This window comes from Gymnoscopelus braueri, assembly GCF_963280865.1.
Source record: "Gymnoscopelus braueri genome assembly, chromosome: 1".
Lineage (NCBI taxonomy): Eukaryota > Metazoa > Chordata > Actinopteri > Myctophiformes > Myctophidae > Gymnoscopelus > Gymnoscopelus braueri.
Window position 1 is genome coordinate 62,180,612 of NC_137603.1, and position 68,351 is coordinate 62,248,962.

Sequence of the window (68,351 nt, forward strand, 5' to 3'; positions counted from 1 at the left end):
CATCATTACCAAATGCCTTTTCAGCTTTTCATTCACACTATACAGTACGTATATTATAAAATAAAATATCAGCTAAAACCAATACATTATTCTGATATTGGTTCGATACCGATGTTGCATTTCTAAGGTCGATAAAGCAGATACCGATATGATGACCGATTAATCGTGCATCCCTAGTCGCATTGAAAGAGCATTCAATTAAGTGTATCTTCCTACTTTATCTACGTTTGTTATTTTTAGTTTTGTACCTTAAAAAGGTTTTGGTGTGCACATGACTTTTGGTCATTATTCATTGCCAAAATATTCCAAAATTAATAATTAATGCAAACTAACCACAGTAAACAGCACCCTACCCTTATGCGTCTATTTGGGTCAATTGATATTCTTATTAATGGTTAAATTAATACTGAGGATTGATTATCACTGAGTGTTCTCTGGGTTTCTCTTCTTAGCTTGTACTCCATGCCAGCAGTATTTCTATGAGTCACAACCCCAAATGGGGAACAGAGATCTCTATAATGCAGGGGTAGGCACGCTATTCAGGCACGAGATCTACCATCGTCAGACAGTGAAACCACCACCGCTTTTACAGCTTTGTCTACAGCCTGGTAATTAGAGTTATCTGTTCCTCATTGTTTTTCTCAGTTCCCCCGCAATTGCGATGAAATACTACACCAGCAACTTAAAAAAAACAAACATTTTATGTCCCCAATGCTGCTGCCTAACTGGACAATGTTAGTGATGGCTGTAAGCAGAGAGGGCAAAAATACATCAACATTATTTTGATTCAAATTACAAATACTGAGTCTAAAAATATTATCACAATACAAGATACAAAATACTGTTCTGAGAAATGTATTTGAGATACGTATTTTGAAAATACATTTCCATAAAAAACTGATGCAATGATTAGTCTATTGATAGATTGATCGTCAAATATTTAATTAATTACTTAATTTATTCTAAGAATAAATTGATCATACAAACAGAGTGTTTTTCATGGTGTTTGGAGCAGGCAGCCAAAATGTTTACCACCGTTTGTGAGAGAGCAGGCCAGAGTGACCTTGTTATCGTCGAAAGCTAGACAAGAACTATGGCATGGTTACTGACACCAGGATACTGACCAGTATACTGACACCAGGATACTGACCAGGATACTGACACCAGGATACTGACCACACCAGGATACTGACCAGGATACTGACACCAGGATACTGACCAGTATACTGACACCAGGATACTGACCCCAGGATACTGACCAGTATACTGACACCAGGATACTGACCATGATACTGACACCAGGATACTGACCAGTATACTGACACCAGGATACTGAGTAGCAGGGTTGGATTATCGCACAGGGCCTATCGGGCCCAGGCCCAGGGGTCCAGGAGCTCAGTGGGCCCCTATAGCCAGGGTCTTTGTGTGAATTGTCGTTGTTATTAACTTTGCATTTCTTGTTAAACGGATTAGTAATTTAATAACCGTTCCAGCCCACGACTGGAGTGGCGTACATTCCAGATAGGAGGTCCCCGGGCTCAGGGACCCTTTGAACAAGCAACACACAGAAGCGTAAAAACTGTATATTTACTTGTGGCGACGGAAGAACAACCTGTTCTCCGCCATGGTGATTTCAGAGCAAATTCGACTGTGTTTAGCAGGCCTGTGGCCTTCAGGGAATTTACGGCTAATTTTTAGTCTAAAGGTCCTTACACACCGGGGCGATTTTTTTCATGCGAATAATACGTTTTTTTTAAAACCTTATAAAGTCAATGCAAGCTTACATGGAGCGAAAAAGCGAAGCGAAAAAGCGTCTTTTAATTATTCGGAACGAGTCCGAATTTTGCGTATATTCGCATATTCGCCGGTGTGTAACCGCCTTTAGTCTGGTCACCATCTGTAAACCCCTTAATAACTTAATCCCCTCCCATAAATCCAGTCCCCGACTTTTAAGACAAACTATGGATCTGAGGATATCACAGTTATAAGAAAGGCAGGGAGCAGAGGGGCCCCCTAAACTTACTGGCCCGCTTCAACAGAAATATCAACTTGACCATTAACTCAATCAAGAGACTCTACTGAAACAACCTATCCTACTCCTCTGTCTAGAGAAATGCACTGAAGCTCATGTGTTCTATAAACCCACTACATCCCCTATGCCTACAACCCAGAAAATTATTGTTACTCTTAAGTCTAGTCACATAGGGATAATGAGCCAACACATGCAAACCGTATCACTCTTTACACCACCATGCCAACCCACAGCACATCATCATAGCACACCGTCATTGCAACACAGCTCAATGCTCACAATTCATTGCATACCAAACATTGCACTCAAAAAGCATTACTCAATACATTGCACCGCACCGCATTGCATCAAACGTTGGCGTCAAACTTTGCATCAGTTACAAATCTCTACCTGTATGGGGTGTGAATTGAATGTGTATGTATGTTGCCGTAGTGTGGAATTCTCATACTCACCGAGGGCGTGATGGTGTCCTTCAAAAGAAACCCCTAGTCTATTTATCTTTATAACACTAACTCAGAAAATGAGGCTTTTTGGAAGATTAAAAGCTTCCCTTTATTTGCTCAGTTCATAGTGGGATTACAGATGTGTATTTAACAATACAAAATACAAATACAAAATACCAATAGAAATGCCATCTAGTAAGGTTTCATGTCTGTCTGGTCAGATTTACAAATGCCTTAAGTTAGGCTTGTCCTAAACTAATTTATAATTTAGATTAAAAAGAGGAGGTTCCATTTAGATCTCATTCAGCCTGAAATGCAGGCTAGTCTAGATTTGGTAATTCCAAAAATGTCCTTAAAGTAGCACTAAATAGGTTTAATCTCTTTTTGATTTAATTAATTGTTTAAGTAATATTTTACCTTCCTAATTTAAGTAATTTTTACCTTCCTCCATGTGGAGCCATGACTGTTTAACATCTGAGCAAGGTGCAAGAGAAGAAGCCCCAAAAACCTAAGAGCCCAAGGGGCCCAAAGGGCCCCCAACAGCCGTCCGTGTCCAAAACCTCCCACGTCTCCCTCAGCCTCTGCCTCTCCAGCCTCTGCTGTGATGCTCTTGTGAGGGCCCCTTTATACAGTAGTACGGTCTAAAGGAAGCTCTCCAGACATCAGTGTGTGTATGTGTGTGCACGTAGGTGTGCACGTAGATGACTTTTCGAAAGTTAAGAAAGTTAGTGTGTGTGTGTGTGTGTATTTGCGTGCACATAGGTGTGCATGCCTATTCTTAGAAGTCAGACGCTATAGGTGATTCTCAGAAGTCAGTGTGTGTGCATGTGGGTGTATGGGTGACTTGTCCAACAGCCACCCACACACACAAAAAAACTATTTTTTTTGGCTAATAAAGTATAGTTTTGGACCATGACGGAGGCGCGCCGACTCAGCAGACCTTGAGGCCGAGGAGTCGAGGCCGAGCGCCTCCAGGCGCGAGTGCCCGCGACGACCGGCCGATGGTCTGCTAGTCGACTAAGCGCCGTCCGAGTTATGTACCGATAGGCACAGAATAGTAAATGATGTTGTGGGGACTGCGTTTGCCCCAACTGTCACTCAAAGTGACCATTGGCCAATCACAGCGCGACTTCTCCGGGTCTGGGGCGGGTCTTGGCAGAATGTCGGTGCATATCACTATCACGCGTCACGTACGCAGTGAGTGCAGCTCTCATACAGGAAATGCACATAAAGGAAATGCAGGCCTCTGCCTGCTGCAAACCTTCGAGTGCACCTCAGCAGTCATTTCAACCAGTCAATGTCATATACTTTCTTTAAGCAAATCAAGTGATAACATAATTTAAAGCCTATATCCTAAAGTGAGCTGTTAAACATAAATTACGTTCTAATACATTTCCAGATGTTCAACACATTCATGTCAATAACAGAGCCCCAAGCGTCCTATACTGAAAACTGAAGGAAGAGCCTAAACTTCCACTTTGTAGATGACACAAGAAAAAAAACATCATGATGCTTATTAAGTGCATGTTTATCCCTCTAGTCTAGTGCATCTATAGGACTTTAGAACAACAACATTAGAATCTCTCAAACCCTTTTAGGGGTTGGCAGTGGTGGAAAGTAACTAAGTACATTTACTCTAGTACTGTACTTAAGTAAAAAAAAAAAGAGGTTAATATTGTACTTTTACTCCACTACAATTATTTGACAACTTTAGTTACTAGTTACTTTGTAGATTTAGATTATTATTACAAAACATACATTACCCACTTCAGCCCTATATACATTTCGGCCATTTGAAAATAGCGAACTACAAGCTCATGGGTCACGATGCGACGCATTCTGAGCTTGTAGATCAGCTATTTTCAAAAGATTTTTATACATTTCATACATTTGAAAACTTGTGAAACGGGACATTCTGCATAATGACTTCCTACTTTTGTTTTGGTACTTCCTACATTTCGATGCCAATACTTTTGTACTTTTACTCGATTATATTTTGAATTCCGGACTTTTACTTGTAACAGAGTGTTTCTACATCGCAGTATTGATACTTTTACTTAATGTGTTTGAATCTATTTTAATATCTGTTTCTCCACTCTGCCGAACTGGGTTGCACATGCACACGCACACACACACACGCAGACACACGCACACGCACATGCACACGCACATGCACACGCACACACGCAGACACACGCCGACACACGCACATGCACACACACACACACACACACACACAGACACAGACATAGACACACACACACACACACACACACACACACACACACACACACACACACACACACACACACACACACACACACACACACACACACACACACACCAGTGAATACATGCATGAATATACAGTACATCTCCTCCTGAATTGTACAGACTATCAACAGTGGATATGAAGCCGATAGTAGCCTAATTAAATCAACATTTAAAAAACAGCTTAAATGTTAGTGCTATACATGTTATTTACATTTATAAATGATTGAATGCTTAACATATTCAATAACTAACTCCTTTAGACATTTCTGTGAGAAAAGCAGAGTTTCAGCAGCCCCTGTGTGTGTGTGTGTGTGTGTGTGTGTGTGTGTGTGTGTGTGTGTGTGTGTGTGTGTGTGTGTGTGTGTGTGTGTGTGTGTGTGTGTGTGCGTGCGTGTGTGGCTGACACCAAAAACTACTGATAGGCCCTAGGAATACTGGGCCCATCAGCCCCTCCCCACCATTTTTGGAGGAAGACTGGGCACTAAAGAGGAGTGTTCACCAGGGAAGAGTGGGCACCAGGCCTCGGAAGACTGGGCACTAGGGAAATGTGGGCACCAGACCTGGGAAGACCGGGCACGTTTTTGTAAAATATTTCTAACCTTACTCCTGCACACTCGTCCGAGGTCTGGCTGGTGCCCAGTCTGTTTTGGTGCCCACATTTCCCTAGTGCCCACTCTTCCAAGGTGCCCAGTTTTCCCTAATGCCCAGAATGTTCTGGTGCCCACCCTTCCTGTAACTGGCCCTATAGGCCTCTATAGATGAGGGGGTCAAAGGGCAACGAGCTCTTCAACTCTGAAAAGCTTTTAATTTATAGCATAAATGAGCTTTTCTTCACTCTTGCATATTAAAATTCGTATTTCTTCATGGAACATTTGTGTGTATGTGTGTAATATTAAGTATGTTAGTGATATGATAGGGACAATGATGGGGAAAGAGGGAAAGACTGACAACTATCAACTTTATCTGTATTTTCCTCACAATATTGCAATCGATAGTTGCATGAGAAAGGTCTCACCACTAGATGGCGGGCTTGGTTAGGAAATGAACCATAAAAGTATACTGTACATTTCCAGTGTTGTAAACTAAAGTAACTAAGTACATTTACTCAAGTACTGTACTTAAGTACACTTTTGAGGTATTTTGTTTTACTTTACTGGAGTATTTCCAATTTTCTATACTTTGACTTCTATTCCGCTACATCTCAGAGGCAAATATTATACTTTTACTCCACTACAATTATATGAAAATTTTAGTGACTTTGTAGATTCTGATTATTATTACAAAACATGCAGTAACCCCTTCGGTACTTCAGCATTTCGGCCATTTAAAAATAGCCGATCTACAAGCTCACATATCCTGGCGATGCGACGCATTGTGAGATTTTTATACTACATTTTATACATTTGAAAACATTTTGCACAATGAGTACGTTCTACGTTTGGTACTTTAAGTACATTTTTACTAATAATACTATACCGTACTTTTACTCAATTAAATTTAGAATTCCGTATTTTTTACTTAACAGAGTATTTCTACATTGCAGTATCGATACTTTTACTCAAGTAAAAAAAATTTAGTACTTTTTCCAGCCACCGTATATTTCCGTAGCACGAGGTGTCGCACTCCTACGCTCTAATCGCCGTATCCAACCGTATCCAACAACCTAGTCTGGTGCAGAGTGTAGGGGTGCGTTCGAAAATACAGCACTGAGCGCACTTGCCAATACAAACTAATAGGCGAGTGTGCTCCGGTCTTATTTTTAACTCTATGGCTCCGGTGCGTAATTTTCGAACGCGCCCTAGAAGAGAGGCTGCGATGGGCTATAGTTCCAAACATTGGAACTATCTCATTGAGATACACAAAGCACTTCCGCATTCCATTCTTCCATTCTTACAATGGGAGTCAACACTAGTGTCATAACTCTCTTATACGGCTCTGGTCTGGTGACGCGAGGTTATATCCAACCAGCAACGTCGTCGGGACACACGTGACGAGACCCCAGCCAATGGGCTTGAAGCTGCCTGGCTGCCCATTTGTTTGGGTGGATTTGAATTTTTTCAACTGCAGTCAGTCAGTAAAGCAGAGATAAAGGAAGCACGCGCCCAAAGTAAGTACATTATGACTATACTATATACAGTTAAAGTTTACCTTCTCTGTTATTACCGGTCCAGAAATACGATTATACATTTTATCGTTAATATTTTAGTTTTTGTCTTATTTCACTTTTTTTTGTCCAGGATAGAGAAAAAAGATCTCTCTAGTTCAGTGGTTTTCAACCTTTTTCATGCCAAGGACCCCTAAATTGATGTACATTTGGCCGTGGACCCCCATCTGAAAATGTTTTGTGCCAGGGACCCCCCAGAACCAAAGATTTGAGTTAAAAATGTTCGCTTTAAAAAATACATATATTCAAGTATATGCACAAATCTTCAAGATTGTTCAAACTCGGTGCCGCGCTATGAGCTTGTGGATCTGCTATTTTTGGAATAGCCCAAGTATAAAAGGTAAACATTATTGTGCTATATTAACACATTTTGCGTGGTGTGGTAATTATTGAACCTTTCTGAAAACCTATACTTAAAGTACAATTTATGCATATATTATGATACCTTGTGTTTATTGAAATCATTTAAAAATAGCAGATCTATAACACGTCCCATCGATGCGTTGTGAGCTTGTAGATCTGCTATTTTCAAATAGCCAAAGTTTAAATAGGGCTGAAGAAGTGGTTAATGTTTGTTTTGTAATAATTCAAATCTACAAAGTAACTAGTAACTAAAGTTTTCAAATCATTGTAGTGGAGTAAAAGTATAATATTTGCCTCTCAGATGTAGTGGAGTAGAAAGTATTGGAAATTGGAAATACTCAAGTACAAATACCTCAAAATTGTGCTTGTGTACAGCACGTGACTGAGTAAATGTACTTAGTTACTTTACACCACTGATGCAGTGGAATAATAATGATTGCAGTTGTTGTTTTATATTCGATACACACAACATCTGTAGCAGCAACATCCCACATTCACTTGTATTGTCATAAGTGTTGTGCAATGTGTACACACACACACACAGATCTAGGCAATATATCTAGGACCTATGCAAAAAGTAGTTCAAATAGCCAATCTACAAGCTCACAATGTGTCGACGACTCAACGTAGTAACTCGGCAAATTGAACTATTTTAGTAGTAAGTTTAAAAAAAAGTAGGCATAAGCGTGTGTGTGTGTGTGTGTGTGTGTGTGTGTGTGTGTGTGTGTGTGTGTGTGTGTGTGTGTGTGTGTGTGTGTGTGTGTGTGTGTGTGTGTGTGTGTGTGTGTGTGTGTGTGTGTGTGTGTGTGTGTGTGTGTGTGTGTGTGTGCGCGTGCGTGCGTGGTGTACTTGTCTATATTTGAGCTAGTATTTCTGTTAACTATTAGTCTTATTTTGCAAAAATAAAGATTCAAATATTTCCAGGGAATAGTTGATGATCACTGATTTAGACAACACTGCCTCAAGATGGTCTGATTGATTGATTGAATACTTTATTAGTAAAAAATGAAAACGGCACGTGGTACAGTCAGACATTAAGGCTAAAAGGATAACACAAAAAAAGTCCTTTATCCCATGATTTTGTAACCCTTTTTTCACCCGTTGCCAATTTGCTAAGTGATCCTGGGCGCTACACTCCCCCCACCAGCCTAGGGAGCCCAAGGCCAAGCTCATGCCTCCTTCAATTCATGAGAGCCAACTGACCTTCTTGTCACCTGACAGGGGGGACGTAGCGCGTGGAAGGAACACGTTATTCCAACCAGTTCCCTTCCCCTCCATCGGGCGCCCCGGCTGTCATGGGGAGGCGTTATAGCGACCAGGATTACTAAACTGTTTTTGTGAGGGTATTAACTACCATATGAGACACAGGGAGAAAATGCAAACTCCACACAGAGTAGGCCTTTCTATGGGAAATTGCGTTCACCTCCCCTTGTGGTCTCCTGATTTTTCAGGCCAGTTTGTGAAAGAAACCAGTGAGTTACATCTTTTAATGGATGGTGTCAGGGGAATCCACATTTGTAATAATGGTCCCTTCTTCCTCTGTGCTTGCTGTGGTCCACACAGGTACTTCTAGGTATATTAGGTCACGATGAGCTGGGCGGTGGAGGAGTGGAAGGATGGCCTTCCAGCCAAAACCCTGCTGAAGATCCAGGAGATCGAAGGCCAGCTGGACAAGCTGAAGAGGGAGAGGACCCAGAAGCAGTTCCAGCTGGACGCGCTGGAGGCTGCCCTGCAGAAGCAGAAACAGAAGGTTAGGGGGGATGGGGATTTTAAGCTCATTAAGACCGGGAAAGCATCCGTGTGTCATTTTAAGATTTTTTTGGCTATTCAAAAATAGCAGATCTACAAGTTTGTTTTGCTATAATCAGTGGTTCTCAAACTTTTTTCATGTCAAGGACCCCCAAAATTATATGCATTTGGCCGCGGACCCCAAATCAAAATATTTTGTTCCAGGGACCCCCCAGAAGCAAAGATTTGAGTTACAAATGTTCGCTTTAAAAATATTATTTTCATAGATTTGCACAAATTTTCACGATTTTCCTAAAATAGCAGATCTACAAGCTCATAGCGCGGCACTCGGTGTCGCGCTATGAGCTTGTAGATCTGCTATTTTTTAATAGCCAAAGTGTAAAATAAAAATGCTTTTTAGCTCAAATGTAAAAATGACACAGATGCGTTCCAGGTCTTAATGGGTTAAGCCCAGATTTGCACTCTGTAGTATGACAGTGTGTCTCTTGGCCTGTCACAATTATTACATACTCGTCTCTAATCGCAATCAAATTATGAGACGATTGCAATTATTTAGTCAAAATTGTCATAATCGTTTCCATGCTTAACATTTTTCATATATTTTCAAAACTAGTAAAAATAGCCTATCTACAAGCTCATTGCCACGTGGTGTGAGCTTGTAGATCGGCTATTTCAACTATTAATGTTTTTGTTAAAGTATTAAGTAAGTCATTACATATGTCAGTCATTTCTTTGTAGGCCTATATCTAGGTGTGTCATATCTGCCATGTGCAACTTCAAAGCCTAGTAAAGGCCAAACAGAAATGTTATTTTCAACGACAAAAACACAATCATTGTTAATCGCAATTATTTGAGTGACAATTAATCGTCATCATGTAGAATCTCATAATCGTGACAAAACATAATTATTTCACATACTTTGCTTGTTTATGAAACACAGCGCTAGTGTGTGTGGGGGGGGCTCCTTTCACGCTGTTTTCACAAATCGCAGATTAGGACTTAAAGGAGAATTGCAGTCATTTTAGATGTTTGCTTTGATGTGTCGCTAATCACTCACCAAGATACAAAGGGCTGTTGAAGCCCCTGTTGTCCATTGTGGAGACCCCTTCCACTGGCATAATGGAGTAATGCGGATAAACAAAAATCGCCTATTTTAGCAGCTCCAAAGTTCGTTTTTTTCCCACTAATCCTCATTATGCAGTGTACCGACACTCAAACATGCACTGAATGTCCCTTATAGTCCATGAGCCAGACAAGATTTCATTATCGAAAGAGTGGGCAAAACCATACCTATATTAAATTGTTCATAGGGTCAATACGAGTAAATAAATATATGATGACCTTTCCACAGGAGCAGCTTTTTCATGGTTATCACACATTTTGTTATTTTCCCCATACGTACATGACAGGTGAAAAAATGACAACATTTAAAAAAGAGTTACCATAATGAAACTTCCTGAGTTGATTACTTACATGAAGACAATGATTTATCGTATTACAAGTTTTCTGAAATTGTATATTTAAATATGCAAATTAGGCATTTAGTCCATGAGCCAGAGCCCCAAAATTGAGCCAGATATTGAATATTCCCTCGTTAAAAACCTTTGACTCCAACATCTTATCAAAATGAAATAAGTATGTTGACTCTGGCTTTGTCCAATGTTGATTCTGGAAAGTTATGCAAATTCGGGCATATTCCTAATGCCCAATTTGCATATCTAAATATACAATTTCAGAAAACGTGTAATACGATAAATCATTGTCTTCATGTAAGTAATCAACTCAGGAAGTTTCATTATGATAACTCTTTTTTAAATTTTGTCATTTTTTCACCTGTCATGTACGTATGGGGAAAATAACAAAATGTGTGATAACCATGAAAAAGCTACTCCTGTGGAGAGGTTATCATATATTTATTTACTCGTATTGACCCTATGAACAATTTAATATAGGTTTGGTTTTGCCCACTCTTTCGATAATCATTGCTCAATTTTGGGGCTCTGGCTCATGGACTATTATGAGCTGCCGTTCATGCAGAACGACGTGAAGCTAGTCCTCGGTGTTGCCAGATTCTGTGAGAGAAACAAGCAACCAGCTCCATGTCGTTCTGCATGAATGGCAGCTCATAAGGGACATTCAGTGCATCTCAGGGCTTCTCTGGAAAAAATCAACGGCCCTTTGTATGTTGGTGAGTGATTAGCGACACATCAAAGCAAACATCTAAAATGACTGGAATTCTCCTTTAATTTGTATTTTTTACTTTAATCCATGTATCACACACCTCTACCGATCTCTCTCTTGCCGATTGAGTAGCTCTGGTCACACCGGTGCCTAACAACAACAACAACACCAATCATTTGCGCTGATGTCGAGTGTGTCCATATTTTAACTCTGGGCTTAGAGAACAAGCACGTTAGTTTGGTCGCTGTTGTTCTTTTTTAATCTCTCCTACCATTCTCACATCCTCTCCAGGTGGACAGCGAGCGCAGCGAGGCGTCGTCCCTGAAGAGAGAGAACCAGTCGCTGGTGGAGTCATGTGACTCGCTGGAGAAAGCTCGCCAGAAGGTCGTCCACGAGCTGGGGGTCAAGGAGCAGCAGGTCAGAGTTCACCGGAAGCCCTCGGATAGGCCTGTGACAATTATTACATAATTGCAGAATCTGAAATTATTTGAGATAATCGTCATCATGTTGAAAAATGTTCATACAAACACGTTCATACGTCACAAAGTCAGCTATTTCCACTATTTTAACATTATTGTTAACCCTTTAAGACCGGGAACGCATCTGTGTCATTTTAAGATTTCTTTGGCTATATAAAAATAGCAGATATACAAGCTCATAGCGCGGCACCGACCCCCTCCCATCTAAACATATTTTGTTCCAGGAACCCCCAGAAGCAAAGATTTGAGTTAAAAATGTATATAAAAGATTTGCACACATTTTCTGGATTTTCTAACAATAGCAGATCTACAAGCTCATAGCGCGGCACTCGGTGCCGCGCTATGAGCTTGTAAATCAGCTTCTTTTTAAATCCAAAGACATCTTAAAATGACACACATGCGTTCCCTTCCCGGCCTTAAAGGGTTAAATACGTCAGTCATTTCTTTGTATCTTTAAGTCATTTGTCAGATCTGACCTGTCCTGTGCATGCTTTTATTATGAAGCCTAAAAGGCAAACAGAAATTACGTTTGTATTCATAATGTTCCAATGTTCAAATAATTGCGATTTATAATTGAATTGTGTTTTTGGCATTGAAAAAAAACACAATTCAATTATAAATCGCAATTATTTGTGACAATCAATCGACTTACCATTTGTAATCATGACAGCCCTAGACACAGATCAGATTTGTTGACTTTGATGTTGACTGACCGTGACGTTTTGACTGAAGCGTTTTGTCTCCTGATCCCAGGTCTTTTACCTGGACGGACAGCTAAACACCTGCAAGAGGACGGTGGAACGTCTTGAACAGGAGCTGAAGAAGTGAGTTGGAAGAAGTGGAGCCCTGATATATATAATAAACAAGGCAAACAAGTGAACCTGGGGTGACAGGGCCTTCCCGGCGGCTGCCCCCTCACTATGGAACTCACTCCCAGCTCACATCAGTGCTGCCCCCCCCCACCCTCACCACATTTAAAACCAGACTCAAAACCCACCTTTTCAGACTCGCATTCACCACATAAACCCCCCTCCCCCCTTTTGTGTACCGTTCTAAGTTTTTAACCTTTTTTAACTAGTTCTTCCCAACAAAGTTGTTTTTATCCTGCTTCTGTAAAGCGACTTTGAGTACCTAGAAAAGCACTATATAAATCGTATGTAGTGTTATTATTATTATTATTATAATAATAAACATAAACAGAACTTTATTTTATTTTATTTAGCTCGATTCAAAGATATCCGATTCACAAGCTCACCGCAATCTTTTTTTAAACTTTGGAATCCGTTCACATGTAATGAAATGCCCAAATTAGGGACATTCATGGGTTCCCAAACTTTTCAGCCCACGACCCCAAAATAATGCGGCCATTGACTCGCGACCCCACCTAACCCTGGAGGTAATTTATGCAGAATATGCACATAAACTTGCACGTTAGGTGTACATTTGTAATGTATTAACATGGTAAAATGTACTATTTGTAATAATTTTTTAGATTGTATTGTCGCGACCCCACCGTCAGTGTCCCGCGACCCCAACTTTGGGAACCCCTGACCTAGTTGAAAGTGGTCAAAAATCAGGTTGCATAATTGCCGGTACCGATGTCATAAAAAAAAGTAAAATGATGCCCTTGTGTTTTCCCGTGGCGACACAGAGCTTCTGCTGTTTGTTGACGGTGTGTGTCCGTCTCCTTCCCTCCTCAGGAACAAGAATGAGTTGGATCGCACACAGCCCTCTGCATCCTCTGAGCTGCAGCCCTACAGCACGCCACAGAAGAGCTTCCCCACGCCCGCAGCCCCCCCACCGCACAGACAGCAGCACGGTATTTAACACTCACTGAACCCTGTGGTCTACCTACCTCAGGGGTGATGCAACTTTGATGATGGAGAGGGCCACTATATTTCCACACTCACTCCAGAGGGCCACATTGCGTATACTTTCGGGCCATTCTATGTCACACAAAAGTAGCAAAAATAGCCGATCTACAAGCTCAAAACGCGTCGCAGTGCGACGCGTTTTGAGCTATTTTTTAGCTATTTTTGAATTGGAATCCTGAAAAGTAAAATTTTTATTTAATTTCAAATGCATTTACTTATGTTAACTTTATGAACTTAATACAAATACATTGGACATAAAAAAGACAACAGAATTTATACTAGTCATTAAGCTACTAATATAGACTGAAGTAATTAAAGCGGGTCATGTTTGCATGTTTGGAATTGTAACAGCTGAAATCAATATTATATCAGTATTCTGATATTAACCTGTGGGCCGCATTAAGTGAAAGTGGGGGCCGCATGTGGCCCCCGGGCCGCCAGTTGCCCATGTATGACCTACCTGGTACCTATACCTCCCTGTGTTGTTTGTGTAACGTGTGGCTTGTGTATTTGTTTGCGTGTCAGACAGCAGAATGGAGGAGCTTCAGGACAAATACAACCAGGAAGTGGAGGAGAGGAAGAGACTGGAGACTGAACTCAAAGTCCTGCAGGTCAAAGTGAGTCGGCGTAAACATTACATCAGTGGCCTTAAAGTTTAACAGTCAACTTCACTGGGAATTTAATCATTATTAGTAAACAGAAAACACACAAATAGATTGATTTCTAGATTACACTTACGCATATTTGTCTGTATTGTTTTGTAAAAGAAAAAATCTGCTGATAAAATTGTCTGACTGATTAATCAGCCGTAGTCCTTTGAACCTAAGCATCAACCATACATATTGTCTCTGTCAGTTTTTGTCAGTTTTGTTACTTTTCAAGATTCAAATTTAAAGGCATCAAAAGTAGCAGATCTACAAAGCTCAAAACGCGTCGCTTCTCGCCGCGTGTCGAGCTTGTAGATCTGCTACTTTTGATGCTTTTGTGTGACGATCTAGTATGATCAAGTAGGGCGTTAATTTACGAAAAAACATAATAGGTAAAAATATGGAGATAAGAGGTTTCTGCCAACGATTTGTAGGTGAAAGTTGTTCAAATCAGCCCTGTGAACCGTGGATCTATAACTCTTAACTTATTGGTCCGTCTCTCCTAGCTGTTGAATCAGTCTTCGGTCAGTGTGAGTCACAGGGACATCGCTGCCCGGCAACAAGCCGGATCCTCCATATTTTCATGGCAACAGCAGGGCGACGCCCAGAGCCGCCAGTCCCAATCAGGGGCCGCCACCATGGAAACGCCCACGAAGAGGCGGGGCCAGGGATCCTCCCTCTGGAGCGCCCACGAGGAGACGCCAATCAAACATGGCCAGCGAATCAGCTCCTCTGTGGTGAGACAGAGCCCGGGAGGCGGCTCCGCCCACCAGATGGATCAACTCAGATCTCTGAATCAAGGTGAGTTTAATGAGCTAATGACTCCCTCTGTCTGAATTATAGGTTGTCTAAGTGATATTTTTTATGGTTTGTGATAGTAATCATTAGGGGCGGGAATCGCTGTGTACCTGACTTTCCGATTCAGAGGGCTTCGATTCGATTATATTCCGATTATTGTGATTCGCGATGCATTGCGATTAATTTACTTCCATTATCTTTTATTGATAATACAAACAAATGGAAGAGATGTGTCACTGTCAACTGGAAGGATATATTTGGCAACATCAACAATTGCAGAAAACCAACAAGAAAATAAAGAGGTCCTTTTTTTTGTAAAATAATACTGACTTATAACAAGGCTTCTCAATATTCTGATAACCAACCAAAACATGTCTGCTGTTCTGTGCAATTAGCGATATGAAGAAAAATAAATAAATAATAATAAATATATCGTCCATGTCAGCATTGTGATTAATCTATGAATTGATTTTAATTTCCACCCCTAGTAAACATAGCTACTGTATAGAGTGTTTGTTTGTTCAGTCAACAGGGGGCAATGCACAGAAAATAGCAGATCTACAAGCTTGTAGATCTGCTATTTTTCGGCTATTAACTGCCAGAGGTATTTTCATATTTTTTTAGCCAGTGCCAGAGTTTTTCATTTAAAAAAATAAAGTACTCAGGAGCCGAGATACAGAATTTTTAAGTTAACAAGGAAGTGGATAGGAGTCTAGATCTTTGAACAATCATATCTCCTTGGTCTTTGGGTCAAATTGGAAAAAAAATAATATTTATATATATATATATATTTTTTTTTATTTTTTTTCAGTTCACGTAGATCTACGCGATTGGCACGTGGCGGCTTTAAATAGGTTCGCGTAGATCTACGTGATTGGCAGTGAGGGTTAACCCATTAAAACCGTGAAAGCATCTGTGTCATTTTAGGCTTTAGCTATTATAACAGCATGTGTTTTTTCAGAAAACTCTTGGGGTTTACTAGAACGGTGGTTTAGAACGGTGCTTTAGAACGGTGCTTTAGAACGGTGGTTTAGAACAGTGGTTTAGAACAGTGGTTCTCAAAAATACAGAGCAGATGTACTTTCAAGATTTAGAAAAATCTTGGAAGTGAAACATTTTAATAATTTTGAATTCTTTAACACAAATCTTCTCTTCTGGGGGTCCCTGGCACAAAACATTTTCAGATGGGGGTCCGTGGCCAAACGCACATAATTTTGGGTCTCCTTGGCACGAAAAAAGTTTGAGAACTACTGATTTAGAGGTCATTTTCAGAATCGGCCTCATGGCAAAAAAAAAAAAATGGCGTTAGTAAAAGTCGCCGTCCTAAGATGTTGTTGTCCTCACAACGTATAGTAATACAAGTGTGTGTTTGTGTGTTCGTGTTCCTGTCAGAGCTGCGAGGCCGTGTCTCAGAGCTGGAGAGCAGCCTGTCCAGTCAGGAGAAGGAGCTCCGCGGCCAGGCCAACAAGCTGCTGGACCTGCAGTCTCAACTGGACCAGAGCCGCAGAGAGCTGTCCGACCGGGACCGGGACCTCAACAAGACCCGACAGGAGGTCAGCCAGCTCACTGACAAACTGCAGAAGACCGAAGCCAAGGTACGCACGGGTTCAAAGTTCTCAGTCGCCACCACTGATTTCACTTATTTGGATTCTATAGAAGCCATGTCTTCTATGGCAGCTTGTTGCGCAGCGAAGATAGCCGATCTACAAGCTCTCAATGCGTCGAGAGCTTGTAGATAGGCTATTTTCGATTATTTATTTTGAAAGATTAGAGCATTTGAAGTGGTCAAATTGGCAATATGTTTAGAAGCATTTTCCATAAAACTTTAATGGTCTGGGATATTTCATAAAAGCAAAGGTTAAAGCCTCAATCTGTGATTTGTTTTCACCTTGTATGTAGAACAGCAGGAACAATATTGATATTAGTTGTGTGACGATATGTATCGTCGTGACGTCATACTGTGGCGCAATATTTTTTAAAAATCCCTTTTTTCTTTTTTTTTTTAAATGATTTTTTTTGGGGCTAGTGAAAGTTAGAGGAGTTCTTACTGTATGGTGTGTGTGTGATATGAAATGTGAGCTTACCAAGGGCTTTTGGAGAGAAATTAGACACTCCAGTCACTTTCAGTTTAGAGCACTGCCGAGGGCAGGTGTGTGTTAAAAAAAAAATCGTATCGATATAGTGAGCCCAATATCGTGTATCGTGAAATTGGCACACCCCTATTAATAATACATAATCATTTTACATATTGTGTTCATTGTTTAGGAAACAGTTCTAGTGTGTGTGTTAGGGGGGGGGTATGGTGGGGGGAGGACTTGGCCATACACCATTTTTCAGTTTTTTAATTTTTTTATATAGCTTTAATCCATGGGTACGCCTCTGCTATTCAACTGGTTCTCAACCTTTTTTAATTTGAAGGCAATTTGATAAAACAATAAGCCACACAAAGAGCCGTAGTTTCTACTGGTGCACAACGGCTTAAGAGGCATATAGGAAAAGCGCGGCCGTGTGGGGCTTATTCTAAAAATAAAAAAATAGTTTTGAGCAGCTCAGGTTGAGTTTAAATAAATGTTGTGTTGTGGTGGTTTTCAGTGTTCCTCGGCAGAGCAGAAGCTAAAACAAGTGACGGAGGAGATGAGCTGCCAGCGACACAACGCTGAGAGCTGCAAGAGAGCTCTGGAGCAGAAAGTGAAAGACCAGGAGAGAGACAGCCAGAAGGTAAGACAGCAGGACACTCTGTCTCTACCACTACGCTAAACCATTGGTTCTCAAAGTGGGTTCCGGGGACCCCCAGGGGTCCTTGAGGGAGTTCCAGGGGGTCCCCAGCTAAATGATGGATAGTTAGGAACCAAATTGACCCTTAAGGGTCTGTAACTCTAGTGTGTGTGTGTGTGTGTGTGTGTGTGTGTGTGTGTGTGTGTGTGTGTGTGTGTGTGTGTGTGTGTGTGTGTGTGTGTGTGTGTGTGTGTGTGTGTGTGTGTGTGTGTGTGTGTGTGTGTGTGTGTGTGTGTGTGTGTGTGTGTGTGTGTGTGTGTGTGTGTGTGTGTGTGTGTGTGTGTGTGTGTGTGTGTGTGTGTGTGTGTGTCAGTGTCAGTCTTACTATGGTTCCAGCACTGAGCAGTGTGCAGGAACCAAAGAGCAGACAGAGTACAGAGTGAAAGGTGAAGTTTACTAAAGCACTAACATGCATTAACATGAATCCACCATGATGGCTTCACAAGTGAATCTATCTATCTACAATTTTATACAATATGTAGCGGGGGGTCCCTGTTTCATCTCTCAGCTAAGGGGTCCATGGGCTGAAAAACATCGAAGACCCCCTGTTATAGATAGAGCAGTGGTTCTCAAAGTGGGGTCTGGGGACCCCCAGGGGTCCTTGAGGGAGTTCCAGGGGGTCCCCCTATCTAATTGATAGATAGTTAGGAACTAAATGGATCCTTATGGGTCTGTAACTCAGAGAGTGTACAAATGGAACCAAATTCGTACACTCTCAGAGTTAAATTAACATTGGTTTTACAATATAAATTGGAATCCCAGAGATAGAAATGCCATTAAATGGGGGTCCGTAGCCTAATCCATGTCAAACTGGGGGTCCTTGAAATGAAAATGGTTGAGAATCACTGCTAGAGACGTAAAGATCTTCTCTTATGGGGGTCCCTGGCATTACTTTTTAAAATGGGGGTCCGCGGGCTAATAAGTGTCAATTTGGGGGTCCTTGACATGAAAAAGTTTGAGAACCACTGCACTAAACAATGACACTCTGCTAGATCCCCATACATGAGCCCTATATCAGTGGTTCTCAAACTTTTTCATTTCAAGGACCCCCAAATTGATATGTATTTCGCTGTGGACCCCCATCACAAAATGTTTTGTGCCAGGGACCCCCCAGAAGAGAAGATTTATGTCAACAACAAAAAAAAACAGATCTACAAGCTTGTAGATCTGATATTTTTGAATAGCCAACGTACTGTATGAATGGATAAAGTGGTTAAATGATTCATTGTGATGCTATATTAACTGCTTTTGCTGGGGACCCCCTGGACCCCACTTGGAGGAACACTGCCCTAGATATTACCCGTTAATATAAAGAACCACTGCCCTAGATATTACCCGTTAATATAAAGAACCACTGCCCTAGATATTACCCGTTTTTACGCATTTTGTAAAAGAGAAAAGAAAGAAAGAATCTTGAAATCAATTTGAAAAACTAGATTTGATTAAAAGTTTCAATTTGAGAACATGTAACTTATAAGCAAACAAATAAAATTAAACAACTCTTTGATAGATACAATTAGGGATGGGACGATATGTAAATTACATGTCATTTTTGTGGCAAATGTTTTTTGCGATTAACGATATTATCACGACAATCAAAATATACTTAAAAACTTAAAATGGTACTTTTGTTAACCCCTTGAACCCCCAGCATCCCTATTCTGGGGAGGAACGTTCGCCAAAAATAGCCGATCTACAAGCTCAAAACGTGTTTTATTTTTTCTTCTCGTGTATAGGAGCTGGCCCAACTGCAGAGCACCCAGCAGGCTCTGGACCAGCAGTCCAACCAGACCAGAACGAAACTGGGCCAGGAGCTCCAACAGGCCAAGAACGAGTCCAGTCGACTGCAGGCCGATCTGGAGAAGGTAAGAGGCTCTGCTGCACCGGTCCTAAGCAGCCATTATTTCTAAAGAATGCCAATAAACTTGAGCCAGAACAGTTTTTAACACAGTATTATTCAGTGAGTCGTCATGGATATGGTTGCTGAAGCGTGCAGGAGCTGTTGTTTACGATGATAGAGCTTTTGATTGTCTATTATTTTCATTAGAGAGCCATCGGAGATCTGTATCTGTTTTTAACCATTAAGACCTGAAGCCGATTCTACAAAATGTCTTCTAAATCACAACAGAATTCTGAAAAACGTATGTTTCTATATCAGTGGTGCTCAATCTTTTTCATGTCAAGGACCCCCAAAATTATATGTATTTGGCCGCCGACCCCCCATCTCAAAATATGTTGTTCCAGGGACCCCCAGAAGCAAAGATTTGAGTTAAAAATGTTCGCTTTAAAAGAACACATATTCAAAGATGTGCACACATTTTCATGATTTTTCATAAATAGCAGATCTACAAGTTCGTAGCGTGGCACTCGGTGCCGCGCTACGAACTTGTAGATCTGCTACTTTTGAATAGCCAAAGTGTAAAATAATGCTTTTTAGCTCAAATCAAAAAGTGACACAGATGCGTTCCAGGTCTTAATGGGTTAATAAATCCAAAGCTACTTTTTTCTCTCCTTTCCTCTTTACCTCTCCTCCTCTGTCCGTTTTCTCCTCCTCTCGTCTTCTTGTTTCCTCTCCTCCGCTCCCCGGTTTCCTCCTACCGTCCGTCCATTGTGTCCCTAGATGTCCGTCCAGAAGTCTCAGTCGGACAGGGAGTTGGAGGAGCACAGGCAGAAGGTGCTGAGGGCCGAGCAGAGTGTTCAGGCGGGCCAGGCCAGAGAGCAGGACCTCCGGCACAAGATGGAGGTAAGGTTCATCAACAACAACCAGGGACTGGAGCAGTTTAAACAGTCCTTTTAGCCCATTCAATCCGGGAAAGCATCTGTGTAATTTTACATTTCTTTGGCTATTCAAACATAGCAGATCTACAAACTCGTAGCGCGGCACAGAGTGCTGCACTACGAGCCTTGTAGATCTGCTATTTTTGAAAGATCGTGAAAATCTGTGCAAATCTTTGAATATATATATATATATATATATATTTTTTGTTTTTAAAGCGAACATTTGTAACTCAAATCTTTGCTTCTTGGGGAGGTCATATTATACATATTATTTTGGGGGCCCTTGACATGAAAATGTTTTGAGAACCACTGATATTATAGAACAAAGGTTTTTCAGAAAACTGTTGATGACTTTTGTAGAATCTGCCTCAGGTCTGGGTGGTGTGAGTGATGTTTTCTTTTTAATAAGTGTTAAATAGTGTTTGTTCAGTATCAGGGTTCTTCCCATCTCTCCTGCTCTTCAGTAAACAATGCAACAATTTTCAAGTCAGGATGCCAATTTCATACAATTAGGAGAAAAGAACAATACAAGTGAAATTGGACGTGATGGAACGAACAAACACAAAAAGAGCAGACAACATTAGAACCAGAACACTATAACATTTAAACTGATACATGGGGTTCTGTCTGCTGATTGGATGAAATTGGTACGCCGACATGAAAATGTATTGTTCACTAAAGAGCCGGAGACATGGGGAGACCCCTGTTGCTGAACTAATACACTAGTAGTCTATAGCAGTGGTTCTTAACCAGTGGTCCGGGGACCACCAGTGGTCCTTGAGGGGGTTCCAGGTGGTCCCCAGCTAAATGATGGAGAGTTGGTAACCAAATGGACCCTTATGGATCTCTAACTCTTGAGAGCGTAAAATGAAACCAAATGGACCCTTATAGATCTTTAACTCTTGAGAGCGTAAAATGAAACCAAATGGACCCTTACGGGTCCATTTGGTTTCATTTTACGCTCTCAAGAGTTAAAGCAGTGATTCTCAATCATTGTAATTTAAGGACCCCCAGTTTGACATGCATTAGGGCTACGGACCCCCTTTAATGTCATTTCTATCTCTGGGACCCCAATTCATATTGTAAAATCAATGTTAATTCAATTGAGAGTGCACAAATGGAACCAAATGGACCCGTTAGGGGACCTGGGGGTCCCTGGGGGTCCCCGGACCCCACTTTGAGAACCAATGGTCTATAGCAATGATAAAAGAAATGTCATGGCTTGTGAGCTTTAAATCGGCTATTTCTTTTTAAAAGAATGTCAAAGATCTTCAGACATTTTTTGCCAAAAACAGGGATGCCAGGGTGATGGTAGCCTCGGAAACCCAGGCTTTTTTTTTTGTTACAAAAGAAAAAAAGCCTGGGGGAGCGATGCAGGAACCATGGTCTTGGACCTTGTTATCTCCTAACCAATCAGAGTGCAGAGGGGCGTCGCTCTAAATTTGGTGACGTCAGCGTGCTCCGTGCACAGGCCGAGGGGGGGAGGGGAGGGGAGGCGGGGACATAGATTGGTGAAGCAATAGGAAGCCACGCACAAATCCAGGCGGCTGTGTTTGGGTCCGCCCTTCAAGACCATGGATTGAGCTCGTAGCCTCAGGCTAGGGTGATGGTGGTTCATGTGTTCATCTCTCTCTCTCTCTCTGTCTTCAGGAGCTGCAGAAGGAGAAGAACGGTGTGAGTGTTCAGTTGGACCAGAGCAGCAGACAGCTGTCTCGCCTGGAGGACGAAAAGAAGACCTCCGAGCAGAGCCTCAAGCGCACCCAGGCCCTACTAGACGATCTCAGACGTAAGAGCAGTGGTTCCCGTACTGGGGGGTCCCCAAATTATTTGGGGTCCCCAGATGATTAGCTAACTGTGCAACATTGTTTTCCCACTCAACAGTAAACAAACCAACATACAGTATAAGTGTATACAGGGTATCTGCACATTTCTAAAGTTACAATTTAAGGACTTTTAAGACCTTTTTAATACCAAATTGGGCAAATTGTCAAATATTACGTAAGAAAGAGGCAAACTTTGTGAAAGTAGCTGATCTACTAACTCACAATGCCTCGCAGTGTGAGGCGTTGTGAGCTTGTAGATCGGCTATTTTCACAATATTTATCTGTGGAACCGAGTCAAACTAAATGAAATGCCTACAATTCCAAGTGCTTGTCAGGGTGGGGGGTCCCCAGTTCAAATATGATTATTTTGGGGGGTTGCGGTCTGAAAAGTTTGGGAACCCTTGCAATAGAGTTCATAGTAGTTACTAGTTGCAGTTCTATTACTAATAGTAGTAGTAGGTGTCGCTCTAGTCGCAGTAGTAGTAGGGATGCCACAATCTGACCTTGAGCCAATTCGAATATTCGACAGCCCTGGCGAATATTATTCGATTATTCGACGGCGCCACCCCCCCCCCTTTTTTTTTCATCAGGTCAGGCAGGCCACTAGGAGGCAGGCCACCGGGAATAGTCCCGGTCCTTCCGACGGCCAATCCGGCCCTGAGTGTGTGGCTGCAGCAGCACTCTGAGTCTGCACAGACAGTGACACAGACAGCGCAGCTGGCTTCCTCCACTTTACAGTAAAACAAACTGTGGCCATTTACAATTATTAAGACTATAATATTACTATTATTAGTATTAGCATATATTTTGATTGAAACTAAGGCATACAAAAGTAAAAAAAAAAAAAAATTAATAATAAAAAAAATATATAATTAAAATCGAATTTTAAAAATCATTTTCGATTATGGAGACTGTAACGAATATTCGAATAATCGGTGGCATCCCTAAGTAGTAGGCTTAGTGCTAGTAATAATAGTACTACTGATGGTCAGTTTGGTGGTCACATACAGGCGTTTCAGCTGATTGCTTTGTGTTCCATTTGTTCTCCAGCTAAATGTGAATCTCAGGCTGAGGAACTGAAGCATCTTGGTTCTAAACTGGAGCAGCAGTCTCGCTCCTCAACCCAGGAGATGGACAACCTGAAGAAGTCCCTCAGTTCCTCAAACCAGGAGGTGGAAAAGCTGAAGAAGTCGCTAAGCTCCTCAAACCAGGAGGTGGAAAACCTGAAGAATTCTCTAAGCTCCTCAAACCAGGAGGTGGAAAACCTGAAGAAGTCTCTCAGTGATGCAGAGACCAAAGGCAGCAGGTTGGTACAGGAGGAGAAGCACAACCACACCATTATCCAGGAGAGAACATCATCATTTCTGATGGTTGCTTCTTTCGGTCAGATTTTAAATCTCAATTTATGTCCCGATTAGAGTTATACCGATACCAGTATCGTAAAAGCTCCATAACTCTGAGAGTGTACAAATGGAACGGAAATGTACAGACATGTTTGTTACAGACCTGTAACTCTAAGAGTTACAGACCTGTAACTCTAATAGTTACAGACCTGTAACTCTCAGTTACAAACTTGTAACTCTCAGAGTTACAAACTTGTAACTCTCAGAGTTACATACTTGTTACTCTCAGAGTTACAGACCTGTAACTCTCAGAGTTACAGACCTGTAACTCTCAGAGTTACAGACCTGTTACTCTCAGAGTTACAGACCTGTAACTCTCAGAGTTGCAGACCTGCTGTGGTATCGGAACGGTACTCGGTATCGACCGATACGCAAGTTATGGGTATCGGGAAGGAAAAATTTGTATCGGTACATCTCTAGTCACGATTGATGGGTGGGTTGTCTGAATTTATATTCACTTAGTATATAGATTGTAACCTTTTCTACTAAGAGTTCCCTGGAAATCCAAAAAAGTTGGGTCTTGATTTCTTTTTTTTTAAATAAGCTTTTTCTGCATCTCCTTTTGCATTACTTCTGTTTTGATTTCCATGTATCTATCTATTCAAGGACTTTGAGTGAACTGCAGGACCAGAAGATCGAATCCCAACAGCTCTCCAACCAGAACCAGGAGCTGCAGACCACTCTGGCCTCCAGTCAGAACCAGTTGACCGAACTGGAGAAGAACCACCAGGAGCTGCAGACCACTCTGGCCTCCAGTCAGAACCAGTTGACTGAACTGGAGAAGAACCACCAGGAGCTGCAGACCACTCTGGCCTCCCGTCAGAACCAGTTGACTGAACTGGAGAAGAACCACCAGGAGCTGCAGACCACTCTGGCCTCCCGTCAGAACCAGTTGACTGAACTGGAGAAGAACCACCAGGAGCTGCAGACCACTCTGGCCTCCCGTCAGAACCAGTTGACCGAACTGGAGAAGAACCACCAGGAGCTGCAGACCACTCTGGCCTCCAGTCAGAGCCAGTTGACTGAACTGGAGAAGAACCACCAGGAGCTGCTGGAGTGGAGAACCCAGAAGGAGGATGTGATTAACAACACAGAGGCTGTGCAGAGAGACCTGAATGACAAGATCAGTGAGTTGGAGAAGAGCCTCGAGCTGCAGGACCAGACCAGCCTTCAACTGAAGGTAATGTTTTGCGGCACCTTTTTTAAAACATGTTTGCGTCAGTTCCCAGTACATAATTACACAAAACAGCCGATCATCTTACAAGTTCACAGCGCGCTCCTGGATCGGCTATTTTCCGGTGCGTGTATACGTATAAATGAGGCTGGTATAGTAGATATTAAAGTTAATTTAAGATTTAAAGAGTAATTGGATAAACTAGTTATAGAATACTTGTTCAGAAGCCAAGATTTCTTTGGCTATTAAAAAAAGTACAAATTTTCAAGATTTTTCAAAAATAGCACTCTGGGCCTCGCTATGTGCTTATATATCTGCTATTTTTGAAAAATCTTGAAAATGTGTGCAAATCTTTTAATATTTCTTTTGCGTATACTTTTAACTCAAATCTTTGGTGCTGGGGAGTCCCAGGAACAACGTATTTTGAGACGGGGGCCAAATACATATCATTTTGAGGGGTCCTTGACATGAAAAATGTTTGAGAACCACTGATATTATAGCAACATAATTCTTAAAAAAAAAAAGTATTTAGAAGACATTTTGTAGAATCCCCCAGAAGCAAAGATTTGAGTTACAAATGTTCGCTTTGAAAAAATATATATATATTCAAAGATTTGCACACATTTTCAAGATTTTTCAAAAATAGCAGATATGCAAGCTCATAGCCGTGCTATGAGCTTGCATGAGCTTGCATATCTGCAATTTTTTTAATAGCCAAAGAAATCTAAAATGACACATATGTGTTCCCGGCACCCCAAAAATAACCTTTTTTTTTCCTATCGATTAGTCACCCCATGGAGACTTGAATGAATGGATATTTTTTAGTTTTTGTCTCATTCCTAAGCCAATAATTTGGCATCAAATTATTGGGTGTATTATTTTTTCGGGTGAACTACTGTATGCGCTTAAACCCCTGATGTGTGCTGCTGTGTTCCTTGGGGGGGGGTGTGCAGGAGCACGTGTCCAGCCTGGAGGGGGAGAAGGCCGTTCTGCTGAACACCGTGGACTCCCTGAAGGGAGAGCTCCTCATCAAGAGCACCGATCTGGAGGAGAAGACCCACCTGTATGAGCAGCTCCAGTCTGAAGTGTCAGAGGCCCGACACAAGCACGCCAAAGACCTGGAGAACGTCTGCCTGCAAGTCACACAGCTGGAGGCACAGGTTAGATTCTAGAGCAGTGATTCTTAAGCCAACTCTCCACCAGGTTCGGTCGTGTCCCGACCGGTAGAGCCGTGGATAGCCGCGGGGTAGTGAAGAGGGGGGAGAGAGGAGGGGGTAAAGGCTCTGCAGAGCACCCTGATTGGCTGTTTAGCTTGTTTGGTCAGACAAATCAAAACACTTTTTTCCTTTTTTTTTTTACGATGGGTTCCCAGATTGGCCCTTCCCTAAGCCCCTGTAATCAGCCATGTCGGCTTATTATAAGCGGCTTTGGGCTTCTTTTTCTGTAAAGTTGCTTGTAAAAATTGGTGGTTGAGTTTTTTGGGGCTTTTTTCTAAATGTTTTAATTATTGCCAGACCCAGAGGGTCGGCCTACATGAGGCTCTGCCCCCTTTCGTCCATACATGGGCGAAAAAGACCAGCTGTATAAATACATGGGCATAAAAGGGACACAAGCTGACACGTCATACGAAGTCCGTCATACGAAGTCCTTATAAAGTACTAGGAATTTATTCTGGGTCTGGCAGAACCAGGTCTCCTGGTCTTGTTATTTAAACAAGTGGTTCTCAAATATTTTCATGAAAATGTTTTGTGCATTTGTGTTGTTAGAATGTTTCAAAAATATTCCAAATATTCCACATTTCATTGGAATAGCCGAGCTTGTAGATCTGTTATTTTCAAATAGCCGATGCATATAGGTTTAAAGTGCTCATTTGGGCTAAGTTGCTTCTTTTGGGCTTGTTTTCCTAGACCTGGTTGCTTATTTCTCTAACAAAATATGGCAACACTGCCTGTAATAATGAGTCCTCATTAACATCAGCTGACAGTTTGTGCTGAACTAATCTCTCAAGAACAGATTCTGCACTGCGTTAGAATCTGTCGTGAAGGCTCGTCGTAACATGTACACACTGGGCTACAAGTGGGCGTGCCTTCAGATCAGGAAGCAGGCCGCGCTTTACCCAATCAAATGTAGTGGGCGGGATTCACATGTCCGTCGATCTTTCCCCCTCGAAACAAACCGAAACTAATTTAACAATAGCGTCCGCGGAGCAGACAAAACCACGGAAAGATATTCACATTTTAACTTACTCTTTCATCATAGAAACAAGTGGGCTTATAACCAAAACCATCCATGTTCTCTGGGAGAAGTGGTGTTAGTGTTCCGTGTAGAAATATTGTTAGTGGGAATGAAAACATAGTGGCACCCACCGGAAGTGAAAGCTGAAGACAGACCTAAACCCCGATTTCCTTGTGCTCTGGCTCTACGTTTTCTTCCCCCCAGAGCCAACAGACATAGAACAAACAGCAGAGGGCGCTGTTTTTCATTTTCAGTTGGCGATGGGTTCCCAGATTGGTGCTGAACTAAATGCCAACTTTTGCCAGTAATGTATTTGGTGGAGAGTCACCTTTTAATCTTTTTAATTTGAGGTTATATTTGGACCCCTGGTAACCTCCTGACCCGACATTGAGAAACAGTGTTCTAGAGAGGCTTGGCATGGCTGTTTTTTTGGTGTGTGTGTTGTATATGCTGCCAGTAGGCCACAGAATTCCCTCTGACTAATTATTTTCACATACATTTTATACATTAAAAAAAGATACGTTTCCCCCCCCCCCCATGTGAACAGGTGAGAGACGTGGAGGTCCGTTTGGCCAAGGAGGTTGTCCGGGCGGAGCAGGCAGAGAGGTCCACCTCGCAGCTCCAGGACCAGCACCAGGTGGTGTGTGACCTGGTGTGCTCCAAAGACCAGCTGATAGACATGGGCCAGTCGGAGATCACACAGCTCCGAGACAGACTGACCCAACTCACCGCACAGCAAGAGGAACAATACATCAGGTTATTAATACACCCTCTGCTTCAGTGGTTCTCAAATGTTTTCATGTCAAGGACCCCCAAAATGATATGTATTTGGCTGTGGACCCCCCCATCTTAAAAATATTTTGTGCCAGGGATTTTTCAAAAATAGCAGATATACAAGCTCATAGCATGTAGCTCATGAGCTTGTATATCTTCTATTTTTGAATAGCCAAAGTATAAAATATGGTTAAAGTGGTTAAAATGACAGTGACACTATATTAACTAATTTAGCTGGTGACCCCCTGGTATACCCGCCTCAAGGACCTCTGGGGATCCCTGGACCCCACTTTGAGAACCAATGCTCTACTTTATATGAACTTGACCTCTGTGCTTAGTCCACTCTTTTTTTCCATCTAGACTAGTCTCGCAAACCAGATACTGCTGCCTCCCACTATTTTTCACTCCTGGAGCAACGGAAGTTCTGAAAATGCGGAGGTGACGCCTCCTCCCCACTTCCGTTTCATCTTTACAGTCGCGCAGATTTGTCCCAATATAAATCAAAATATAGCTTGCTGCTTATCGGAAATCCATCCATCCGACCATCTTCAACCGCTTATCCGGAATTGGGCCGCGGGCGGGGGTACCAGTTCCAACAGAGATTTACAGACTTCCCTTTCTGGAAATTCTAAAATAAAAAATGTATTTTAAAATATATTTTCTTGAACGGAAATAGCGAACAGATGACGGCTTCCTGTCTCGGCTTTCAGGAGGTGTAGCTCCAGACTCTATGGTAGCATTCAGAGATTGTGGAATAGTTGTCTGGCTACACGAGACTACATCTACACCAAATCTCTTCGCTGAAAATAGATTACTGTATGTGCAAGCCTCTTCTCTTTTTGTTTAAGCTTTCCTTTTATATCTTCTTGAATAAGATCCTTTACCCCCTCCATCAATACTTAACCAAATGTTCACCTTAATGACCCAGGTACATGAATGAATGAATGAATGAATGAATGAGGTGTTTTCTGGTCTTGTCTCTCAGGCTGAGTGAGGAGAAGGCTGCGGCGCTCAGACACTGTGAGGAGACCGTCACAACCAACAACCTGGAGGTGGAACATGTCAAGCTGGGTGTGGAGAAAGTCCAGCAGGAGCTCCTGTTTGCTAAAGATCAGGTTGGAACAACAAGATCAAGCCTGGTTTCCATATAACCCATGTCCATTCATTCCAGTGGGGGAACCTCCCGTGTTCTCCCATGTGTTTGTGAAACTCCTCCTTCTGTTGTTTTTTTCCCGCATGGATTACGGAACGGAATACAGTGCACGCAAAAGTATGAGTAGTAGGGCTGTCACCATAACAATTTAAGATGACGATTTATTGTCGCACAAAATATTGCGATTAACGATTTGATTGTGTTTTTGGCATTGAACATGGGAAGATATGAATAAAAAACGTAATTTCTGTTTGCATTTTAGGCTTTGTAATCACAAATTGCACAGTGCCAATATGACAAATAACTTAAATATACAAAGACATTTCTGGCATATTTAATAATTTCATACTGCTATTTTCTTTTTGTTGTTTGAAGCGATTATGACAATTATGAGAAAATGTGTTGATTATGTAATAATTGTGACAGGCCAAATGACTAGATTTGTATTTCTATTAAAATGACGTGTATGTAAGTGTAAAAAAGTGAAATACCCCTTCAAATCTAAATGTCTGTGATTAATGAGAACATTGAGTTAACCCATTTATAAAATAAATAAATAATAATTATTATAATCTAAATATTTGTAGAATCGGAACCCCAGGTATTAATGGGTTAACATACTTTCTAGGGATGCACCGAATATTCGGCCACCGAAACATCGGCCGATAATGGTTAAAACATTCATTTTCGGCTTTCGGCCGAAAGGGTTTTAACGCCGAAAAGATATCACCAAAAGACACCGAAACATATCGACCAATATCACCGAAAGACACCGAAACATATCGGCCGATAATGGTTAAAAAATGCAAAGCCGAAAAAATATCACGAAAGAACAGGTGCTGAATAGAAAAGTGCTGAATAAATGTTTTATGGAGACATAATAAGTGATTATTATTTAAGTTAAGTTTTGCCATAATCATGTCTTTTGCCATAATCAGGTAGCTGATCAACATTGGTAAACAAATAAATTCATTATATATATGTATATATATTTATCATATTCTGCCTTTCGGTATCCGTTTTTCGGCCAACTGTTTTATATTTTCGGCATTCGGTTTCGTCCAAGAATTTCCCATTCGGTGCATCCCTAATACTTCCCTTCATTCAGGTGAGCTCGTTGGAGTCCCTCCTGAAGGTGCAGAGGGCTTTGACAGCAGAGCTGCAGGGGCAGGTCCAGACCCTGACCTCCACCCAGGAGGAGCAGAGCAGAGCCCTGGAGGCCTCCTCGGAAAGCCTCAGACGCGTGGAGGAGGAGCTCGGCACGCTGCAGGAGCAAGCCCAGGAGAAGACCAGGGAGGCTGAGGTATACATGAGTATTATGATTTTATTTTATTTCATTTTGGCAAAAGAAATACAAGTGAACACAATACAACTTAAACCCTGGATATGCACATGAAAGCGTAATAAAACACTTGTTTCCAATGTGGTCCTACACACATACTGTAGGAAACTGCCTCAAAATAAACTTTAAGTGCCATTAAAAAAAAAAAAAAAAAAATATATATATATATATATATATATATATATATATATATATATATATATATATATATATATATATATATATATATATATATATATATATATATATATATATATATATATATTTGAACTGTTTGGTTGCTACTATATATGTCTATGAAATGAATACCAAGGACCTCAATGGAAACAAGACCGCAAGGACTTTTTTGGACGGACCTTTTAGACAAAGTATTATAAATGTAATTGTGATGTTTAAAAAAAAAATGTGCCTAAAAAAAATTCAATCAATCTACAAGCTCACAACACGTCCAATTGCGGCGCGTTGTGAGCTCATAGATCGGCTATTTCCGAATAGCCAAAGAGCTTAATTGGTTAATGTACCGTATGTTTTGTAATAATAATACGCAACTCTTAAAAAAGTTTTCAAATTACTGTAATGGCGTAAAAAGTACATTTACCGCCAACATGTAGTGGAATAGAAGTAAAAAAAAAAGATTGAAAAATAGACATACTCAAGTAAAGTAACAGTACCTCAATTGTACCTCAGTACAGTAATTGTTATGTTAACTTACATTGACATTCCATTCGTTCAGGCCTCCTCAGAAAGCCTCAGACGGCTGGAGGAGGAGCTCAGAGCGCTGCAGGAGCAAGCCGAGGAGAAGGAGAGGAGGAGCAGGGAGGCGGAGGAGAACCTCTCTGCTTTAGAGAAACTCAAAGCCGAGCTGGAGCTCAAAGTTCAGCAGATGAAGGAGGAGGCGGAGGTAATTAAAGTACCACTGCTTTCTTGTGACATTAACCGCATCTCTGTCATTTTAGATTTCTTTGGGCTATTCAAAAATAGCAGATCTACAAGCTCATAGTGCGGCACCGAGTGCCGCACTATGAGCTTGTAGATCGGCTATTTTTTTTAAAAGATCATGAAAATGTGTGCAGATCTTTGAATATATTTGTAACTCAATCTCACATTTGTAACTCAAATCTTTGCGGGGTGGGGGTCCCTAGAACTAAATATTTTGAGATGGGGGTCCGCAGCCAAATGCATATCATTTTGGGATGAAAAAGTTGAAAAAGTTTGAGCACCACTGATATTTTAGCAACATACGTTTTTCAGAAAACTGTTAGGATTTACAAGACATTTTGTAAAATCCCCAGAAGCAAAGATTTGAATTTGAATATTCAAAGATTTTCAGCATTTTTCAAAAATAGCAGATCTACAAGCTTCAGCTTGTTGATCTGCTATTTTTGAATAGCCAAAGAAATCTTGGGAAGAAATGACAAGATGCTTTCCCGGTCTAAATGGGCTAATACATTTTATTGTGTGCCATGATATGGTTATTGTTCATATTATTTCTTATTCTGTTGATTACCTTTTTGAGGTACCTCGTAGATCTGCTATTTTATGTGTTTTTGAATATGTATTATTTTATACAAATATAATCAATTGGTTTAACTGTACCCCTATTTTTGTTTTAGTTTCTAAAAATGTACAGATATTGCAATACTTGTGTCTCTACGTTCCTGACTAACAACTAAATCAACTGATTCAGAGCCTCCAGCATTCCCAGGCAGAGGAGAAAGACAATCTTCTGGGTCAGATTTCTTCTCTCCAAGAGGAACTCATCACCAGTAAAGCTGCAGCAGAGACGCTTCCTGCCTTGAGGAGTGAGCTGGACGCCGTCAACCAGGCCTTCACTGACCTCCAGAAGTCTAAAGACGCTCTGGAGACGACCCTCACAGAGAGACGTAGCCTGATGTCCACTCTGGAGAGAGACGTCCAAGAGATCACCGATAGGTTAGGCCTCTCACAATTATTATATTATAGCCAGGGTCCCCCACGGTCATGAAATTCCTGGAAATATTTTGAAATTAGAAAAAACTTTTTCCAGTCCTGGAAAAGGTTTGGAATTTATCAAGGGTCCTGGAAAAATATTTGGCTTTGCATTGTTTTTGGCTTTGATTTAGTTAATGCAAAACTTTTTCCAAAACAATGTATAACAAACACGAAATAAATAACATAAGTAGTTTTTTGCAGAATGGGCTGTTTGATTGCAGCCCTAATGCATACCGGACGTGACAAAAAGAACAGATCTACAAGCTCACAACGTGCTGCAGCGTGATGCTTAGTTAGTAAATTTGGCACGAAATTTGGAATAGAATTATGCTTTATTTTTGCTACACTGCCTGTCTTTGGGCATTGTACATAGGAGTAAGAGACTAATTATTGCGCTGAATGATTGTTATATAGGCCTGGAAATTGGGTTAAATATTCTGGAAATGTTTTGGAAATTCATTGGTAAAAATTTGTGGGAACCCTCTATAGCCTGATCGCAATTATTTGAGATAATCGCAGTTATTTTGCTTTATCGTCAGAATCTTTCCCATTCATGTATAAACTCATCTGTTGGAAATGGAAGACCTACAAGTTCACGTAGATCGTCTGAAAGCATACAATTATTAAGTATATGTCCATAGTGCATTATTTGTTTTGATCATTGGTACCAGTCATTGTCAGTCTGTGTGTATTTAAGTTATTTGTTATATCTGCCATGTGCCGTTTTTGTTTCAAAAGCCTGAAAGTCAAACAGAAAAGTAATTGTGTATTTTATGTAGTTTTATGGCAAAAACACGATTAACACATCGGGTGCCAGAGGTTTATTAAAATATTATACGTTCAGTGCCTGCATTTCTTCCATCCACTTACGTTGATACGTTTCGTGCTGTAGAAGCCCCGACGCGGAAGTGCATGTAAACAAGCGTGCGTGCGAGACGGCGGAGGGTCCCGACTAACACCTGGAACAATAATATTTCTAACGCGATCCTCCATTGCAGAGTGATCGCCGATCGAAAACGGCTCGCTTCCACCACGTTAAAAAGAAATGGAGATATTAAGCTTTTAGTCAAGGAGTTAACATTGGAAAGGCCGGCCGGAAGGATTTTTAACATGGATCCACATCCGGCCTCTCCTTCTCAGAAAGTCCTTGGATGATCCCAAAGTTTCGTTAGAGCGCCCCACGTATAAAAATTAAATTGGGTCAAAAACGGTCCGGAACGTTTACGGCACTCGGTCCGGACCGTTTATGGCACTCAATGTGTTAAATCGTTAATCGCAATTATTTGTTCGACAATTAGTCGTCACCAAAAATGTCATGATGTAAACAGAATGTCCTCGGTTCGCGTCCTGGCCCCGTCTTATGTGTCGAAGTGACACTCAAACCCTAACTGCTCCTCTTCGAGCACTCATCATAAACATCTGAGCAGCCATCAGCTTGGGGAAGCTGAAACAGAATTTTCCCCCCGTGGGACTAATAACCAGTGGTGTAAAGTAACTAAGTACATGTACTCAAGTACTGTAACATTTTTAGATATTTTTGATTTACTGGAGTATTTCCAATTTTCAATACTTTTACTTCTACTCCACTACATCTCAGAGGCAAATATTGTACTTTTACTCCACTACATTTATTTGAAAACTAGTTACTAGTTACTTTGCAGATATAAATTATTAAAACATACATTAACCACTTCAGCCCTATTTTATACATGGCATATCTACAAGCTCACAACGCGTCGCATCACGACGCGTTGTGAGCTTGTAGATCAGCTATTTTCAAACATGCTAGTACTTTTACTTTTGGTACTTTAAGTATATTTTGATGCCAATACTTTTGTACTTTTACTCAAGTAACACTTTGAACACAGGCCTTTTACTTGTAACAGTATTTTTATAATGTTTTTTGTACTTTTACTTAAGTAAAATATCTGAGTACTTTTTCCACCATTGATAATAACGTTCTCCCTCTCTTTCTAACCCTAACCGACAGAATGAGCAGGGAGTCGGAGAAGCACGTGTCGGAGCTGAAGAACTCCCTCAACGAACGGAAGAACCTGAAGGATCGGCTGGAAGCCGCCAAGCTGGCAGAGAGCTCTGCCAAACGAGGGCTGTCCTCTCGTCAGACGGAGATCAAGACGCTGAAGACCACACTGTCTGCTGCGTCCCACGGTCTGGAGGACAGAGACTCCAAGATAAAGAGTCTGAAGGAGAAGCTGAACGCGGCGGAGGCAGAGCAGAACAAAGCCTCAGACTCCCTCAAGGAGAAGAGCGTCTCCATGCACAAGATCAAGGTGTGCTTCATGGTTTTGTAAAGCTGTGGTACTCTAAAGTTGGTTCCATGAACCCCCCCCCCCCACAGGGGTCCTTGAGGTGGTTCCAGGGGGTCCACTTTTACCCTATTTTATATTTTGGCTAGTCAGAAATGGCACATCTGAGCTTCTAGATATGATATTGTTGAAGGATTTAGAAAAATCTTGAATTGTGAAAAATATGGTATAATTTAGAAAAATGTTAACAACACAAATCTTCTCTTATCAAGGTCCTTGGCACAAAGTCGTTCAAAGGTTGTTTTTTTTTTGGCCACTTGACTTTAGTATAATGTTAGGTTATTATGTTTGGAAATAATGTCCAAATAATATATAGGGCTGTCACGATTACAAATTTAAGTGGACGATTAATTGTCACACAAATAATTGCGATTAACGATTTAATTGTGCTTTTGGCATTGAACATTGGAACATATGAATGCATTTTTTTTTTCGTAATAAAAAATTTCACAGGGCAGAAATGACAAATAACTTAACTATACAAAGAAATTTTTGACATATTTAATTATTTTATACATGTAAAAAAAAGAAGAAATAGCTGATCCTACAAGCTTACAACACGTCTAGCTATTTGGTCCGTGAGTTGTTCCTTCAGCGCCAGCGCGGCGTTCAGTTTATCCGACATGTCTTCTCTCTTCTCCTTGACCGCCCGCACCTCGGCCTCCAGGTCGTGGACTTTGGCGTCCAGCTCGGCGCTGAGCTCCTTCCTCAGCGTGAGGTCGGAGGTCAGGGCGTCCAGCTGCGAGCGAGCGAAGCTATTTCTGCTTTTTTTTATATTCGGAAATGTGTGAAAGAAATTCAACATGGAAACGATTATGACAATTATGCAGAAATAATTGCGATTAGACTATTATGTAATAATTGTGACCGGCCTAATAATATGCATGTGTTTTTATGCAGGTCCAGATGGAGATGTTACAGATGGATCTAGAGGACAATGAGACGGCCATGAATGCCTTTGAGAGTCAGGTGGAGGAGCTGAATGGAACCGTATCTTCTCTGGAGGCCCTGAGGTCTGCCATGGAGGCCCAGGTGGAGGACAGTCAGGCCCAGGTACAAACACAGTGTAGTGTAGATAGAGAGAATTAGAAGCTAAAGAAATTGCTGATCTACAAACTCACATGTTGCGTTGTGAGCTTGTAGATCGCCTATTGTCAGCGAAGAGATTTGGTGTAGAGGAATAAAAAAAGAGCGGCCCAAGTACAAAGCCGACCCCGGTCAACTGTTAGTTCACCAAGTATTGTGGGTTTAAGTGGTTAAAGAAACACTAATGCTTACTATACGATGATACGATTTCTATCAATTGTAGGAATCGCAGGAATAACATGACTGCAACCTCCCTCGTTGACTACACAGCTTGTCAGTCATTTATTTTCCATACAAGCAATATGATGTCACACTGTAGCTTCCCAGAAAACCCTCCCTTAAAGGGATAATGTCTGTCCTGCCCCAGATATGGTAAATATGGGTAATAAAGACCCCATGTAGTGACTCAGAGGTTAGGCTGTGGATAGCTAGAAAATGCACCCATCCGCGATGACATCACCTGCGGGAATGTCAAATATGACTCGATCGCTCTAGTGGCAAAGAAGAAGCACTTAGCTAAAATCTGTTCAGCCGTCGTGTGGTGAAAAAGCAAGTCCGGGACATGGGACTTTTTCCCAACACATGCTGTTATATAAGTAGACAAACAAATAAACGGTTATCTATCTAAAAATTCCACAAATCTCTGTCTGTCTGTCTGTCTGTCTGTCCTTTGCATGTCGAGAACCATTCATGTGATCGACTTCACACTTGGCAGGTGTAGGTGGAAGTGCAGTGTCGAGTGTTAAGTTGATCCAATGAGTGGTTCTCCAGAACCGGCCCGAACCGCACGCTTGAAGACGTTTTTAGACCAGTTTCATAGGAGTCCGATTCGCAGTGCAAAATTAACACTTTTTGAAATATCTTCATTCATCATTAATCATCATTCTAAATCCTGAATGCTTGTTTTCAGGTTTCTGTCTTGGAGGCCCGGCTATTAGATGTCGAGTCCCAGAATTCCATCCTGGAGTCTCAGTTTGTCACTGCCAGAGAGGAGCTGTTGGAGAGGACCTTGGAAGAGTCCAGCAAAGTGAACCTCCTTCAGGAAAACGTCGCTACGCTGGAGTCTAAACTGAACACGCTAACTGAAGAGAAACGGCAGGAAACTGAAGCGAGGACACGGTTAACTGAGAAACAAGTCCAACTGGAGGCGAATCTAAAACTACTCAGTCATGAGAAAAATGAGATGGCGACTGACCTTAGTCAAATAACTGAAGAGAAGCTTCAACTGGAAACTCACTTGAATCAGCTAATTGAAGAGAAGGGACAACTACAAGCTAGCATGGACCACATCACTGAAGAGAAGGGACAACTACAAGCTAGCATTGACCAGGTCACTGCACAGAAGGTCCAATTACAAGCTAGCATGGAGAACATCACCGAAGAGAAAGTCCAACTGCAAGCTAGCATGGACCATGTCACTGCAGAGAAGGTCCAATTACAAGTTGACCGTGACCACATCACTGGGGAAAAGGTCCAATTACAAGCTAGAATGGACCATGTCACTGAAGAGAACGTCCAACTTCAAGCTGGCATGGATCACATCACTGAAGAGAAGGTCCAAATGCAAGCTAGTTTCAACAACATTACCGAAGAAAAAGTCCAACTGCAAGCTAGTCTTGACCACTTGACTGAAGAGAAGGTCCAACTACAAGCTGGCATCGACCACATCACTGAAGAAAAGGTCCAATTGCAAGCTAGACTGGACCACATCACCGAAGAGAACTTCCAACTCCAAGCTAGCATGGACCACATCACTGAAGAGAAGGTCCAACTGCAAGCTAGTCTCAACCACATCACCGAAGAGAAAGTCCAACTACAAGCTAGTCTTGACCACATCACAGAAGAGAAAGTCCATCTACAAGCTAGTCTCGACCACATCACAGAAGAGAAAGTCCATCTACAAGCTAGTCTCGACCACATCACAGAAGAGAAAGTCCATCTACAAGCTAGTCTTGACCACATCACTGAGGAGAAGGTCCAACTACAAGTTAGTCTCAACCACATCACCGAAGAGAAAGTCCAACTACAAGCTAGCATGGAGCACATCACCAAAGAGAAAGTCCATCTACAAGCTAGTCTTGACCACATCACTGAGGAGAAGGTCCAACTACAAGTTAGCCCACATACAAGCTCAAGCCAGGAGTTCCTCCTGCAGCTCTCTGAGGAGTCCGACCACACCGAGACTAAAGTAATGGAACTTAGTGGTAAGTGTGGTTCCAAACTCCACGGCCTGTCATCACCATGTTATAACTACCGTTGACATGTGTCATCATTTACAGTCATCATGATGAACATGAAATGTGTCAACTGTAGGTGTAACATTAGAGTAACCATGATGAAGTACGCCAATATTGCAACCTATAATGAGTAGGTTGTAGTTGTTTAGAGACCAAGTAAATGTTTAATACACCTTATCCTTAAAGTCCAGGGCAGGCACAGTATCTAACTTCCATATGGTGACATATTTCAGAGTGAAACGGTATAGGGAGGCAGGACATAATGTAATAGATTATTTATTTTCATTATTCTACCGGTCATTGTCATTTGTCATTTCTTTGTATATTCGTCATATCTTCCCTGTGCATTGTGCAATGTTTGTTTACAAATCCTAAAAGGCAAACAGAAATGTGTTATTTTTGTTTATATTTTCCAATGTTCAATTGCAAAAAAAAATTAAGACTATTCATCGCTAATTAAAATGTCATTATTGTGACAGCATTAGTCCTTGAGCTAAACCAGTGGTTCTCAAAGTGCGGTCCAGGGACTCTCGGGAGTTCCGTTGGGGTGTTTTAAATTGACCCTTACAAGTGAAGTCTGTAACTCTGACAGTGTACAAACGGGTCCATTTGGTTCCATTTGTACACTGTCAAAGACCTGGAACGCATCTGTGTAATTTTTTGATTTGAGCTAAAAAGCATTACCTTACACTTTGGCTACTCAAAAATAGCAGATCTACAAGCTCATAGCGCGGCACCGAGTGCCGCGCTACGAGCTTGTAGATCTGCTATTTTTGAAAAATCTTGAAAATGTGTGCAAATCTTTGAATATATACATTATTTTAAAGCGTTTTTTTTACTGAAATCTTTGCTTCTGGGGGGTCCCTGGAACAAACTATTTTGAGATCATGGGGGTTGGCGGCCAAATACATATAATTTTGGGGATCCTTGACATGAAAAAGTTTGAGCACCACATTTTCAGAAAACTGTCGGGATGTAGAAGGCATTTGTCAGGGTCTTAATGGGTTAAGGGGAGGTCCTTGAAATGTAAAAGTTTGAAAACCACTGTTCTAAACGATGTCAATGTTGCATGTGTTGATCAGCCGCAGACGGCGCCCAGCTCCAGAGTGACCACCTGGACCAGAGCGGTCACCAAGCGGTCACGCAGTGTGACCTGGACCAGAGCAGACAGACGGTCACGCAGCTGGAAGCGGAGCTGCGGAAGCTGCGCTCGCAGCTGGACGCCCTGACCTCCGACCTCACGCTGAGGAAGGAGCTCAGCGCCGAGCTGGACGCCAAAGTCCACGACCTGGAGACCGAGGTGCGGGCGGCCGAGGAGAAGAGAGAAGACATGTCGGACAAACTGAACGCCGCGCTGGCACTGAAGGAACAACTCACTGACCAGGTAGAAAAAAATAAACAGCATTTCACTGACTGACGATATTACCATATTGGAAACAGAGCCCGGCAGATATTTCGGTTAGGCGTCAGAAACGTACAAGAAATGTATTCTTTTATATATTTTTAACCCATTAAGACCGGGAAAGCATCCGTCATTTTAGATGTTAACGACTTTAACCATTATCTTATACTTTGGCTATTCAAAAATAGCAGATATACAAGCTCATAGCGTGGCACTCGGTGCCGCGCTATGAGCTTGTAGATCTATTTTTTGAAAAATCTAAAAAAAAAAAGCACAATCTTTTAACGTATTTTTTTAAAGCAAACGTAGGGGTGTGCCGATACACTAATTTCATGAAACGATACGATACGATATTGGGCTCACGACATCGATTTTTTATTATGAAAATATATGGGTTGGGGGGGAAAGCAAATGCAAACAAATATTTCAGTTTTGCATTATTCAGACATGCAAACTTGTAGCTTTTCAGCTACAATAGCCGTTTTGAATCCAACTAGGGCAATAGTGTGACACCTGACCGAAAAAAAAAAACATGTTGTCACCCTTTTCACCTCGGGGCTGTTTGCATGCCTGATTATTATTATTGTTAAAAAAAAAAAAAGACAGATGTTGAGAATCTCTGCTCTAGGACTCTCCATAACCGGGATGGGCGTCGTACCGTCTGTTGTAAAGAAATTACTTAACGCTGTGCTGTGTGTTCATATGTAGGTCTGTGAGCTGTCCGAGGAGAAGGGGGATTTGACGTTACAGCTGCAGACGGCCACATCCCAGCTCTCTGATGCCATGGAGAGGCCAGAAGGTGTGGAGATGGAGACGGGTAAATATTGGAGCTGGACACTGACCTTCTGAACCGTTTTGAATGTACAGTATTACCAGTGGTTCTCAAACCCTTCATCTTGTAGATCTGCTATTTTTGAAAAATCGTGAAAATGTGTGCAAATCTTTGAATATATATATATATATTTTTAAAGCAAACATTTGAAACTCAAATCTTTGCATCTGGGGGATTCTACAAATGTCTTCTAAATCTCTAACAGTTTTTAAAAACTCTTGTTGCTATATATCAGTGGTGCTCAACACTTTTCCATGTCGAGGACCCCCCAAAATGATATGTATTAGGCCGGCGACCCCCATCTCAAAATATGTTGTTCCAGGTACCCCCCCAGGACCACAGATCAGAGTTAAAAATGTTGATATACAAGCTCATAGCGCGGCACCGAGTGCCGTGCTATGAGCTTTTTTAATGTGAAAATTTGTGCAAATCTTTAAATATATATATATATATACTGTATATATATTATTTTAAATATATATATTTAAAGATTTCTCACAAATTTTCACGATTAAAAAAAAATTTGCAGATCTACAAGCTCATAGATCTGCTATTTTTGAATAGCCAAAGAAATCTAGAGAGATGCGTCCCCGGATTGAATGGGTTAAGGTTTAGCTATAACTAGGCTAAGTTTGAACTTAGTGTGAGGTGGGTGCAACTGGCTCTCTGGTGACTGTGATCCGTCCATGACGTGCAGGTGGCTGGGAGGAGAGGTTCCTCCAGCAGCAGAGCGAGTTGAAGAGGGTTCGCTCCGAGAAAGCCAACCTGGAGCGCCACATCCTGGGCATGGAGAGCGAACTGGAGGCCCTGCAGGAGGAGAAGGGCAGGCTGGAGATGGAGCTGGAGAGCCAGCGGAGGAGGTGTTCAGCCATGGAGCAGCAGATACAGGCCTTCCACACCGAGGTGAGGATTTACACTTCACTAACTAACTAAACAAAAAAAAGGGAAAAGATTGTCGCATTCATTGAAACTAAAATAAAAACGTGCGGTTTAAAGAAAGTCAAGTAGAAACTAAAATGATCAAAGCTAAACTATATATCATAACTTTTGCATTGTTTTCCATAAATCAGGGCCATTGAACACCCTTTATGTCTGTGTGTTGGTAAAAAAATATATTGAACCAATGAAAAGCATTAAAACGCGCTTCTGACAAAACCAGTTAACTCCATTGGATCCTCAGGCCGCATACAGCATACACACAGTTAAAACAATCGTTTTATGGCTGCCTTATGCCTTACGTGAAGCATAAGGCCATTTCAATTCATTCCCTCTGGAGCTCTGCTGACTTAAGGCTCCACCCCCTTTTGACCTCCAACCTCATTGTGAGCTTGGAGATCCATTCAGCTGTTCTTATCAATGATGAACAAAACCTCCTAACTCCACTTTTTGCTTTGTTTATGTAATTTCCTGAAAAATGAACATTTTGGAGTTAGTTTCTGCCGGACAGCAGAGATATATATATATATATATATATATATAACTGCAGTATATCTTAGTTTTTGTTGGCTATTCTATGATCATTTTTGATTGTACCAAATAGGGCTTAAGTGATTTAAAACCAGGAAAAGACAACACTGCCATATTGTGACATTAAAGGGATCCTTTTTTTCCCCTATTGATTAGTCACCCCATGGAGACTTGAATTCATGGATATTTTTTTGTGTTTTTTTTGTCGCATTCCTAAGCCAATAATTTGATGACCAGCGGACCGGTAGGCAGCGGTTCCGGTAGGAGACGCAAAGGAGACTCTTTGTGTCTTCTGCCGGAACTGCTGCCGGTCATCAAATTATTGTCTTAGGAATGAGACAAAAACAAAAAAATATCCATGAATTCAAGTCTCCATGGGGTGACTAATCGATAGAAAAAAAAGTCATTTTGGGGGTGAACTATCCCTTTTTAAGATATTCAAAATCCCACAGGATATCTAGGCTTATATCACAATATAGTTTGTGAAATAATCTACAAAAAATGTGTGTGTGTGACGTGGTTGTGTGTGGCAGTCTTGTTATGGTTCCAGCACTGAGCAGTGTGCAGGAACCAATATGACTCCACACAGAGTGAGTGTGGTTCCTGCCGACAGGGCCTTTAAAGGCGTTGGGTTCCCTGTGCGATGGTACCATACATGATGTTTACACTCTGATATGATACTGTATAAAGCAGGGGTCTTCAACGTTTTCCGACCAAGGACCCCTTGGCTGAGAGAGAGAGAAGAAGCAGGGACCCCCTATATTGTATAACATTGTGTTGTAAATTAAACATTTTCATAGATTTCTTAGACAGCTTCATAGACTTTGCCAGCACTATCATCAGTGTATGTTCAATTAATGTGTACTTTCAGACATTTAACCACTTGAACCGTCAATATTTTGTCTTTTTTTCCCTCTACACCAAACCTCTTTGAATAGCAGATACTAGCAGATCACTGCAAGGCGTTGTGAGCTTGTAGATCTGCTATTTTTGGCCAATGTTCCACTCAGAATAGGGATGCTGGGGTTCAAGTGGTTCATATAAAAAACATGATCCTATCACACAAAGATTTGGCACCCCCCCCCCTGTATTAACTCTGGGGACCCCCTAGGGGTCCCGGACTCCCTGTTGAAGACCCCTGGTATAAAGGAATAAAGCAATATATAGAGCAGGGGTCTTCAACGGGGGGGGGGGGGGGGGGGGTCCGGGACCCCTAGGGGGCCCTCAGAGTTACTACAGCCAAATCTTTGTGTGATAGGATACTTTTACATTAACCACTTCAACCCTAGCATCCCTATTGTTAGGAGAACGTTAGCCAAAAATAGCTGATCTACAAGCCCACAGAGCTTGCAGATCGGCTATTTTCAGCAAAGTAGTTTGGTGTAAAGGGCAGACCAAGTATAGGCTGAAATTATTGACGGTTTAAGTGGTTAAATGTCTGAAAATACATATTAGTAAGGAAAACACAGAGTGAGGAGCGCACACCTGTGTTGATGAGGTGCTGGCCACGGCAGATAATAATGTTAACAAGGAAGAGGCCGCACAGCTCTTAGCCACGATGCAGAAAGTTTTAATATGGATGAAATGAAACCAACGTTTCGACCTATACAGTCTTCCTCAGGGTTTAACAGGGAATGGGTGCATACATCACTTATATAGGGACTGGGACAAAGGTGTACTCTTTACATGGGCGTGTCCTCAATCAACCAATCAATATGGGTGTAGTGGAAAATTACCCAATACTGCCCGACACACTGCTAAAGTGTGCCAGTAAACTGGTGCACATATCATTTCATTGTTCATATTTGTATTTAAACAGTGCAATGACACTATACAAAAAAATGCATGTTACTGGGAGGCTCTAAGACATATAAATATGTAGTAACAAAATGGAAACACAAACAACATTTGGAAAAACAAGAACAGAGAAATGCACTGCATCAAGAACTCTGTGATACAGGAGGGGACAGTTGCCAGGACTCAATTGGTGAAGAGCTCTTGGACAAGAGACTGCACAGGGAGAAACAGCACCACCTTGTGTCGTCTGTCTGTTTGTATTGAAAATACACATTAACATGAATCCACCATGATAGCTTCACAAGTCTATCAATCTATCTATGAAAAATTCTAATCTGCAACACAATTTGATACAATATGTAGCGGGGGGTCCCTGTTTCATCTCTCGGCTAAGGGGTCCTTGGGCTGAAAAACGCTGAAGACCCCCTGGTATAGAGCAGTGGTTCTCAAAGTGGGGTCTGGGGACCCCCAGGGGTCTTTGAGGGAGTTCCAGGGGGTCCCCCTATCTAAATGATCGATAGTTGGGAACCAAATGGACCCTTATGTCTGTTACTCAGAGAGTGTACAAATGGAACCAAATGGACCCTAGCGGGTCCATTTGGTTCCATTTGTACACTCTCAGAGTTAAATTAACATAGATTTTACAATATAAATTGGGGTCCAAGAGATAGAAATGCCATTAAATGGGGGTCTGTAGCCTAATGCATGTCAAACTCAGGGTTCTTGAAATTAAAATGGCTGAAAATCACTGCTGGAGCCGTAAAAAAATGTTCTCTTATGGGGGTTCTTGCCATATCTTTTGAAATGGGGGTCCGCTAATAAGTGTCAATTTGGGTGTCCTTGACATAACCACTGGTATAGACCATATTCACACGGCGGCCATTTTGGCATTTTGCATTGAAGAATGGGTGGCAACGGGGTGGCATTTCATTAACCCATTTAGACCTGAGGCCGATTCTAAAAACGCTTTCTAAATCCTGACCTAAGTTTTCTGAAAAACTTATAATATTTATTCAAAAATTACAACAAATGTATGTTGCTATAATACTGTACATAGCAACAACAACCGGGGTAGTTACAAAAAGGGGTTCCCGCCCAAAATAGGTCAACTTAATAGCAAAATGGCCGCCGTGTGTATATGGTCTTGAGAAAAGGCATTTTATTTGGAGCTTGACCAGAAGACTGTGTAATGTGTAGACGGGCGAGCTGCGGTCGGAGCTGGCCTCCTGCCTGGAGGAGCGCGAGGAGATGCAGCAGGCGGCCGAGCAGTGGAGGGAGCAGGTCCACGGCCTGGAGCAGACCAACGCACACACCAGACTGCTCCTCTCCAGCCTGGAGGAGGACCGTCGGGCCGAGAGGAGGTGCTACCAGGCCTCCCAGACCAGTCTGGACAAACTGGAGAAGGAGAACCAGGAGGTGCAGTTTGTGTTTCTTGAAACATGCATGCATGCTATTGCTACATACTCTTATTTTGCATTTTCGGAAAAGTAACAGTTTTTCTCATTTTCTAATCGATTTGAAAAACTTTGATTTGATTAAAGTTTCTGTTTGACAACATTTATGCAAACACTTTGAGTCTCCTACCGCAGCCGCCGCTCATCAAATTATCGGCTTAGGAATGCGACAAAAACCAAAGAATCTCCATGAATTCAAGTCTCCATGGGGTGTGTAATTGATTGAAAATAAGTAATTTGGGGGCTAAACTATCCCTTTAACATTACAAAATGCATAAAAAAACTACAACATTAAATTGCATTAATTCACATTACAGTTACATTAAATATATATCTAGTCTCATATCATAATAGAGAGATAATATGGATACATTGCCCATTGATGACGCATGGTGGTGTGTGTTGTTGTGCAGCTGGGACAGCAGGTGGCGCTGTTGGAGCAGAGCATCTCCCAGCAGAGCAGAGAGATGGAGGAACTTGTCAAACGACTTCACACGGTCAGAGAGGACGAAACCTCCGCCAGCTACACCTCTGAGACCATGCTGACCAAAATACAGGTGAACATTAAATATGAATATAAATGCTCATTTTGCTAGGGTGGGATGGCTCAGGGTAGAGGACGGAGTACAGCAACTTGCAATGGGCCTGGTCTTCAAGATACTCAAGGGACCAGTGCCCTAGCCTGGTAAACCCTCCCTCCGGAAATCTCATTTCCATTTGATTCCAGGAATGGAAATGAGATTTCCGGAGGGAGGGTTTACCAGGCTACCAGTGCCCATGTACCTGTCAAACTACTCCAAAAGTGCATGCGCGCACGAAAATGTGCGTTTTTTGTTTTGTTTTTGTTTGTTTGGATTTCGGATACCAATATATACACTGTTATCAAAGTGGCTAAATATGATATTAAAAAATTAAACATTTAATTATATATATTTTTCTTTTTTTTGGGGTGGGCAGAAAAACCAAATGGGTCGGCCCAGGCCTACCTATGCCCACCCGTGGCTACACCCCTGCTTCAAAAGAGTGAATAACACCATAGGGAGCTCTAAGCCTGTCACAATTATTACATAGGCGTCTAATCGCAATTATTTGAGATAAATCGCAATTATTTTGATCAAATGATCAAAAAAAAGAAAAAAGAAAAGCTGAAATAGCAGAGCTTGTGGCGCGTTGTAAGCTTGTAGATCTGCTATTTCAGCTTTTTTTACATTTCTTTTAAATTTATAAGATTATTAAACATGTCAGTCATTTCTTTGTAGATTCAAGTTATCTGCCCTTTGCAACTTTTGATTACGAAGATTAAACGGCAAACAGAAATGTAATTTGTATTCATATGCTCCAGTTTTCAACGACAGAAACAATTCAATCGTTAATCGCAATTAAGTCGTCAACTGGGTTGTGTTGTTACCTTGCCATGATGTAACTCCAAATATTGGAGAAATATCTTCGATAGTTGCTCTGTTGATTAGAAATTGATATTCCAAAATGAAAATTGTGCTTCAACAACTTTCAGTCTGGTGGCCCTGTTTTGGGCACGTCATTATCAAAATGTTCCAGAATGGCCGATCTACAAGCTCACAAGGTGTCACGTTGCGACGCCTTGTGCGTTTGTAGATCGGCTATTTTTGTGCGACACCATCACGTGACTAAACATTTAAGCTACAGTGTTTTAAATGAGACATTATTGCACAACATTATTGTTTGTTCCCCAGACTCTAGAAGGAGAGGTGAGTCGTCTGTCTCAGTCCCTGGAGTCGTCTCTGCTGGAGAAAGGAGAGATCGCGTCTCGTCTCAACTCCACCCAGGAGGAGGTGCAGCAGATGAGGGACGGCATCGAGAAGCTGAAGCTCCGCATGGAGTCGGACGAGAGGAAGAAGAAGACGGTGGGAGAGCTGCTGAAAGGTTCGATGTTCTACCAGCTTCTCGCTCAGTCTTTATATCGTCGCTGTCCGGTAGAAACCTCTTATCTGTGTTTTTTTTCGTAAATTAACGCCCTATTTGGTCATACTACAGCGTCGCACAAAAGCATCAAAAGTAGCAGATCTGCAAGCTCGAAACGCGGCGCAAAGCGATGCGATTTGAGCTTGTAGTTCTGCTACTTATGCTGTTTTTGCATTTGAATCCTGAACAGTTTCCGCCCGACAGAGACGATATCTGACGTTTATGACGACATCTGTATCAGCAATTAGGCAGCCGATGTGTTAAACCACCTTAACCTGGCCCTAATTTGGGCATGTCATTCATTATAGGTGGAAATGTTTTAAACGTTATAATATATATATTTTTTATACCAGATCAATATTAACTGTTTATTTTAATGTATTTGTTTGCATTGTTTGACAAGATATGGGTCATATCACCCAAACGCTAATTGATGGTCTAGGACCTACAAATCTGGCATCGTCGGTAGGGCTCCAAGTAAAACGGTGCAACGTTAAGTCAAATGCAAACATAACTGTGAGTGTGTGTGTGTGTGTGTGTGTGTGTGTGTGTGTGTGTCTCTAGATGCCCAGAGGAAGTGTGACACCCTGCAGGACCGAATTGATGCTCTGGAGAGAGAGAGGGAGGAGGCTGAAAACAGCCTGGAAGAGGCTGTCTTACAGGTGTTCAATCACACACAATGATTTAAATATGTTAAAATGTTAAATGTTCTCAAATCTACACTTTTATCAAATCTGGGTTTTTCAAATTGAATAGAATATATTGTGCTTTTTGATCAAATGTGGGTCAAATTATCAGTAATCAAATCGGTGCTCTAGCACCCTATTTCTAACTTGGTGTCAGTTTAGATCACATTTTAAACAAAACAGCCATGATACTTTTCTACCAGAGGAGGGCGCTGTATGACATCCAGCAGGAGTTGATCCCTGAGCTGATGTGTCTTTCAGGCTGAGGATAAGGATAAGGATAATTCCTTTTAACAGGTCGTTCATGAAAGTCCTTGCGGTCTTGTTTCCAATGAGAACCTGTGAGCAATTGGGGTTAAGAGTCTTGCTCAGGGACAAATTTCATATCATCGGCACATATGCTGGGATAGCCTGGAATCGAACCTGGGGCAACCAGGGCCAGCTGGTTCCCTAGGCGGGCTCACTAACCACTCAGCTATGGCCGCCCCTGAATGAATCCATTCTTCTGTTCATTCATAATAATGTTAAACCCTGTGTTTCTTTATGTTCATTCATAATATGTCAAACCCTGTGTTTCTTTATGTTCATTTCATAATGTGTTAAACCCTGTGTTTCTTTATGTTCATTCATAATGTTTTAAACCCTGTGTTTCTTTCAGGCTGAGATGGCCAAGGCTGAGTTAGAGGAGAACGAAGAGGAGAAGAGAAAGGTACGAGAACAATGTTAACAATATTATATAATGTTGTGTGTTGTTTGATTCGTAATCAATGATACGAGAGAAATGGTCAAATATTGTGATTATATCACCAGCTAGTGGTGTTGTTGGCACCTGTAGCTGTGATATATCTGTCTCTGTTGGGTGGAAACATCAAAACTGTTTTCAGGATTCAAATGTAGCAAAAAGTAGCTGATCTGCAAGTTCTTGAGAATCACTGATCTCATATATTTCTCCCAGTGGTGGAAAAAGTACTCAAATGTTTTACTTAAAGTTGTACAATGCAGAATCACAAATAACGATTTTTAGCAACCTCTGCTGGTCACTACCGTCACTGCATACAATTTCCGTAGTCCTCGATTACCCAGAATTCCATTCGTTTTCACCGGAAGCCGGAAGCGTTTCAAAAAGCGATGTTTTAATTGTTTTATACTATCTACGGATCGTTTCTCTTAGCCAGTGGAGCATTAGTTACCATGAGCTGTGCTTTCTTTTTCTCTTCTTTTTCGATCTTCCAATCCTACATTCTCTTAAAATCAGCGTGAGGTTCCTTTTTGTTATTAGCGCGGTAGTTCCTGGCCAAACAGGAAACCGTTGCGGTAGTTCCTGGCCGACGTCATGAAGTCGGCCACGACGTCATGACGTTGGCCAGGAACGTCATTTTCCCGGGAAAGTCCCCCCCGTCCACGTTCAATAGAAAATATATAAATAAAAGGCTTCCGGGGGTGAAATTCATGGAGTGGGTGTTGTGAAACTTTTGCCACTCACAAAAGATATACAATTTAACTTTAGTTTTGTTGAAAACGTTACCTAGTATTACTTTAAGTTAAAGTATCAATACTGCAATGTAAAGTAAGTAAGTAAAAGTCAGAAATTAAAAATGTACTTGAGTAAAAGTACAAAAGTATTGGTATCAAAATGTACTTAAAGTACCAAAAGTAAAAGTACTAAAATGTTTGAAAATAGCAGATCTACAAGCTCACAATCGCGACGCGTTGTGAGCTTGTAGATCGGCTATTTTCAAATAGCCTATGTATAAAATAAGGCTAAAGTGGTTAATGTATGTTTTATAATATAATAATTTATATCCGCAAAGTAACTAGTAACTAAAGTTTTAAAATAATTGTAGTGGAGTAAAAGTACAATATTTGCCTCTGAGATGTAGTGGAGTAGAAGTAAAAGTATAGACAATTGTAAATACTCCGGTAAAGTAAAAGTACCTCAAAATTGTACTTAAGTACAGTTACTTGAGTAAATGTACTTAGTTACATTACACCACTGATTTCTCCTTTCTCTTTACTCCTCCTTCACTCTTCCTCTGTGGTTCCTCCTCCTCTTTTTTTTCCAGTTGGAGGAGGAGAAGCGAGTTCTCCTGGAGGAGAAACAGAACCTGGAGAAACGGATGGAGACGGCAAACAGACGGATGGAAGAGGAGGAGAGGAGGGTGGAGGAGCTGGAGCGAGGGATGAGGGAGGACAAGGAGAGAGAGAAGGAACAGGCGGACGGTCTACAGGCTCAGTTGGAGGAGGCGGAGGAGGAGAGAGAGAGACTGCGGAGTCGCCTGGAGGAGCTGGAGAGAGCGCTGGACGGAAAAGAGGAGGAGAGAGAGAGGCTTCTCTCCGCTCTGTCTTCAGCGGAACGAGAGAAGGAGAGAGCCGAGGAGGAGAGGCGGAGGACGGACGAAGAGAAGGAACGATTGCAGCAGCTAACTCTGCAGGAGGAGAGGGAGACGCGCGACCTGACTGTCTCGCAGCTCACACAACAGGTACACACACACACACACACACACACACACACTCCCACACACACACACACACACAACCTGTCTATCAACAGGCGCACACTTACAACCAGTCTGTTTGTCAACAGGTAAACACACCCTGTCTGTCTGTCTGTCTGTCTGTCTGTCTGTCTCTCTGTCTGTCTGTCTGTTTGACTGATTTCACTGACATTTAACCCATTCAAACCGGGAAAGCATCTGTGTTACCACTTAACTCATTCAGTGCCAAGCTTATTTATGGAATTTTGGCTATGAGTGCCACATGACTCTGAGCGCCACATGACATCTTAGACGTCATGTGGCGCCCAGGGCGTCAGGCCACATGACGTCTTAGACGTCATGTGGCACTGTATCCATATTTTATACTTTTGCTGTTCAAAAATAGCAGATCTACAAATTCATTGCCGCGCTATGAACTTGTTCTACTATTTTTGAACATTTATGCAAATCTTTGAATATATATATATTTTTAAGCGAACATTTTTAACTCAAATCTTTGCTTCTGGGGGGTCCCTGGAACATTTTTATTTAGATGGGGGTCTGCGGCCAAATACATATCATTTTGGGGGTCCTTGACATGAAAAAGTTTGAGAACCACTGATAGTTTTTTTCAAAAAACGGTTAGGATTTAGAGGACATTTGTAGAATATATTCAAAGATTTTCACAAAACAAAATTCACTCAGAAAACAGACAAAACTGAACACACGTCAATCTATAAGGCCAAAGAGCATATAAAAGGCATTGAGCAATGCTTAATAAGATCATATTAAAAAATAACCAAATATTGTATAAATGCTGTAGAAAAACGAGGGCATTTTGTGATGATAGGTTATTCAATTTGTCTCAACTCTCAAGACACTGTAACTATAGAGCAGAAACCCCCATATCCGGTTTAGAGGGGAAAGAGATTGGACCAAGTACAGAGCTGACCCTGGTCAAATTAATTTACTAAGTATAGAGGGTTTAAGTGGTTAATAGACTAGTCGACTGGACGCACACATCTGTCTCTGTCTCCCATCTTATAGCCGTGTGTGTGTGTGTGTGTGTGTGTGTGTGTGTGTGTGTGTGTGTGTGTGTGTGTGTGTGTGTGTGTGTGTGTGTGTGTGTGTGTGTGTGTGTGTGTGTGTGTGTGTGTGTGTGTGTGTGTGTGTGTGTGTGTGTGTGTGTGTGTGTGTGTGTGTGTGTGTGTGTGTGTGTCTTTAGGTGAGTTGTGTGGTTAAAGAGAGAGACGCTGCCAACAGTAAGATGTCTCTGTGGATGAACCGCTGTAAACAAGTGGAAGAAGAGAAGGACACGCTGTTACACAACACAGGTATACACAAACACACAACACTAGCCTGGGACCGGACCAATCTGCCAGTGCAACAAGAATAAAATGTCCCTCTGCGATTTGGGTCTGGCACCGCTCCGTTGTGAATCCATTTCCTGCTCCCGAAGTCTGATGTGACCAATCAGGGCCCAGTATTCAAATATGGGAGACTGTAATTGGTAGTTGGTTGTAGGTCTAACCGATCGTGTGCAGAGCCATTCTTTTGATCCCGCGCCTTGGAAAAAAAAACGTCCTCATAGAATCACCAGACTCATATCCACCCAGTGATATAGTCTGGTCACGCGAGGCTAACACAACACAACATGCACACACACACCACACACATAGACTCATTCACTCATTCATTTTCATGAATTAAAAAGAGTTTCAATGTAATAGTTAGTGTGGTTGCCCTAACAGGGCAACCAGACTATAGTAATCCTTACACTTTATTATTCATATTCAAGATAAACAATATTTCAAAACGCATCACAGCCCACAGTTTTTATTCCCCAATTTAGTGCCATATCTCAAAATGACCGTCTTGACCTGGAATCGTGCGCTTGTATTTTGCTAAGAGATTGGTTAAATAGTTTAATTGATATTGATTTATTAGTGCATTAAATTTCCCCATCCGCTTTAATGAAAAAGTGAAAAAACTCAAATTCAAGTATGTTTTTCTCTGAAACCGTAAGAGCTAGAGTTACCAGATTTGGAGGGGAGGTTCATAATTTAGTCCGAAATTATTGAAAAAATAATTACACTAATCGGCCACATGGTGGCGCTATAACAGCCCCCTTTACGTTTTGGCCTATAACTCTTGAACCGTAGGTCGTAAAATCAATCTGGATTCCTTGGGTCACGACGCATCTCCCCATATAGGCCACGCCCATTTGCGTCAGGATAGATTTTCCGCCATTTTGAATTTTCTTCAAAACACACTTTTAGCTCCTCCTCCCATATATTTTGTCTAAATTTCACAAAAAATCGGTACACATGATCTCTGGGCCCATGCGATAAACATATCCAAACGGCATTTTGATAGTCCTTACCGTTCGTCCGTAAATGGCTTCCAAAGTTTGTGGGAGGGGCCCGTTTTACCAAAAATGCTACAAATCACGATCAAGAATTTCCACTTTGATCCATAGGGGGCGCCACAAATGCTCAAAATGTAACATTTTGATGCAAAAACAAAAAGGTTGGGGGGACCAATCCTCTCAAAATGAAACGCAAGTGATCTCAGGAGTTGCGTGACAATGTAATTGGCGCAGCCTCCGACGGTATTCCTCCCAGCGTATTCCTCGAGTCCCGGCGGCAGCGACCCGGGACTCGCGTCGGCGCAACCACACTCTGCAATTGCCCTGAATTGCGACGCGTCTAGTTGTTCATTACATTGCACAGAGTGAGAGAGGAGAGGATGTCGGTAGAATAAATCCACTTGAGTTATGCATTATGCAAATGACATGGATCAGTCACTGTCTGCTTCTAATGAGTTACGGTCAATGTATACTCCCATCGCATGACGATTGTTTGCTTGACGCATCGCATGACGATTGTTAGCTTGTAGATCTGTTCTTTTGGACAGTTGGGCATTAACTCAAAATAAAACAAAGTACCTACAGCTAGGGGTTTTAAGCAGTCTGTTGGCCATTGGTTCTCAAAGTAATAAAGCGTCACACCCCTTTATCCATATTTTATACACTGCTCAAAATAATAAAGGGAACACTTTGATCCCTTAATTATTTTGAGTTTTCATGAACTGTGTACATACTGCTAACAAAAACTGCTCAAAAGAATTAAGGGATCAAAGTGTTCCCTTTATTCTTTTGAGCAGTGTACTTTGGCTATTCAAAAATAGCAGATATACAAGCTCATAGCGCGTCGAGCTTGTAGATCTGCTATTTTTGAAAAATCGTGAACCTTTGTGCAAATCTTTGAATATGTATTTTTTAAAGTAAACATTTGTAACGCAAATGTTTGCTTCTGGGGGGTCCCTGGAACAAAGTGTTTTGAGATAACATTTTGGGGGTCCTTGACATGAAAAAGTTTGAGAACACCTGTGTTAGGCTGAGAGTCAATAGTATAGACTCTCAGGCAAACAGGCTGCACCAAGGTGTTCATATAGACTCTATACGAACACAAAGGGAAACTTGGCGAGGAGGGTGATCACTGTGCCAAAAAAACTCTCCCTTTTTTAAAAGCATCTTCTGTTGTGCTCCAGCAGGCGGCAGCAGTGAGGTGGCGCTGGCTGAAGTGGAACAGTTGAAGCAGGAGAAAGAGGAGAAAAACAAGGCTGTGCAAGATCTGAAGACCTCCCTGGAGGAGAAGACCCAGGAGGCTGAAGATCTGAAGACCTCCCTGGAGGAGAAGACCCAGGAGGCCGAGGAGAAGGAACGCGCGGCGGCAGAACTGAGGTCTTCTCTGGAAGACAGAAGCGAGGAGCTGGACGAGGTGAAGGAGGCGCTGGAGGAGAAGAGCAGAGAGTCGGACGAGAGCGTGGAGAAATACTGCAGCCTGATGCTCCGGGTCCACAGCCTGGAGGAGACCAACGACAGCCTGACCGCGCGTCTGGAGCACCTCACAGCTAGCCAACAGGCTAACGCCGTTGGCATCCAGCCGGGCAGCGCTAACGGTGCGGCCTATCACAAACTATTACTTTATTATTACGGTTATAATTATGTTTTATTATTATTGCCTGATCGCAATTATTTGTGATGATTGCAGTCGTGCATAATCGCTTCCATTCATCTGTGTAAATTAATCTGCTGAAAAATGAATACATTTTCAAAAATAGCAGATCTACCAGCTACAAACATTGTGAGCTTGTAGAACTGCTATTTTAGTTTTGTCCCACACATTTAATTAAAGTTAGGCTAAGTGATTTGTTCAGTAACAAGAGTCTCCATGTCTCGCCAGATCTTTATTAAACAGAAAATGCATTTTCAGGTCAGGATACCAGGATGGAGAACTCAGACAGGATACAGTGACATTGGAAGTGATGACACAAATAAATTAGCAGGCAAAATTGGATAAATGGGTACTCTCTTCTGATTGGCTGAAAATGTGTCACCTACCTGAAAATGTATTTTCTGTTTATTAAAGAGCTGGAGAGACCGGGACACTCCTGTTACTGAACAAACACTCATACACAATATAGTGCTGTAACCTTTTAATAAGTGACTTTTTACCTTTTTAAGTATACTAGGGATAGGGATATGAGCACCCAAAGTGTGTCATGGTCCGCTTGTTTCACGGATGTGGCAACAGCGGCGCTTGTTTCACGTACATGATTTGGCAACCCGGGAGCCAGCGAACACAAAAACGCTAATAAACAGCTGACATTTGGGGAAAGCGAAAAACAGGCTTCGCTGTTCCGTGCACATGGTAATGGTCAATGGCTGTGTACAAAATGCAGAAGAACCGGGCAGAAAAGATTTTGGGGACGCGCTCACTCACTCACAGAACTTTGTAGAATTATAGGATGATGTAGGATGATGGTCTTATGGGTATTATTTATTTTCATTATTGGTACCAGTCATTTTGAGTCATATCTTTGTGTATTTAGGTTATTTGTCATGTCTGCCCTGTGCACTTTTACTTTACAAAGTCTACAAGGCAAACATAAATGTCATTTTTATTATGTCACTAAAAATGTCATGATCGTGACAGGCAGTGCCAAACGCCGGCGTTCAGAGAGGCTGTCGGCCTCCAAACAGCAGGGGGCGCTGGAGGACGACAACGCCGAAAACACGGCTCCACCGGCGGCGGTGGCCGGGGGCGATCGCCATCCCCCTCCTCAGAGGTCGTCTCCAAGGAAACGGGGTCACGGGGTCAAGAACACCCCGACCAAAGCCCAGGAGGCCCTGCACGACCTCGCCAAGAGGATCCGAGACAACGTCTCCACGGCAACCACGCCGCGACCGCCAGGAAGTGAGCGGGGCGACGACGAGTTCAGGCCGGAAGGACTTCCTGAGCTGGTGCAGAGAGGTCAGTACTGAGCACTGGTGGGAAAAAGTATTCACATTTTTTACTTAAGTAAAAGTATCAATACTGAGGGCACGGTGGCGCAGTCGTTAGCGCTGTCGCCTCACAGCTAGAAGGTCCTGGGTTCGATTCCCGCCGGGGATGCTGTGGGCGCTGGGGGCGTGTCTTCTCCTCCGCATCATCAGCGCCCATACCCTAGGTGGGGTTGGCGAAAGGGCCTACTCTGTGTGGAGTTTGTATGTTCTCCCCGTGTCTCTCAGGGTAGTTAATACCCTCACAAAAACATGTAGTAATCCTGGTCACTATAACGCCTCCCCCATGACAGCCGGGGCGCCTGATGGAGGGGAAAGGAACTGGTTGGAATAACGTGTTCCTTCCACGCGCTACGTCCAACCAGGGAAACTCCCCCCTGTCAGGTGACAAGAAGGTCAGTTGGCTCTCATGCATTGAAGGAGGCATGAGCTCGGCCCTGGCCTCCCTAGGCTGGTGAGGGGAGTGTAGTGCCCAGGATCACTTAGAAAATTGGCACCGGGTGAAAAATAAGGGTGGCACCTGTGGGCGGGAGGAGTAGGACGAAGGCTCTACTTCCTTGTATGACAACAATGAGATAAGAGTGGTTTAGAATACTGATCAAAAGTGAGTAACAAATGAGTGCTCCTTTAACGTGTGTGTGTGTGTGTGTGCGTGTGTGTGCGCGTGTGGTCAGGTTTCGCTGACATCCCGCTGGGCGAGGCCAGTCCGTTCATCATGAGGAGAACCACCGTGAAGAGACGTAGTCCTCGTTCATCTGACAACAAGGTGAGACTTCCCTCCTAGTGGATCTCAAAGTGGGGTCCGGACATAGTTGATTTTGACAGCAGATTTAGATTTAGTTTTAGTCATAGTCTTTTGAATACAATTCCATTTAGTTTTAGTCATATTTTTGTCATCTGAAATGTTTTAGTTGTTGTCTAGTTTTAGTCGACTAAAGATCATAAGATTATAGTCGACTAAATCTACAGTTGATTTAGTGGACTAAAATGTATGTTGGCGGTGCCTTGATGGTGTCGTAAAGGCTGATTTTGGCTGAAAACAGCATTCATACCTGAGTGTGGCTGTGGGAAGGCCACAAAAAGCGTAATCAACTTTCCCAAAGCTGTCTTTAACCATAGACATACTCACCACTGGATATTATGTCGCATGACATATTTAGCACATGTGACCAAACATCAAACGATGACTAGCAGGGGGTTCCCTTCTAGTCATCTGGGGCCGTCCCGGGCACTTCCACACTCCAGGAATGTGGAAGTGCCTTTTACTAATGTCTTTAGCTATTGAAAAATAGCAGATATACAAGCTCATAGCACGGCACAGAGTGCCGCACTATGAGCTTATAGATCTGCTATTTTTAGAAAAATCCTGAAAATTTGTGCAAATCTTTTATATACATTTTTAACTCAAATCTTTGCTTCTGGGGGTCCCTGGAACAAAATATTCTTAGATGGGAGGGGGTCCGCGGTCAAATACATATTATTTTGGGGGCCCTTGACATGAAAAAGGTTTGAAAACCATTGATAATATAGCAACATAAGTAAAAGAATATATCAAAAAAGTACTTTAGGATTTAGAAGACATTTGTGAAATCCCCAGAAGCAAAGATTTGAGTTAAAAACTTTCGCTTTAAAAAAGTATATATATATTCAAACTAAAGATTTGCACACATTTTCACGATTTTTCAAAAAAATAGCAGATCTACAAGCTCATAGCGCGGCACTCGGTGCCGCGCTATGAGCTTGTATATCTGCTATTTTTATATAGCCAAATAAATCTTAAAATGATGCGTTCCCACTCCCAGTCCACCACTGCCAAATACAGTAGATATCAATTCGGGCGGGTCCTTGACACGAAAACGATTTGAGAGCCACTGCAGTTCTGCCAACGTGACTTTTCTGCTTCTTAAATGATCTTTCTGTCCCTTCATGTTGTTCTGTCTCCAGGTGTTGGGGTCCTTGTCCCTCCAGAATCCCTCCGTCACCACGGTAACCCCTGGGATTGACGGCTGTGAGGATGGCGGGAAAGCCGACCCAGACGGCGGCCAGGAGGAGAACTGTCACGTTCAGTAAACACACAAACACATCTGGAACATTACCGTTTAGGATTTAACCTGGCGCTGTCGGGTGGAAGCCTTGTATTTCCCCAAAACTGTTCAAATGGGCGGGAAAATAACCTGTGTCCGAAATGGATCCAATATAGTGATAATTTAGTCATACTCATCATATAGTAAGTGATATTTTTGGGTGCAAACTAAAATCTTTTTTGTTAAAAAGGGAAGATATTCTGATCGTTATAATCATCGTTATAGAGTGCTTGTTCAAGTAAAAAGGGGTGTCCCATGTCTCTCCAGCTCTTTATTAAACTGAAAATACAGTTTCAGGTCTGAGAACCCCACAAATATCACTTATCAGCCGGTGTTCCGGTATCATTGCATGGTGTGTCTGCTCACTTGTTTGTTTCGTCGCGTCTAATTTCACTTGTTTATCCGGAGTAAATTATCTCTCCTGATTGGTTTCTTGGTTTCTCGACCTGAAAATGTATTTTCTGTTTACTAAAGAGCTGGAGAGACGGATCGACCCGTTACCGAACGCACACTCTATAGGAGTGATTGCTATCAGAATAAAGAGCTATTAAAGAACAATTATTTTAGCAAAGAATATCGCTTCACCTTTTAAATATTTATAAAACCCACTGACAGATGTAACCACGTTCAACCAGGATAGCATGTCGCTAAAGGAAAACTATATGTCTTTATAGGTGAACATTTTCACGAACGATACGAACAACATGAGCTGCCTCTTGTAAATCCAGTCGTAACACACAGTGACGCTGTAATACAGTGGTTCTCAAACTTTTTCACGTCAAGGACCCCCAAAATGATATGTATCTGGCCGCGGACCCCAAATCTCAAATATTTTGTTCCAGGGACCCCCCAGAAGCAAAGATTTGTGCTACAAATGTTTGCTTAAAATATATATATATATTCAAAGATTTTCACACATTTTCACGATTTCAAAAAAATAGCAGATCTACACGTGCCGCGCTATGAGCTTGTAGATCTGCTATTTTTGAATAGCCAAAGTATAAAAGGTCAAAATTATTGTGATGCTATATTAACACATTTTGCTGGGGTACGCCCTGGAACCCCCCCAAGGACCCCTGGGGGTCCCCGGACCCCACTTTGAGAACCAATGCTGTAACACATTCAAGCCTAAAGTATGCTCCTGTGAAAGTGTTGGTGTGTAATGGTACAAAATGTAAATACGTCTCTGCTAGGCTTTGTGTCTGCTTGCTATAGTACCAATATTAACAACAATCGGCAAACATTATGCGTCACATTTCTGCCGAAGATTAATTCACCGTAATAACGGTAATATAAAACACAGTAAGGTACCTTATAGTCAGGGGATCTTAGCAGAAAGATTTCCAATCTTGGAATAAATTCCTTACCAAAAAAAATCTTCACCAATGTGTTTGTAAAGGTGTCTAGTAACACATCTCACAAAGACTGAAATTCAGTTTCCCTAGGAGAATTTTTGACAGCTGCTGAAAGTTGGGGTACCCACCATTTCCCTGCATTTCCATGCAGGGCAAAAAAAATGTAATTTTAATTCTGTTTTAAGTAGCATGTGAGAGGCAAACTAGGGTGTTTTTATGATTCTGAATCCATTGCAAGCATTTGTTTTGCACCAAAACCACTCCTTGGGCTAAAAACAGCCCAATCTCAATGGGCTTTTTACACAAAAAGTATACCTGGACAAGGATGGCTATGGCCGTTTTTAGCCCAAGGAGTGGTTTTGGTGCAAAACAAATGCTTGCAATGGATTCAGAATCATAAAAACACCCTAGTTTGACCCCTCACATGCTACTTAAAACAGATTTTTTTTGCCCTGCATGGAAATGCAGGGAAATGGTGGGTACCCCAACTTTCAGCAGCTGTCAAAAATTCTCCTAGGGAAAATGAATTTCAGTCTTTGTGAGATGTGTTACTAGACACCTTTACAAACACATTGGTGAAGATTTTTTTTGGTAAGGAATTTATTCCAAGATTGGAAATCTTTCTGCTAATATCCCCTGACTATTAACACTTATATCACTGCATCTCACTAAAGGCAGCTATATGATTCTAAGAACACCTCTCCTGTAAATATTGTGTATGTTTAGATCTCTCAAGATTGATTGAAATACTTTCCTTTCCACTTCTAGAACCTCTGTCCTGTAAATATTTTCTATTTTTAGATGTCTCTCAAGTCAACATTGACTGCACTGGTCTCATGTATCTGAATGTTTTTAGTGTTTTATTGCTGTATTTTTTATATTGTTTTTTTTTTTACTTCATTTAGACCGTTCAATGTTATGCATCATTATAGTTTTTTTTCTGACATTGATAGGTAAACAGTGTACAGAGACACGAAACATAGAGTAGGCGATTGACATGCAAGCAAATAGTCCAGTCAGCCAGGAATGCTTCCATGTGGTATATGCTAACAATTCTGTAATTGGGTCGCCCAATCACTAACGTAAATAAATTATGTTTCTGTTCAAAAAACCTGCTAATTAATGTTTCAGTTCATCTCTGTCATGCATTCATTGTAACAAACTGCTCCTATTTGATATTTTCCATGTTTATGTCATTATTGGCTGCATCCAACTTGTGAAATTTAATGCAACTTGATTAAGTTACTTAATCTTGTGTCAGAATGTTAACAGAAACTGTTATTATATTTTTGTTTTACGCAGCTTACACAGAATACGTAACATAGATAGTTCTCAGCCCCTTCAATGCTTGCTGTGGAATAAAAAAGCATTGCCGATTCTGTGACATCTTAAATGTATAGGATCTCATGTTTAAATTTTAGCTAAACAACCGATAAGTTACCAATAAAATGATCATTGGAAAAGAGGAGTTCAATGTTTTGTTTGGAAGCTGTCAGTTCTGTGAGTTCTCAGAATTTGAATCTAATCTCAGTATGTCTGAAAGTTATATTTAAACAGTCAAAAGATTGTTTGATTGTAAAACACCAATATGTACATTATGCATGATAATGTTACTACAATGTATACTGTAGGTGAACTTCCTAGCTTCTGATGGCCAAGAAAGAAAAGGGTATTATTTTCTATTATTGCATGATTCATACTTACAGTAGTTGTGTTGAGTGTCGTCAAAATAGCAGATCTACGTGTAGTGACATTTAGGCTAGTGAGTGACAAGACGGAGATGCCTCTACCAGGACCAAATAAGAGTTTTTCCTCATCTCTAATAAAGGCCTTCCATACAAGACATTATTTTACTGCAAAAGTGGTGAAATGTATATGCAAGGGATAATGTATGAGGAGGTGGTCATTATTGAAATTTAAAGCCCAACGGGGTGATTATCCACTGACGCGGAGCGGAGGTGGATAATCACCCTGAAGGGCTTTACATTTTAATAATGACCACCTCCTCATACATTATCCTGCTTATTACGCGGCTACTTAATAAATAAATTGACCCAAAAGTAACAACAAAACGAAGTATCACTGGGTGAAAAGCAATGATTTTGGGAGGGTATTCCTCAGGCATACCCCTGATACTTACGGGAGTATGTGTGTGTATGTTGCCCTCATTCATTAATGTACCACCTCCCACATACCTCCCACATATCCAGGTAAATGTACCATTTCTGAGACATTCATTTGCATTTACCCCCTGTGGTGTCTGCCAGCAAGGAGCCCACCCCTCCCTTTTTTTTTTGCCGTTTGTTTGCTAACATTTCATTTTCATGTTAATATATAGCTGAGCTAGCCTGCTAACAGCGGTGGTTGCGCTATGCATCATGTTTATTTATTTTTCTATTTTTTACTCATGAAGATTTCCTGGAAAAAATGTATAATGTGTTAGGGACCGATCAGACGCTCTGTACTTATTGTTGATGATATGGCCAGGGTCAAACTTGGATGGCAAGTTTTTGTTTTGTTTTTATCGTTGCTTTATTCTCTAATATTGTTTTATTTTCATGTCGAATGTATAACTGAGCTGGCTAGCTGCTACCCGCCGAATGGCGGGTGGTTCCAAAGTATGGCGCCCCCTCTGGTCTGAGGGACCGTGAACCCTGAACTATGAACTAGACCACCGCTTTGATTTCTGGGTAATGTAGTAGTGTAGTTTTTTATCTGTGATTTAGCTGTCTTTGCCTCCACCTAGTGGACGTTTGAAAATTCTACACAATGCATTTGTTGGATGGTCTGGATGTTGAGAACTGATGAAATTTCACTGTTTTAAAGGCTCTGCTGTTTATTTAATCTTTTATTTTATTTTGTGTCGACCATAGCTCTGGCTGTTAATTTACTAACCTGCCCTTTTAAGGGGGGAATCCTTCTTAGTATTTTTTTGCAAAGTTAGAGAATCCAACACAGTGTATATGTTGGACGGACTGGATGATTTCATTTATTTAATTTAATTTCTTTTTTTCCCCCTTTTTTTTCTCCTTTCTTTTTAAATGTAGTTCTGCTAACCTTGTCCAACCACAATTATTGCCCTGTGATATTGATTCCCTCCTTGAAAGGAACCCATCTTATTTTAAACACTACTAAGTGATTTTCTCAGGCAGTACAATGAGGCAAGGGGCACTCTCCTCTCTTTCCTCTATTTATTATTATTTCTATTTTTAGTTTCTCTTTTTTCTTTTTCTCTTTTTTTTGTGTTTTCCTTTACTTTAATTCCGATAGAGGCACCTATACCTAATATGGGAAGCTTAAGGCTGCAGTGAAGTAATGTTTAGGGTATATATAGTCGGTAGAGCTTGCGGCTGCTCAGTACAGCTCCTATCTAGGTTATGGCCTTTGTATATGAACAGGTTTCTGTTCATTTACCTATTTTATTTCTGTGATTCGTTCTTCAGAAAGGCCATGGGGGAGGGGGACAGGGAAGGGACGGTTGTTTTCAAATTTGGCACTCAAGAAGATTATTCACTGACATTGCTGTGGTTGCTGTGGTCGGGCAGGCGCGCCGCATGGTGTTTGCCTTCTACATTTTTTTTACTTCTTATTTTATTTTTTATTTTTTTATTCCCTCGATACCACCTAAAATTTAATGGCTAGACACCTTAATTTTGTGACTTGGAATGTTAAGGGTCTCAATCACCCGGTTAAGAAAAAGAAGGTTTTCACTCATCTTTTTAATACAGATATTGCGTTCTTACAGGAAACTCACCTGCGTTCATCTGATAGTTCTAGACTTCTGATGGGCTGGGCGGGGCAGCATTTCCATTCTACTTTTGAGGCAAAGGCGAGGGGAGTATCTATCCTTGTGTCTAAAGATGTAATTTTCGAGCCGACTAAAGTCACAGCTGACAAAAATGGGAGATATGTTATAGTCTCAGGAAAACTTTTCAACGTAAATGTGATTCTGGCAAGTGTATATGCTCCGTATGTGGAAGATGTCGTTTTTTTTGTTCGCTTGTTCTCTCACCTCTCTGATCTGGGCTCACACTACCTAATACTCGGATCGGACCTCAATAAATGCTTGGACCAGGTCCTGGACCGTTCTTCCACCAGACTCGGTTTAGTGAGTAAATCTGCTACGTATATTCAATCTTTTCTCTCTGAGTGCGGGATCTCGGACGTGTGGAGAGAGCTCAACCCCAAAGTGAGAAAGTACTCCTTTTTTAGCCATGTACATCATGTGTATTCCAGAATCGATTATCTACTAATAGATAAGAGACTATTACCTCAAGTCCGCTCTTGCGCATATCAAAGCATTGTAATATCCGACCATGCACCTGTCGTGATGTCATTATCGCTCCCAGGGGTCTCGCGTCCTACAAGACGATGGCGTTTCAATTCTACTCTGCTTTCAGATGATGACTTTGTAAAGTACATAGAACAGGAAATAACATTTTTTCTCGAAACAAATACTCCGCAGATGTCCGGTCTCGTGGTCTGGGATTCGTTGAAAGTCTATTTGAGAGGACAGATCATATCGTTTTCCGCTAGGAAGAGGTCACAATCTGAGAGAGAACGCTTAGATCTTTCTGCTGGTATCTCAGACATCGATAGACAGTATGCATTACAACAAACCCCAGAACTGTACAATAAGCGCCTAGAACTTCAAACAAAATTTGATATCCTTACCACCCACCAAGCACAAAGTCTTTTGTTGAAAAGTAGAAGTACATTTTATGAACACGGTGAAAAAACGGGCAAATTGCTGGCTGATCAACTGAAAGCACGGTGGGCCAAACAACTCATAACGAATATTCGGACTGCAAACGGGGAAGTCACCACAGACCCGGTTCAAATTAATAACGCTTTCAAAGATTTCTACTTCCAGCTATACTCCTCCCAGGCGGGTGTAGACGATTCGGCGATTAATACCTTCTTAGATCCGTTGCCTATTCCAACCATTCCCCCAGATTTGGCAGAAAAACTGGAGACACCCATAACTCAAGCAGAAATATCCTTAGCTATATCATCAATGCAATCTGGGAAATCACCAGGACCAGATGGGTTTCCGACCGAATTTTTTAAGAAGTTCTCTGCGCTCCTCTCTCCACAACTAGCGGTCGTCTTTGCTGAGTCACGTGAGCGGGGCACACTCCCTCCTTCCTTAAGCGAGGCATGTATAACGCTCATAGCTAAGAAGGGGAAAGACCCTATAGAGTGCGCCTCGTACAGACCAATTTCATTGTTGAATATAGATGCTAAGATCTTAGCAAAGGTTTTAGCGTATAGATTGGAAGAAGTTCTCCCCCAAATAATAACAACAGATCAGACTGGCTTCATTAAGAATCGTTATTCCTTTTTTAATGTCAGACGTCTTTTTAATTTACTGTATTCACCCTCTGGGGAAGTGCCTGAGTGCGTCGTGTCGCTGGACGCGGAAAAAGCGTTCGATCGCGTCGAGTTCAAGTACTTGTTTGCAGTTCTGGGAAAATTCGGACTAGGGCCGTCGTTTATAGCTTGGATTAAGCTGCTCTATGCAACCCCCACCGCGGCTGTGCAGACTAACGGTGTGTTCTCTCGGCCTTTCGCTTTGGGGCGTGGAACTCGCCAGGGTTGCCCGCTGAGTCCGGTCCTCTTTGATCTGGCGATCGAGCCACTTGCGGTCTCTCTGCGCTGTAATGCTGACATTGCTGGTATTCAGAGAGGCGATAAAGTACATAAGGTGTCCCTGTATGCGGATGACCTTCTGCTATTTGTCTCAAATCCATCAACCTCTCTACCAGCAGCACTAGCATTGCCTGATCAATTTGGCCGTATATCGGGTTACAAAATCAATGTAAACAAAAGTATATTATTTCCAGCTAATGCGGCTGCATCCGACTTAGACTACAGTCACATACCGCTCAAGGTAGAGAAGAGTCAATTCACCTATCTGGGAGTAACAGTCACGCGTAAGTTTAAAGACCTGTTTCCAAAAAACTATGTGTCCTTAGCAAATCAAGTTAAAGTGTCACTGCAGCAGTGGTCGCCTCTTACGATGTCCCTCGCCGGTCGCATAAACTCAATCAAAATGAACATTCTTCCTAAATTTACTTATCTCTTTCAGTGTATTCCAGTGTTCATTCCAAAGTCATTTTTTACATCTCTAGACTCCACTATTTCATCATATATCTGGCAGAATAAGAGACCGCGAGTGAGTAGGATATTGCTGAAAAGGGCAAGGAGGGACGGAGGTATGGGGCTCCCCGATTTTCGCCATTACTATTGGGCTGCCAATGTTCGCTGTCTTGCCTTCTGGAATCATTTCTATTTTCAGCCCAACTGCCCAGAGTGGACATCTTTGGAGCTAGAATCGCGTAGGGATCTGTCGCTTCCGGCTCTCCTCGGTGCACCGCCTGACCGTCCGATACCTGACTCTATAGTCAACCCGGTTGTGCGTCATACGCTGAGAGTGTGGGGAGATCTCTCCCTGGTGAGTCCTGTTGCCTCGAACCATCTCTTTGTCCCATCGTTGCAAGATTTGACATTTAACAACTAGCAAGGGAAGGGTATTAAATGGTTTAAAGATCTATTTGTAGATGGGCATTTTGCCTCCTTTGACCAACTCTCAAGAAAGTACGACCTACCAAGGTCACATTTCTATAGATATTTGCAGGCCAGACATTACGTGCGCTCTGTGGTACCTGGCTTCCCCGAAAAGCCCAATACTAATCCTATCGACCAATTTCTTCTTTCTGACCCGATGGCCAAAGCCGCTATATCAACACTATATGACATAATCTCCAATTTGAGGCCTGCGCCCATGGCCAAGATAATAGCTGACTGGGAACATGATTTGGGGACCACGTTGTCCGCGGAAAATTGGGACTCTATTCTCTCTTCCATACATAAGTCCTCACTATGTGCAAGGCACTGTTTAATTCAGTTTAAAATAGTTCACAGAGCTCACATGTCTAAGGCCAAACGTGCAAGTATATACCCTGACATAACCCCCACCTGTGACAAGTGCAACAATACTGACGCAACTCTCATCCACCAATACTGGATGTGTGCGCAATTACAACCGTTCTGGAAAGGTGTCTTTAATACCCTATCTACTATTCTACATCGAACTCTAGACCCAGACCCCTTAGTTGCGCTGTTTGGCACTGCGGGAGGGAAAGATCTCACATTAACACACACAGCACACAGAGTGCCGCATGGTAGACTTCGCCCTGTTGCTTGCCAGACGCGCTGTTCTGCTCCGATGGAAGGATGCTGCCCGGCCCGTGCTCATTCAATGGCTTCGTGATATAATGTCTTGCCTTAAATTGGAGACGTTGCGATTCTCAATAGCCGGCTCCGAGAAAAAAATCCATAAGACCTGGGATCCGTTTATGACTTTTTACCACAACACTCAGGTTGCATAGTGTGGCGTATGCCTGCTGCGACTGCAGCACACAGCAAACCCAAAATGTTTATTTTTTCTATTTTTATTTTTATTTCTTATATCTGCCTTTTTTTTTTTTTATCTGCTCTGATTAATTTTCGTGCCTCTGTTTTTCCTTTTATTTCAAATTGTTCTCTTACAGCTGTGCCTACAACTGTCCTGGGGATTGAGGGTGGGGGGAGGGTGGGATAGGGGAATGCAGTATATGTACACTGTCTCAGTCTTTCTGTGATACAATATAAAAATGTATGTGCATCATGCTTGCCCCTGGGCCTTGTACGAAAAAAACGAATAAAAAGACCTTGAAAAGAAAGAAAATGTTCACTCTAAAAATATATATTCAAAGATTCTGAATCAGAATCAGGTTTATAGTCACATCAGAGGTTTAATTAAAAAAAGTGGGTGAAATTCGTGTCTATATATTCACACTAGTGCCTGAGATAAGATATGTGCGTGAACATAGCAGCAATGTATACTGTGCATGATATACTTATGGACGTTAGTTAAGGTGCTTGGGAAAAAAAACTAAATAAAAGACAAAAGTCAGTGCGTTATACACAGGATTACGGTGCAAAATGTCAGTGTGTGTCGACCGCATAATCCACATAAGTAGACTGACTGACACTGGTATAGTCAGCAAGTAGTGCCATGAGGAAGAGCAAAGAAAAATAGGAGGAAGAGGAAAACAAAGTCACTTGTAGGCTACTTGGTGGAATCCACGGTGGGTGGGTCCAAGGAAGAGCTAAATCCAAGTAATTTGTCCCTGGTATAATCCACAGGAAGAAATACAGAAAATAAAGAAATATATTTTGTTCCAGGGACCCCAGAAGCAAAGATTTGAGTTAAAATGTTCGCACTAAAAACATATATTCAAAGATTTGCACACATTTGCAAAAACAGCAGACCTACAGCAGATCTCGCTATGTACAAGCTCATAGAGCAAGAAAAAGACCTGTTGTGGTCCTCAAGCTCTTTGTCGTCAAGCATTGGGTCCTGGAGAACACAGCGTTTGGTACAAGGTCCTGGAGATGATCTCATGAACTTCTTCCTGCTGGAGGGCTGAAGATCCAAAATGGCAGTCCATCTTTGGAGTTGCTGGTCCTGGAGAATGCAGCGTTTGGTATGAGGTCCTGGAGATGATCTCCTGAACTTTGGACTGCTGGAGGGCTGAAGATCCAAAATGGCAGTCCTTGAAGCCTTGAAGAAAAAGAGAAGGAAAAAAAAGAATTACAATTAAACCACAAAACCACTGAAACAGGAACACAACAATGTTAATACAATTACCACACTCTACCACACTACAGTGTGTGTGTGTGTGTGTGTGTGTGTGTGTGTGTGTGTGTGTGTGTGTGTGTGTGTGTGTGTGTGTGTGTGTGTGTGTGTGTGTGTGTGTGTGTGTGTGTGTGTGTGTGTGTGTGTGTGTGTGTGTGTGTGTGTGTGTGTGTGTGTGTGTGTGTGTGTCTTGTCTTGTCTACTGACTGTCTGCTGAGTCTTCTACCAAGCCATTGTCCTTTGACTGTTGACATGCAAATTGCAATTTATTTGAGAGACAGTTTCAAAAATACAGGTTACCACCAGTCATGTGGTTAATAAACTATTTAGTTTGTTTTCTAGTCTAGGCCCACTGGCCCAGTAGTGCTCAAAAGAACAAAATGTAATGGACTTTTACTTGTAACAAGTAAGAGCATTTCTACATTACACTATTGATACTTTTACTTAACACATTGATTGCCTAGATCGAGTCAACTCGTTTTTAGAATCCATCGCTTGATTGCCTAGATCGAGTTAACTCGTTTTTACATTTTTGGGGGAAAATTCCACAAGGGGCGACCTAACACAGCTTTGGAATGATCGATCGTCTCTCAGAGAAGAACAATGTGGATGTGACGTCATTCCAAAAAACGTCACTTCCATCCGCCCCAATGATGGGATTTTCAGAAAAACGGCTGTAACTCAGTTTCTTTTTTTTCCATTGAAAACCACCCGTTTTCAGCGGACCAAAGCTCCAAAATGGCG

The 68,351-nt window shown here is 41.8% G+C and overlaps 1 protein-coding gene across 2 annotated transcripts; it reads left to right on the top strand.

The window, feature by feature from the left end:
- Positions 1-6,829: 6,829 nt before the first annotated feature.
- LOC308094402 (uncharacterized protein) lies at positions 6,830-60,347 on the top strand. Of its 2 annotated transcripts, XM_080441041.1 has the most exons (37): positions 6,830-6,856; positions 8,840-9,026; positions 11,498-11,623; positions 12,439-12,509; positions 13,386-13,504; positions 14,085-14,176; positions 14,713-15,007; positions 16,397-16,599; positions 17,597-17,722; positions 19,516-19,644; positions 20,400-20,522; positions 22,208-22,343; positions 23,431-23,686; positions 24,390-24,963; positions 25,911-26,117; positions 27,740-27,948; positions 28,952-29,081; positions 30,228-30,422; positions 31,195-31,362; positions 32,149-32,393; positions 34,423-34,723; positions 35,660-35,812; positions 36,756-38,049; positions 39,165-39,466; positions 40,193-40,301; positions 41,014-41,219; positions 44,778-44,996; positions 45,448-45,591; positions 46,747-46,936; positions 47,540-47,637; positions 48,320-48,370; positions 49,725-50,141; positions 51,361-51,469; positions 53,688-54,098; positions 55,136-55,453; positions 56,157-56,248; positions 57,427-58,478. In XM_080441041.1, exons 2-37 carry the CDS (start codon positions 8,865-8,867, stop codon positions 57,550-57,552), a joined length of 8,106 nt encoding a protein of 2,701 aa, XP_080297167.1. In that variant the 5' UTR covers positions 6,830-6,856; positions 8,840-8,864; the 3' UTR covers positions 57,553-58,478. The 2 variants fall into 2 exon arrangements, with proteins under 2 accessions (XP_080297167.1, XP_080297168.1); XM_080441042.1 differs by lacking the exons at positions 53,688-54,098; positions 55,136-55,453; positions 56,157-56,248; positions 57,427-58,478 and adding an exon at positions 60,224-60,347.
- The last annotated feature ends 8,004 nt before the right edge of the window (positions 60,348-68,351 follow it).

Excerpts from the sequence above, each read along its gene's own strand:
- LOC308094402 (XM_080441041.1), top strand. The coding sequence starts at position 8,865 with ATGAGCTGGGCGGTGGAGGAGTGGAAGGATGGCCTTCCAGCCAAAACC. Across the intron at positions 15,008-16,396 it reads ACTCAGATCTCTGAATCAAG|AGCTGCGAGGCCGTGTCTCA; the intron begins GTGAGTTTAATG and ends TGTTCCTGTCAG. Across the intron at positions 45,592-46,746 it reads CCATGCTGACCAAAATACAG|ACTCTAGAAGGAGAGGTGAG; the intron begins GTGAACATTAAA and ends TTTGTTCCCCAG.